Below are 72,089 nucleotides of genomic sequence, written 5' to 3' on the forward strand. Positions count from 1 at the left end.
AGTGATCACTTTAATTAATAACAAGATTAAAAAGGAACCTAAACCGGTTGTCCAAATTATCTTAATAGGCGTGATTTTCAATTATATATTCCCTTTAAACATGCAATATGGTGATCATAATAACAATAGAATAAAAATTAATATCGGAAGCAACTTAACAATAATATCATTAGTTAAATCAAATATAAAATAACCTAATCATGATACTAGCAATATTAAAATAAAATAAGTAATTAAATTAATTAATTACTTACATCTCGCGCGTTCCTTAAAATTGCTACATCATGAATAAATTGTTAGTAACTTCAATAAAAAAATATAAAGCAAATGATAATTAAATTTAAAAAATGTATATTTGATTTGGTCCAAACCCTCAGTGAATTATAACTTTCATGCCTTGGTTTAAGTATAGAACTTCAGGTATTGTATGGACTCCTTGGAATGCTTAGGGGAAATATTATGGAAGAATAGGGAGGCTAGTGTTTAGCCTAAAGAGGGAGAAGAGAATTATTATATGATCAAGCTTGTTGATAATTGAAAAAAAGGGGGAGATATTACCTTTATTTATAGAGAAAAAAGAAGGGTCGAAAAAACAAGATAAGATCCGAATTAAATTGGAATAAAACTCGATAGACTGCAGTTTTGCGGTTTTTGTTTTTATCATATCTTTTGATCCTGAAATCAGAATAAGATAAATAAGATATATTTGGAAATATCTTGAAGTCTAATTTCTACCCCAATTAGAATAAGATTAAAATATTTTGTAGAATAAAAGATATGGCCGAAATAGTGAGACGGTGTCAGTTTTGGATAGAGTTTGATATTTTATTCATATCTTTTCCGTTATAGCTCGGAATTGATATTATAGTATATCATTGGAAAGATAATTTCAAGGGATATTCAAAAATATAATATTTTGATAAAAACTATAAGGCACGAAAATAATATCTGTCTATCTTTGAACATCTTTCAATTTAAATAGAATTAGATCTTTTAAAAAGAAAAGTTTTATTCAATTTTAAATTCTTTAATCTTATCTTTTCAAAAAGGATAATTAAGAGCTTTTAGAAACTTATAGAAGCTTCCAATTAATCCTAATTGATTTAAGAATGGGATTAAATAATTTGCACCCTCCACATGATCATTGGGTCGTAGGTAAGGTGGGCTTAGGTTCGGTTTGGGCTCAATTTAGTATTTTGGCCATGACTTATTCGTTATAACTCGGATTTGGGCTTATAATATATCATTGGAAATCTCTTTTCAAACCCCATCCAACTATTCAATCATTGGACCTAGATTATAGACCAAAATAAAATGGACTAAATGTTTTTGTAAAAAGGACACGAGATGAATTATTTTGGGTTTAAAAGCACGAAAAGTGGAAAATAAGTTATGGTTTGGAGAAATGGGATAGGAGTTAGGTTGTTTTATGAAATGGAAATAAGGATTTAAGCACTCCAAGATTAAATACTCAACCCGACCAATAACGGCGGTGAAAGGTTGTTCATCATCGGGTATGGTTTTGGGGAGACATTTTTAGGTGTCTACACATAGCCAATAAAAATATCATCAACAGTTTTAGGACCAATTTTTATCCCTCTTGATACTGGGTATGCCCGAAGGATTTATTTCTTCGTCGTCTGCAATTACTAGATATATCAATGGATCAAATTATGGAGATAATTAAGTTCGGACATTTGGGTCATCGTTTTATAATAACTAGAGGTACTAACGATCTTTGGGCTAGTAAAATAGCCCAAATCCCAATTGGATGGATCCTATAAGGTTACACAAAGGGTCTAGATCGGGCACGAGAGGGAAAGGCCCATGATGGGCCTCATCCTCTAGTATGGCCGACCATATGGAGTGAGTTTGAGGGTTTTGGGCTTCCTAACCCTAGACTAGTGATAATGTGATTATAAATACACTAGGTGCCTAAGGTTTGCAGTACTTGAATTCAGTTGATCAGTGAGATCAAACCCGAATTACCAAACACCAGACCAACCCCTTTCAAACTCTCCTCTCTCTCACGACTCTCTCTCTCCCTCGGCGCCAGTGTGATGGTTCGTGGTGGTGGTGGATCGTGGTGGTCGGTTAGTCCATTAAAGGCCGTGATCGCAGTTTTCCTCTTTCACTCGACCAATCTAGTATTGGTGGACGACTCGTTCTAAGCTCGTGGACTAAGTAGAGGAGCAACGCTTGGGGCTTTATTCTCTCCTTGATTTGTCAATTAAATAGCTACATGGAATTCACGCTTTAAAGGTATGATTATGTGTCTTGTGTGTTATGCATGTGTTCTTGGGGTTAGGTACTTTTATGATTATAATTCATGTTTTTCCGCTGCGTAGTACCTATAAACTCCTACAATGGTATCAGTTAGCCTCTTGCATGAACGCACTTGTAGAGACAATACGATTATTTGATGTCCATATTAGTTTTATAATCAATTAAGAGGGAGAAACTAATTTAACTATGGTTCAATTGTTATATTTAATGTGATTAAACTTTTGGAATTAGTTAAATGTGATTTAGTTATGCTCAAAATTGCCATGAAGAGGACCGAATTAAGCCCTAAATTATTCGAAAATTTCAAACCCTAAAACCCTAGTTTCGGATTTTCGAAAACCTTAACACTAATTTTGAATTATTTCAAAAATTTCTAGCCCTAAAATGTGATTTTTGTTTTTGATTTTGATTTAATTCGATTTTTCTTTATATTTCATAATTTTAATCGGATTGATTTATGCATAAAAATATTTTGTGTATGATCATCGATTTAATTTTAAGAGTTAGAATTAAATTGGGATTAATTTTATGATGAACCCTAATTTTAAAATTAAATGTTGATTTAATTTTTATTTTTGGACTGATTTGATTTAATTTTAATAAAAGTTATTTTAATTAAATTGAAAACCAAAAACAAAAAAAACAAAAAATTGAGGCCATCAGCCGCGTCTGGGTGGCGCAGCCACGGCGGCTGCCGACCAGATGGTGGTCCAAGAGGGAGGGGAAGGGAGGGCGGCAATCCAGGGTAGCTGAAGCAGCAGCTGTGCAAGCATTGCATGCAGCTGCCGTGGCTGCTTCTGCTGCAAAGCAGCCAGCCACCGTGGCTAGCCTCGGCTAGCCAACCACGGTGGCTAGCAATCGTGCAGTCACGGTTTTTCAAAAAAAAAAATCTGTTTTTGAAAAATATTTCAAGATAAATATGATTTATTTTGGGATAAAATAAATATTTTGAAAGATAAAATCGATTTTATTTGGATAAAACCTTTTGTTTTAGGATAAAATCAAATATCCAAAAGTTGTTATATTTTATATTATCCATATTTAAAGTTCTTAAATTGGTAATTATCCATAATTAAAGTTGTTAATTTTGGATAAGATTGATTAGGATATTCTGACCATATTCGAAAAGGATAATCATTGAGTTAAATAATTTGATTATCCCATGATTAGATTAGGATATAATTGATTTTAAAATTACTTAATTGACTAATAATTAGGATATAATCTCCTAAAGTTGTTAGGATAATCATGAAAGATTAAATATGATTTATCTTTCTAGATTAAAATAAGATTTGATTCTATCTCATGCCTAAATTAAAATATATGATATTTTATGATTGGTCATGAATAATATATTATATTATCTAATTATGATTAAAATATGAGATATTTTAGGAAATGTGTTGCCTTAATTATGAACATTCAATGTTGTAGTTTAGACAAGCATGTTGAATTATTTATTATATGGCACTTTTATAATATATGATATTATGTTGCCGTATATAGACTAGTATGGCCCATAGATTCTAAAATACGATCTACGCATTGTGATGTATTTTTGTAATCTAAATACGATCTGCGTACCGTTAAGTATGTTTGTAACTTTTATTTAAAGTAAATAGATTAGTTACTTAAATTGTGTTAGTCCAAAGAAGCCTATGAAGTGAAGGCCCAAAGGAGCAAGGTGGATAGAGATCCATGATGATTCAAGTGGAAGCTTTTCATTTCTAGTTTTCTTAGGACTAAGGGGCCATACTATTTCATGTTTTATTGCATTAGTAGATTATGCATGTTAGATTTTATTTATGTTGATTGATGATGCGCTATAGTTCACTAAATAAATCACAACATAAATGAATCTAGGTCCCAGTAATATTGAGATTGTTTTTCCAATTAGATACCCAACAATCCTTTAATAGTGAATGATGGGTCGGCCTCATCAGAGTGTCACTTGTTATTTTAGGTAATTTGGGGTGGATCACGTTCTACATATTTAATTGGTTATGCTCAACAAGGTTACCTAAAGCATTTAGGACCTTGAAGCAAAGGGTAATAATTAAGCATGTGATGGTTAATTATTCAACCAAGAGTTACAAGAGTTGTAATCAGTAAAGAGTTTACTCACCTTGAAAATGTTATGCTTGATGGTAGGGCCTCAGTCCGGTCAACTATTACACAAATAAAGGATCTTGGAATCACTTATAATTCAATTGGGATCAATTAATATTGAATAAAGTGCTTTAAAGTTACCTATATAAATCGTTTATGGTACATTTAAATTAAACATAATTATTAAACTTTGCCTTATTTTGACATAGATGGGTAGCCGTAACAATGATGACAGTAATTCTTTACCACCAACAATGAAAGACATCAAAGAGTTGAAGAAAATGATTCTATTGTTGCTCATACCTATTGTAGTAAAGTTAGATCTCGATGAGATTCGAGACGAGCAACAAATGGATGTGGATAACACTACATCAGAGATGAAGGCATATGAAATCAGCTAATTTGATAAACCATGTGTTGAAGCAAGCTAATTCCACTAGCAAGGATTCTGTCGTCCCACTTTAATGAAAGACTTCAAAGAGTTGAAGAGAATGATTCTATTGTTGCTCATACCTATTGTAGGTTACTTGGGATCAAAACAAACAATTTGTTAAAATTCTGAGAAAAAGGTGGGTTCTAAAATTTTCCTATTGGAATGGTTGGAATCCATGCCTACAATTAAGCTTTGGATAAGTGTCAACTCAGTAAGTGGCTTAAGGACAAGAAATCCAATATGGACTCTACGTCTGTAAAGATGTGTTAGTCCATGATAGTCTTACAAATAGAGTCAAACCTATTAGTTGTGTAAGCCTATTCGAATTCTTCTAGTGATTGCTAATTTCGATTACGAAGTTTAGCAATGGAGATCAAAATCACCTTCATCAAATGTTCTTGATGGAGGATATGTATATGATACAACCTAAGAATTTTGAAATCCAGAATTCATATAAAGTTTTTCAAACTTCAGAAATTCATTTAATGGATTGAAGTAAGCATCAGGGAGTTGGAACATTCGTCTCGATTAGGCAATCAACACAGTTTGATTTCCTCAAAGAGCGAAAAGGAATCTTGTAGAGACAAGAAGTTAAGTGGGACCAATTGGTCTTCTTATTCATGTATGTAGATGACATACAGTCCCTATGAAATGACATATCAATTCTTGAATCAGTCAAGCAGTGATTAGAAAGTTGTTTCTATATGAAAGACTTAGGAGATGTTGAGTACATATTGGGAATCAAGATCCATGAAGTGAATCTTGAAGAATAATTGGAATGAATCAATAGACTTATGTTGATAAGGTTTTTGACAAGTTCATGAAGCAAAACTCTAAGAGAGGATATCTTCCCATGTTTCATGGTATTACACTCAGTAAAACTCAGTGCCTTCAAGAGCTAGTAGAGTTGAGTTGTATGGATAATGTACCTCATGTTTTTGCAAATGGTCCATTATATATGCCACAATATGTACAAAGCAAGATATTACATATGACTTGTGCATGTGTAGCAGTTTTCAAGTAAATTCAGAACAAGCATACTAAAAGTTGCAAAGAGAAAATCCTTGAGTACTTGAGAAGGACTAAAGGAATATTTCTAGCTAATGGTGTTAAAAGTAAATAAGTTGTCAAAGGTGTAAGTTTACCAAACAGGAAAGATGACTCTAGATGTTGATCTAGATGCATATTCATGTCTTTATGAAGAAGGACAATAAGCTTGAAAGAGATTAAAGCAGAATGTTGTTGCATACCCAATGTCAAAATCTATGCATGTAGCTACAGTAAGAGTAGTTAAGGAGGAAGTTTGAATCAAAAATTGTCTTGTGACTAAAAGGATACCTTTGCCAAAGGATTCAGGGTCACATCACAAATCCAAACAAGTAGATATGAGATATCACCTCATTTATGAGATCAATGACAAGCGGGATGTCGCGATCTGCAAAGTTTTATTATGAGTGAGAAATCACTAAACCCCTTCCATAGACTAAGATATGAGAGTCATATCAAAGACTTGGATTGAAGCAAGTTATGTAATTCAAGTTGTATATGTTTTTAGAAAACATGTTACATAAGGAATGCATCAATTTGCAGGATTATGTTTAGAATAGAAATCTCATTTCTCTTATTTAATTATGGTTTTGGAAATTAAATAAAATGTCCAAAATAATTATGAATTGTTGGGCTCATCAGATTGATGACCTGATGTATGAAACCCCACAAGTGAACAAAAATCATATATTATTTCAGTTCCTAGTTCGAAATCATTAAAGTGAACATAAATGATTTCAATAAATGAACTAGCATGTAAGATTGATTGGATAGCGCAGTTTTATGGGCTATAGGGGCATATTGATGCTCGGTCTATCACTTGGATATGCATGAATGATGCATGATCAAACTTATGACCTACTTTGAAGTTCAAGTGTAGAGCTTCCGGATATATTAGTGGATTCCTTTGACATTTTCATTCAATGGATACTGTGATTGTGGTACACTCAAACGTCTGCCCGTAACTAGAGATTATAAAGTGTGTTTCCCAGTTATTTCAAAAGTTGAGTGGGAGCCTTGGTTGCCACAAGATTGGATAGAGTCTACTTATTAAATTAGGGAATGTGTCATGGTTGCTTGAAGAGGGAGAATTCAGAAAATACGTGGCCGCGTTCAAATGCATTACTCAGTAATCATTTGGTTTTGTAATTCTAACTCAGTTTTCAAGAAATGATTTGTAGCACTAGTAGAAAAATGCTCATTTGCGTCACTCGCAAAAACAAATGATGCAAATAATATATTTTGGCTTCAATATAAGTCAATTGCGTCGGACATTAGCTATAAAGCGAAGCAAATATCTGATATATTCCGGCTTACTTATATTTGCGTCGCTTTCATAAAATGAAACAACACAAATGATAATGTTATTTGCGTCGCTCATTTATTAACGAGTGACGCAAATAACTTCATGAGTAAATTGCATCACTTCATTCTTTATTGAGTGACGCAAATGACTACTCTATTTAACCCACTTAGCGCTTCTTCCCCTTAAGAACTCCGTATAAAAAACCTCTAGCTGCCTTGCCGCTGTTTGAACTTCAAAACCCTAGCAAATTCTACAACAAACCCCCAAATTTCAACAGCAAAAGTGAAAAACCTCCGGAAATTCAACCAACCTTACCGGAATTCGACCTAAAATCAACAAATTTGGCCACTAAGAGAAAACCCCCATCAAATCCAAGCCCGAACCCTCCATTTTCGAGCAAAAATCAACCCGAAACCCCCCACGAAATTTTGAATTAGTATAAAAATTGCAGATGTTCGAGAAAAAATACCCTAAATCGAACAAATAACGACTGAAAATCAAATGAAAAGCTGATATTAATTTTTCCCCCAAAAATCTGAATAAATTTGAGCAATAACGACTCGGTTCTCTTGCATTTAGACTCTACATTTGGTGAATTTGTGAAGTCGATTTTACCCAAGGTATGAGTTCTTATAAATTTATTTCTTCACTATTTTCATAGTAGATATAATTTAGGGATTGTTCTTGGTGGTGGAGGAGGTTTGGGTGCCGTTGCGGCAGTATATATGCGAGGAAAATGGGTGGTGGTTTGTGGTGATTGGTGAGTGCGGCGGTGTGGGGTAATTGGGTGGAGTGGCTTGTGGCTGAGGTTGTTGGTTCAAAAGTTGATGGAGTTCTAGCTTGCTCTGTTTTGTTGAGTTCGATGGGCGAAGGAGGAGGACATTGAAAAGATGTAGGTTCAATTCGCGAGTTAGTTTTTGAATTAATCATTTTATGTAAACCTTGATCTCACTAAATTTATCACAATTTCATGGTATTTTGAGCAATTGTTCTTGTTTAATCGAGTGTTTGTATCTAGATATAATGTTAGAAAGAATATAATTCATTTTGAGATTTTAACTTAGGGTTACATTACTTACATATAGCATAGGCTTGATTACATTGGTTATTTAATTTTCATGTGGTGAAATACTTGGTGCAGGTGCAGCAGATGGTTGGTGGTTAGTGGCGGTGGTGTGGCTTGGTACAGCGGCAATTTGTTGCGGAGAGCTTTTTTGTTGTTGAGGTGTTTGTGAATTGCAGGGGAGAAGGTAAAGGTTTCTCTCTCACATAGTTACATATACATATTAACTCTAATTTTTTGTTATTCATTGAATTTTCTGGTTTGATTGTTCTATAATTTTAGGTATAAGTTGATTTCTTACTTGATTTCTCTCATATGAAAGGTAAATTAACATTACAATTGAAGCGACATAATCTAGCTCTTCATCACCGAATATTAGTTTCACAATCTAGAGTTTCAATATACATTGTTGCTAATAAAAATTTCAATATACTCAACTTGTGGAATTTTTAAGTTGGATTTTGAGCTACTGTTATAATTTCACTAGCGTAGGAATTTAAGATATATTCTAGTAAGATTCTATATATACTTTGATGTTTTTATAGTGATATTCTTTCAATACATATATTGGGTTATGAAAGTGTATGACATGAAGTTCTTGAAGACTAAGGTACAATGAGTATTTTGTTACATGTATAGTGATAAATAAAAACAATGGAGCTTGTGAAATAAATTCTTAACTGGGATGTAGTTTTCCTTAAAATATGGTGAGAATGATTAGTATTCTTATTTTTCATGCCAAGTTTGCATCTTTTTTGAAATCATTTGTATGAGTGTCAACTGACTTTGTTGCTATGATGCGTGTAGTGTCATAAAAAAATTGGGAGGATGTGAGATATGGATACTATGTCGTGTGCTATACGTTTGAAATAGTTCAACATCATCGTAGTAGTGAGGATCTATACGTGTTGTCACATTTTTCATTACTAATTCAATATATTTTAGATTTGCTACACTCTTGAAATGATTATTTTTTTGTTTTGTGTTGTGTTAACAGGTATTTTTAGAACACTTATACTGGGGAGGAGATAAATGTGGTTCAAGATATTTGGTCAGACGATTTTATGATCAATGTTGAAATTTAGAATTTAACTTAGCTAACTCCATTTATGTGTTAGACTTTTTTGTTTAGTTCTTAGGCTTGAAATGAATGTAATTGGGTTACCAACATTTTGGGTTTGTCTTTGTTCTTGTGTTGGTTAATGATACCAATAATTTTGAGTTGTAAACTTTTTGACAGGATATTAGTGTATACATTGCCGTCATTCCCAAATTTATGGGTTGGCCAAAATACAAAGGAAACTCTGCCGAAATGTATACGTGATTTGATTAATTTATCTATCATAATATAATTCTTACATTATAACATTACAATATCTTGATGGAAAAGTATAATAATGTTCTTTTAATATATTTGAAAAAAAAAATCATTTGCATCACTGTTGAATAAATCCTCAAACCAATCAGTTGCATCACTCATTTATAAAACAAGTGACGCAAATAACTCTATTTTATATATTAGTTGAGTCATTTGCATCACTTTTTTAGCAAAGGAGTGACGCAAATAACTCTATTTTATAACATTAGTTAAGTCATTTGCGTCACTCTTTTAACAAACGAGTGACACAAATAACTCTTATTTGCGTCACACATTTGTAAACAAGCGACGCAAATAACACTCATTTGCGTCGTTTCTATGAGCGACGCAAATGACTCAAAAGTCATTTGCGACGCAACCGCTCACGACGCTCATAGAAGCGACGCAAATAAACCCTAAATGAGCGACGCAAATGAATGTTTTTGTACTAGTTTAGATTAATATGATCGCGACATGTGATACAATTAAATTATCAAATCGACACATATTGACTTAAAGAATTTGAATATTGCACACTTGTCTCAGACAAGTGGGAGATTGAAGAATTTATGTCTTCGTCATGTGCAATTACTAGATATATCAATGGATCAATTTATGGAGATAATTAAGTTCGGACATTTGGGTCGTCGTTTTATCATAACTAGAGGTACTAACGATCTTTGGGCTAGTAAAATAGCCCAAATCATAATTGGATGGATCCTATAAGGTCACACAAAGGGTCTAGATCGGGCATGAGAGGACAAGGCCCATGATGAGCCTCATCCTCTAGTATGGCCGGCCATATGGAGTGAGTTTGAGGGTTTTGGGCTTCCTAACCCTAGTCTAGTTATAATGTGATTATAAATAGACTAGGTGCCTAAGGTTTGCAGTAAGTAACTTGAATTCAGTTGATCAGTGAGATCAAACCCGAATTAGCAAACACGAGACCAACCCCTCTCAAACTCTCCTCTCTCTCACGGCTCTCTCTCTCCCTTGGCGCCAGTGTGGTGGTTCGTGGTGGTCGGTTAGTCCATTAAAGGTGGTGATCGCGGTTTTCCTCTTTCACTCGACCAATCTAGTATTGGTGGACGGCTTGTTCGAAGCTCGTGGACTAAGTAGAGGAGCAACGCTTGGGGCTCTATTCTCTCCCTGATTTGTCAATCAAATGGCTAAGTGGAATTCACGCTTCAAAGGTATGATTATGTGTCTTGTGTGTTATGCATGTGTTCTTGGGATTAGGTACTTTTATGAATATGATTCATGTTTATCCGCTTCGTAGTACCTATAAACTCCTATAATTCCTACTTTTGCTAGGCACCCCCACACTTTCAAGTATTTCAGGTTTGGTGCTCGACCCTTCCATATTTCGTATGGAGTCTTGTCAAGCTTCTTGTGATGAACCTTGTTCAAAACATAACAAGCAGAAAGAATGGCCTCCCCCACATGTTTTTAGGAATCCTGAAACTAATAAGCATAGAATTCATCATATTCTGTAAAGTTCTATTTTTTCTTTCAGCTATACCGTTTTTTTCGGGTGTAAAGGGAGCCGCTATCTCATGAACAATGCCAAGTTGCTCACAAAATGCCTTAAGAGTGCCAGGGCTGTACTCACCACCCCTGTCACCCCTAACCCTCTTAATCTTTTTGTCCAATTGGTTTTCTACCTCACATTTATATTTGAGGAACATTTCCTCAGCTTCGTCCTTAGACTTAAGAAGATAAACCATGCAAAAACATGAACAATCATCAACAAAAGTAATGTAATACTTTTTACCCCCTCTACTTTCATGATTATGAAAATCACCCAAGTCACTATGAACAAGTTCTAGTACTTCAGTCTGTCTATCTACTGATTTTAATGGCTTCTTTGTAAATTTGGTTTCCACACAAATTTGACATTTCAAAAAATCAGTGTTAGAAAAACTTGGAATCAAATTTAAGTTTTTAAGCCTTTTAATTGAATCAATATTAACGTGGCCTAATCTAGCATGCCATAAATCAATAGACTCAGCGATGTAAGCAGACGAAGTACTAGCATTCTTATTCATAGTGTCAATTTAAACATCAAGAGTAAAAAGCCCCCCATTACAAAAGCCCTTCCCCATAAATTCCCCATTGCGAGTAAGAACTAATCTATCAGAATCAAAAGAGAGGTTCAGTCTAGCTTTCATGAGCAAACTGCCAGAAATTAAATTCCTACTCATTTCTGGAACATGCAAAACATTAGTGAGAGTAAGCAATTTTCCAGAAGTGAGAGTGAGAACGATCTTCCCTTTGCCTTGGATGGAAGCAGAAGCTGCGTTTCCCATGAAAACATTTTCACCTTCAACCTTGTAATAGGTAGTGAACATGTCCTTGTTGGCGCAAATGTGTCTGGTAGCTCCAATGTCAACAATCCACTCAGCAGCATTACCTGTAAAGTTGTCTTCTAAAACAACAACAATAACGTCAGAATCCTCAATAAGATTTGCTTGACTTTGCCCATTCTTCTTCTTCTTAACCCTGCAATCCTTAGCCTTGTGACCAATCAAACCACACTGAAACACAGGTACCCTTAAACTTGTACTTCTAAACCTTCCCTTTAGGCTTAATAGAACTGTTATTGGCTTTTGACTGGTTGTTGTGTTTGGGTTCAACAAGATTAGCTTTGGCAGAAAAAGAGGAAGGAAAAACAAAAGGGCCTTTGTCTTTGATACGGTTTTCCTCTTCAATTTTGAAGTGTCCTACAAGGTCCTCTAAGGTTAGGTCTTTCTTTTTGTGCATCAATTGGTTATGAAAATCCTTCCAAGAGGGAGGGAGTTTCTCAATCAAAGCAATAGCAAGGGTAATATCACAAATAGACATACCTTCAGCAGCCATATTAATACACACATTCTCATAAGCAATCTGATAAATAATAGGCTTTTCATCAACAACTTTAAAACTCAACCACTTACTAACACAATAACGTTTAGTACCAGCATCATCAGTCCCATATTTTTTCTCTAAAGCATCCCAAATATCCTTAGCATGATAAAAACCCATATAAATATCCAACAAATTATTTGACATATAATGCAACAACATGCCCTTACAGGTTCTATCTGAAGGAGTTATGTCTTTGATAAGTGCAATTACTAGATATATCAAGGATCACTATTATGGATATAATAAGTTCATTCTATAGGGTCGCCAATGTTTGGTGCTAGATATGACAATTGATATTTGGGCTAGATTAATGGCCCAAAGCCTTATAGAATGGATCCTACAAGGTCACACATAAGAGTATTGGGTTAAACAAGTTAGAGGCCCATTATTGGGCCTCATGAGTTTATGACATACCATGTTGATGATTAGGCTTGGATAGTTAGAAGAGTTTAATGGGTTTTGGACTTGACATGGTTTTATTTCTAGATATGATCTATAAATATAAACCATGCCTAGGGTTGCAAAATAGAACAATTGACATACAATAAATTGCACACAAGCAACCAAGTATCCCAAAACCCTAATTCTCTCTCTCTCTACTCGACCCTCTCTCTCTCTCTCTCCTCCCTGTCCGTACGGCTCTCCCTTGTGGGCGGCGCGTGTGGTGGCGCGTGGGTGGTGGTGTGGTGTGTTCGTGACTCAGATCTCCGTTGAAGGTTGATTGAAGCGTTCAGTCACAACTAACTAGCATTAGTGGAGGTTTAATCCGTGCTCGTGGACTAAGTAGAGGAATCACACGTGGGGTTCTTGTTCTCCTTATTGTTCTTGCTCGATCACTTGTGGAATCACGCTTCAAAGGTATTATTCTTACTCTTTATGTGTTATGCATGAGATCCTTGGTTAGGTGCTATATGAATATGATTCATGATTATTTCCGCTGCGTAGTACCTATAATCCCCTACACTATCATCCTTAGCAAACTTAACATCATTTTCAGACAAATCATCCTCATCAACAAGTTCAAAAATATCATCAAGAACATATGAAACATCAATTTGCTCCAAATAAAAACGCATCTTAACAGCCCAACGTTTATATTTCTTTCCATCAAGAGGTTTTAACTTAGACATATCAGGAATCAGAAATTTGGAAGCCATAATCGTCTTTTAGATTGTTATACTACTAAGCAATAAAACAAAAATTACTTATCTCTTGATGCGTGAACCAAACTGACAATAGCCACGTCGTGGAGAACTACTAACCTAAAAGACGATTCCGCGCTACCTCCCGGTGCAGTAGACTAGAAGCAGTCGCCCTCCAGGATAAGCACGACGCCGGAGTTTATGTGCACTCACAAACCCGACTGGAATTCAAAATACTTGCCCAAAAAACAAGAACAGTTTTAGTATTTGAGAGAAGAGAGAAAGATACGAATTGTTGTGTGTTTTGGCTGGGAAAACCACTGAGTATATATAGGCAGAAGGAGGAAAACGGATAGCATAAAACATGGGAAGAATCTAGCTAAGAAAGTGACCAGATTAATTTAGCCAGTCAAGTAGTAATTAAGGAATTGAATCAGTCAGCTGTAATCAAGGGATTAATGGCTGATTTAATTCCGTAATCCCAACAGTCAAAAAAGAATAATCCCAACAGTAAAAAAAGAATATTATGTTTAACAAAGAAAGGAAATAAAATTTCTCCATAAAGATAACAAGGACCAGCGCATCGCATTCCCCAAGTCCCGAGCACGACACAGCTTGGCACGCGCGCATGTGTGTGGAGTAACACATACCTCCCACTCACCCAACTAAGTAGTGTTAAGGCACTACAATATAAAAATAAGGCAAAACCTTTCCCCCCAACCAATGTGGGACTTTTCCCCTTTCATTTGTTTTTCTCGCTCTCTTGATTTTCCCCAACTCTCTTGTTTTATATCAAGAACTTCCAATATATTATTGACGGATGAGACAAAGTTTGGATTTTTCCTTTTGTTTTTATCAAAAGGAAAAAGGGCAATTTTTCTTTTTGTTTTTAAGAAAATTTAACATGAGTGAACAAACCTTTGGCCGGTTCTCTAATATTCGACCAACCTTTAAATCTGCCCAAATTAAACTGAAATTTTTAATTTTTCTCCCAAAATGGACTGAACAGGTAACGTAACCTGTCGTAACCGGTTTAGGGATGACGTGGCATTTACCGTTGGGATTTATTTTAATTATTTATTTCTTTTTAATTGTTTTGATTTAAAAAGCAATGACCTGCCTCTATTGTTGAACAAAATTGCTCAATTAAAAATCTGTAAAAATCAATCCCTTGAATTAGTCATCAATGGAGAGGTCAATGCATCAATTTGCAACATCAGGGTCTTCGTATTCATCAAGGGGAGGGTCAATTGGCAAGATTAAATGTAATTGTGGAAGAGATGCGATTGTGAGATCGATGAAGAATGGTCCAAATGTGGGGTTGAAGTTCCATGGCTGTCCATTATGGCCTGTAAGAACCTAATTGGGGCATTAATCATCAAAATTATCCAATTTAAGTACATTGAATTATGCTTTAATTAACTAAATGTGGTGTAATGTGTAGGATACAGATTGTGGTTTTTTTAAGTGGATAGGTGTTGTGAGGGATGAAGTTGATGATTTACGATTTCAATTGTTTGAAAAAGAAACAACCATTGTTGAGTTAGAGATGCACAAGCAGATGCTAGAAGATAAGATGAAGAGGGTGCAGCTTAAAAAAGAGAACTTGGAAGAAGATGTTCTAGAACTGAAGGGGGAACCAGTCAAATGCGAATTGAGTTGATGAAGAGTGCAAGGAATGAGAGGAATTTCTCTTTGGCTTTGATTTTGTCTTGGGTTTTGTTTGGGATAGTGATTATGTCAATGAAGTAGGAGGAGCATGATGTTGCATTATTGTTGTTTGTTTGTAGTTGTTATATGATGATGTTAAGAATGATTACTCAATAAAAAAAAATGGGTTCCATTTCCTTATGCTAATTTGTTTGTGAAATAATTGAAACCAAACACAAATGTGGGCAAACATCTGCTAAAATAATAAGTCAAAGTTGATTCAAAGTACATCAACTTGATTTTGTTCACATTTGCTAAAAAAAAAACACCAAATTGTTCATCAAAATAAACACATTGTTCTTGCCAAAAGCAACATCAATAAACATGTTCTTGCTAAAAGAAGGCTGCATTAGAGCAAATTGTAGTGTCATACATCAAATGTGGCTTGTCTGAGTGGGGAGATCAACCTGGCTGACTTGTGAAGGACCCTGGTGTACATCAGACTGAGAAGGACCCTGATTTAGTACAGAATAATTTGCACCAAACAGGATTCCCACACCTCTTGAGCCCCTGCCTCCCCTTGAAACCCTGCCTCCTCTTGATCCCCTTCCTTGTCCTGTTGTAAATGCACTGCTGCTCTCTCCACCAGAAGCTGAACCAGTCCTCCCCCTTCTAGAACCCCTCCTTCCTCTATTCATTCTCCCACCCCTCCCAAGTTGGCTTGGATGTGCTGTAGCCTCATGATGTGACTGACCAGTAACAGGTGCAGCTGCAGTTGTTTGCTTCTTGGTGGGAGGCTGAGTGACAGTGGAAGTTGGTGCACCACACTTCCTTTTGTTGTGGCCCTTCCGATGGCAATTACTTCATGTCATCTCCATACCTGTTCTAGTGAGGTGACCTGGCTTAGATGGATTTTCAGATGGGTCTTTGTTCCTGTTTTTCCTAGGTCTTCCAGGCCCTATCTTAATAGGGGGAGGGTCCATAACCAACTGTACTCTAGGCCAGTGTCTCTCCCCTTCACAAGGTGGAATTGACCCTGCATGAAAAAAACAAGTTAGATTAACATAGGTATAACCTAAACTCAGTGTTGCATATACAACTAAAATTTTTACCTACATATGCTTGCAAATACACCTCCTTCCAATAACATCTATCAGCATAAGACTCAACTTCTTTGTGCAAGAAGAAAATGCATGCCACTGCATGACAGCATGGTATTCCAACCATGTCCCACTTTCTACATGTGCAAGTTTTTGCTTCTAAATTAACAAATAGGGAATCCAACTTGTAGCTGACATTAAACAATGTCTCTGATGAAGGCATAAATCATAGTATGCAGCCTTATTCTTCTCATTTTCTAACCTTTTCTGAATGTTTGGACACAGAAAAGAGCTTCATTTCTGCATTTCCAGCCTTTTAAACACAAGCCTCTACATCAAGTTGGTCCTTATCTCTTCAAGCATGTAAATCAGATGCTTTGTTCTTGCATTGTTGATGTAGCCATTGAAGGTTTCTGCCATGTTGCTAGTGATTGCATCTGTTTTGACTTTTGTATCTAAGTGGGATCTGTTTAGGGTAAACATACCCTAGACACGTGGACCAATGAGAGGAGGCCACATGTCGAGTTCAAGATGGCCCATGAGGCTTAATATCCCCTTGACGCATGGCCCCCTTGGATAAATATCTGAAATGGCGGCCTTCAAGGGCCCAAATCCCAAGAAGCGCCGTAAAACAGCGCAGCCCACTAAAATCTAGGTTAAGTGACCTAGATGGGGGAACATTCTCCAACGACCCTATAAATAGGAAGATATTTCCCCATTTTGGGGACACATTCAATCATTTATTACACACGCATTCTCTCTCATCAGAGAAAGACCTGAGCTTGGAATCCAAGCAGATCCCCACCTAAAATTCCACAATCTTTATTCCCTTTGAAGTTACTAACTTGATCGTCGGAGGCGGAGTTCCAACCACCCGGAGTCTCCGTTGTTTTGCAGGTATAACTCAGCCGGACTAGACTTCGTGACGTAACTCTCCCGAGGGACAAAAACACCCAAAACATTTGGCGTCGTCTGTGGGGAGATTACCTCGAAGATGGTTCAAGAGTCTGTACCACCCCCTAAGCATCTAGGCGATGACCCAGAAGTTTTTACAGACTAGGAGGATGAAGATCCTCAGGTTGAAACCTATACAGCCGATGATGGCTCTCTAATAACTAAGCGCATCCGGCACAGAGACACTCTGGAGCGGGGTGCCACCCAGGCGGGTACAAATCGACCCCCTGGGCAGCCGGAAGGGGAAACCCACACGGCAGCTGGATCAGCTCCTGTCACCCGAGACGAACTCATGAGGTTCATGACAAGTTTCAAGGGTGAAATCAAAGATCTGATCACTAAGAGCCGGGCTGGCCCAAGTAGGGGTCAGTCGGCGAAGAAGGCTCCTCTGGAAAAGGGGAAGTCAGCCAGAGATCGGCGACCAACTCCTCATCCAAAGGAGAAGGCAGCCGGGACCATTGATTGGTCCAAAATTCTTCTGCCTAAGAGGAATACCAACAACACCCGCCGGACTCAACAACCGGTGGGAAGCAAAAAATTAACTCTTGATGCTCGGGAGATCATCACCCGCAAGAGAAATCAACAGTTGTCTAAGTCGGCTTCTACGTCGAATTTCCATGACAGCTTCAACAACACTTCTGCAGGGAATGCACTTTCCTTGCATGAGAGTCAGACAGGAGGTAATACCGTCCATTCTGGCCCTCAGATGATTCGGACTGCACCGTATGTACCTTCTCAGGTCTACGGCTAGTATCCACCTTACTTCATGCACCTTCGGAGGTCAGGCGGCATTTAACATTGTACAACCACTAGACTGGCAGCTTCGTCTGCTCCGCCTAGGTGAACAACCTTCTGTGTTCACCCGGGAGATAACCGAGGTGGCACATCCATCCAAGGTTAAAAATGTGTTGGTAGGTACCTATGACGGTACCACCAACCCGGAAGATCACCTCATGGCATACACCAACCTCACGTACTTACAAGGGTTGGATGATGCCACTTGGTGTCGATGCTTCCCGGCTATGTTGAAGGGCATTGTCCAATAATGGTTTGGCAACCTGCCAGCCGGGTCCATCGATAGTTTCAGGAAGCTTATCTTCCTATTTGCTTCCAACTTCTCAATGAACATCCCTGCTAAGAAAACAAGTCTTGACTTGAGCACCATTAAGCAGGGGGAGAGAGAAGGGATGCACTCCTATGTCAAGCGGTTCAATCTGATTAGAATTCAGATCCAAGGACTGTCTAATGAGGTAGCTTTTACAGACCTTTTCAAGGGTCTGAGAGACGGGTCGACTTTTAAGTTCGACCTAGTCAGAAAAGGGGCTTTCACTTTACAGGCGGCCCTGAGGGAGGCGGAAAGCTATATTCAAGCAACCGACCTCTGCTCGCCTGGTAATCCATCGGACTCCAAGAAGTATGAAAAACATAAAGACAACGAGCCTGCTCAGCCGGCCAAGAAGAAAGAAGAGAGCAAGAAAAGAAAAGAAATCTGGACGGTTAGTGATTCTGACCAGCCGTCTCAGAAGAAGAAGAAAGAATTTAAACCGTGCATTCCTAAGTACGAGTTTAATAAGGACTGCAACACCATCCTCATGGAAATTATGGACCGACTGTCCCTAGAGAAGCCGAATCCAATGAAAAGTTTCATTCAATCAAGGAACAAAAACAAATTCTGCCAATACCATGAGGAAGTTGGCCATGACACCAACGACTACTTCAGCCTTCAACGAGCCTTGGACCGTCTGGCCGACAAGGGGATGTTAAAGTCCTACATTTCTAAGTCCAAGGGGACTAATAAGAAGAATCCGGGGCAGTCGTCTAAGACACCCCAGCCTGCTAGTAGTTCGGACACTGACAAAGAGCCGGTCTACACAATAGCAGGCGGGTTCTCATGCGGTGGCCCTACCATCCGGGGCACCAAGAGCCATCTTCGAAAGATGGACAAAGATGATGATGAGCAGACGTCTGCTAGCTCCTCCTTCCCAAACGTCCTGATCACTGAGAAGCACAGGGGCAGCGTCCCCGTCCGCATGATGACCCGGTCGTCATTGAATGTATGGTTGCCAACCAGCTAGTTGGACGGATCCTTATAGACACCGGCAGCTCATCAGACATCATCAGCCTCTGGTGCCTACAAAAGATGAAATACAATGTCAGCAGCATGCATCCGGTTACCCACCCCTTGGTTGGTTTTGGGGGTGGAATGGTTTACCCAGTCGGGAGGGTTAATTTGCCAATCCGACTAGGTGAGAAAGGAAAAGGGCGACACCCGGTCGTCAAGTTCTTGGTCGTTGAGGAGCTGACCGCCTACAACATTATTCTGGGCCGGCCAACCCTCAACGAAGCCAAGGCTATAATCATCCCTTCCCTCATGCTCATCAAGTATGAGAGGGATGACGGCTCTGTTGGTTCCTTGAATGGGGATCAGAAGACGGCCCGGGAGTGCTATCTCTCAGCCGTCAAAGATACTGTGGCCCCAAACGGCCAAAAACCAATAGATCTTGACAATGTCAAGGATGCCGACCCAGACCCAGCCCAAGCCCCACCTGGAGCCGGAAAGAAAAGAAAGGCACCTCTGCTGGTGGAGGTAAAGAAGGAGAAAAAATAGCAATCACTGACCGGTGAACGGTCACATGAGCTCCGTCCCCAACTGGCTGGAGAACATGTTGATATACCTCTGGACGACAGCTTTCCGGAGCGTACTATAAAGGTTGGGACGGTTGCTTATGCTAAGTTGGGTGCAGACTTGCACCTTCTGCTGAAAGAATTCAAAGACATTTTTGCCTTTGAAGTGGAAGAGATGTCAAGCGTCAGCCCGAATCTTGCTGTCCACAAACTCGCCGTGGATCCTAAAAAGAAGCCCATCTGGCAAAAGAAAAGAAATCACGGCGAGGAAAGAAGTCAGGCGGCAGCTGCCGAAGTTAAAAAGCTGTTGGACGCTGGGCTTATTCGGCCATGTAATTTCCCCGACTGGGTGTCAAATGTTGTGCTTGTAAAGAAGTCGAATGGTACCTGGCGTATGTGTGTTGATTACACAGACCTCAACAAGGCATGTCCCAAAGACAGTTATCCGCTTCCTAAGATCGATAGTCTGGTCGATTCGACAGCCGGGCATGCCTTGATGAGTTTCATGGATGCCTACTCCTGCTTCCATCAGATACCCCTGTGGAAGAAAGATCAAGAAAAGACGGCCTTCGTCACTGATCAGGGGTTATTCTGTTACACTGTGATGCCGTTTGGATTGAAAAATGCGCCGGCTACATTCCAACGGATGATAAATACGATCTTCATTAATCAAATTGGGAGGAATGTGGAGGCGTACATTGATGACATGATAGTCAAATCCAAGCAGCAGGCGGATCACCTTGCTGATCTCCGAGAAACCTTCACCACACTCAGGCGGCATAAGGTTATGTTAAATCCTAAGAAATGCGTCTTTGGTGTTGAGTCTGGGAAGTTTCTCGGATTCCTGATTGATCAAAGGGGGATAGAGGCTAACCCCGAAAAGATATAGGCGGTAATTGACATGAAGTCACTCCGCACTGTCAAGGAAGCGCAGAGATTAACTGGTTGCCTGGCGGCCTTGGGGAGGTTCCTTAGCCGGTCAGGTGACAAATGCCTATACTTCTTCCTAGCAATCAGGAAGAAGACTAGATTTGAATGGGGGGATGATGATGAGGTGGCCTTTCAACGGCTGAAAGAACACTTGCACTCTTTGCCAAGGCTTGTTAGTCCACTGCCTAAAGAGGTGTTATACATGTACCTAGCCATTTTAGATCATGCCCTCAGTGCTGTTCTCCTTGCTGAGAGAGACGACATTCAGCTCCCGGTCTATTTCATTAGTCATGTTCTAAAAAAATGCTGCCGGTATCCCATGGTTGAAAATTTTGGCCTTGCCTTGTATATGGCTTTCAAGAAATTGAAACCGTATTTTCTAGCCCATCCGGTGGTAATTTACACCGACCAGCCCCTCAAGCGGCCAATGTCTACCTTGGAATCATCCGGCAGAATGTTAAAATGGGCTATTGAAATGCAAAGTCTTAAAATCACTTTTGAACCTAGAAAAGCAGTGAAAGGTCAGGCGTTTGCCGACTTCATTGTCGAAATGACATGACCGGTGCAACCGAATAACATTGACCAGGTTTGGAAAGTGTATGTAGACGGGCGCTCAACGAAGAACGGCTGCGGTGCAGGAATTATATGAGTCCCCTGAGGGGGACAGATTTGAATATGCACTGCAGTTTAAGTTTCAAGCCTCAAATAAAGAGGCAGAGTATGAAGCCCTGCTAGCTGGAATTCTCATGTGTAAGGCAGCAGGGGCAACTAAAATTGACGCTTACTCTGATTCACAATTGGTCGTTAGCCAGTATGAGGGAAAATATGAGGCAACTCATCCGGCTATGATCAAATACCTTCAGCAGTCAAAGAAGAGGCTGGGGCACTTGAGGAATTCCGTCTGAATCAAGTGCCTAGGTCGGATAACAATCAGGCTGATGCGTTGTCCAAATTGGCTTCATCCGCCTGCTGTGACACACCTCGGTCGGTATTTTGGGAAGTTCTTAAAGAGAGAAGCATATATGAAGAGCCCATTGGAATTTTGGACTGAAGCATTACCTGGGTGGATGGCGTCCGGGCATATTTAGCAGACGGCATACTCCCTGATTCACCACATGAAGCAACCGTCATGAAGAAGCGAGCAGCAAACTTCGAGTTGAGAAACGGAGAGCTCTTCAAGGCGGGTTTCCTTAAACCTCTATTGAAGTGTGTTACCCCAGAAAAGGGGAAAGAAGTTCTCGAAGAATTGCATGCTGGGTACTATGCCTCTCATATAGGCGGCAGGTTCCTAGCCGTCAGAACCAGGCGGCATTACTTTTGGCCTACTATTGAAGCAGACGCTAAAGAGTTGGTGAAGAGATGTGACAAATGCCAAAGGTTTGGCAAACTTATTCACCGCCCGGCTACTGACCTGACGGCAATCCACATCCCAATCCCGTTTTCTAAATGGGGCATGGATATCTTGGGTCCTTATACGCCTGCTCCAGGCGGAAAGCGCTACATTTTGGTGGCTGTGGATTATTTCACCAAATGGGTAGAAGCTGAGCTGGATAAGAACATCAAGACAAAGGATGTCATCTCTTTCATTTAGAAAAACATCATCACCCGGTTTGGGGTACCTATGTCTATGGTGTTTGATAATGGCCCTCAGTTTGAAACCCCTCATCTTAAGACTTGGTTGGGAGACCAGGGTATCTCACATTGTTTTGCATGAGTCGGCCGACCCCAAGCAAACGGCCAAGTTGAAGCCTTCAACAAACTCATCTCAGACGGCATAAAAAAGAAAATTGAAAGAGCCGGTGGCTTATGGGAAGAAGAGCTAATTCATGTCCTATGGGCCATCCGGACTACTGTTAAAGGGGCAACCGGTGAAACCCCATTTCTTATGATATACGGTGCTGAAGCCATCTTGCCCATTGAACACTATGAGCCGACTCTCAGAGTCATGCTCTATGATTAAGAGGCAAACTAGGAGGCCATGCGGCTGACATTGGACTCCCTCCCGGAACGCAGGGGCAACGCTGCCCTGCGCCATGAGATATACCGTCTGAGAATGACCAGAGCCTACAACAAGAAAGTGCACAAGCGTCCTTTGAAAGTCGACGACTTTGTGTTACGGAAAATGGAGGCAACCGGTAGGGCCAATGAGGCTGGAAAGCTAACCCCTAATTGGGAAGGCCCCTACCGGATTTACGAAGAAGTCAGGGATGGCACCTATCGTCTGGAAACCCCAGACGGCCGGCGTCTGCCTAGAACTTGGAATGTAGATAACTTACAAAAGTACTACTTCTAAGAAATGTAAATTTTTGTAAACATTAAGTCAATTAATGAGAATTCAGACTTTGTTTGCAGAATTATTTTGCCATTTTTATTGCTTGTCCGCCTGGGTAATACTCAGACGGACTCTTTGTTTAACTAACTAAGTTTGATACTTAGTGTAATTTAATGTTATAATTGCTTGTCCGCCTAGATAATACTCAAACGGACTCTTTGTTTAACTAACTAAGTTTGATACTTAGTGTAATTTAATAATTGCTTGTCCGCCTAGGTAATACTCAGACGGACTATTCGTTCAATCAACTAAGTTCGACATTTAGTGTAAATTCAATGTTGTAATAACGCTCGGCCAATGGTCCGATTAAAAACTAAGCACAAAAACGCTTAGTGGCTATACAACCGGTCTCAAACAAGACCAAAGGCCAAAATGGCCGGATGGTTGCTTATTTTATAAAACCGCCTGTCCCAACATGGAGAAAGGCGTCCGGCGACACCCCTCCAGGTGCAATCGTCGTAGAGAACAGACTATTCGTCGGTTCTACGTACCTATCCAGACGGCAAAAATGGAACGACCGAATTGGTCAACTCATAGCCGTCTGACCAGAATAATCTATGAAGAACGATTAAGTTACCGAATACCGAATGCCCTGAGGCATCATTCGGTATCTGCCTGAAGTTCTCACTTAGGTTATTTATTCCAAAGTTGCATTTTCTCTCCCAATTGGGGTAAAAGATTTTGTGTAATGGCTATGTAATAACCCCAGACGGAATATAACCGCCCGGGTAAGAAGCTCAAAGCACCCGCTCTAATGGCCGATTGTGCACTTGGTTTGGGGCAATCACCATTGTGATTGATTGGCCTAAAAACACTCCATACTTCTCCTAGTATCAAGTATTTTCAAGCCAATCAATCAATTTGAAACAAAACCAACCACACAGCCGTCCAGGGGTAAGAGCACCAGGATTGCAAATTGCCGCATGCTTTTTTAAGTTAGGCAAAATATTAAAGAATTGCAAACATACGCAAAATTCAAATTGAAAAATTCATTCAAACACAAACGTATATAAACGCCGACTGAGTCGGAATACTTCATTAATATTTAAAATGGCACAAAGGCTAGAATAAGTGTTAACCGTACACATCCGGTGAAGAAAGAAAGAAATAAAATGTTAACCAACTCCTTAGTTGGTAAAGATACAAAAATACACGGCATACAAGCCGGTAAAGAAACAGAATGGCATACTGTCGAAGAAAGTGAGGAGGCCCACCTAAGGCTGAGGTGGATGCTGCTGCTTCGGCTGATTTTGGATGGTTTGGCCTTCATTATGCTCATCCGCCGCCGGCTCCTCGTTATCAGAGAATTCATATCCCGGCTCGGCAGCCCAATCTTTGAAGCGAGGCGGAGGAGCCTCACCCAGTACTTGGGCATCATACACCTCAGTGGCGTAATCATACCTTAGTTTATAGACCTCAAAGTCTATATCTGGGTAGAGGAGGCTCTAAGTGATCTTCAGTCGGGCCAGATTATCACGATCATTCTCCTTCATTAACCGCTTTTGCTTTTGGGCGAGCTCGTCTGACTGCTTGTTTCACAGAGTGACAAGCTCAGCCCCCAGGCGGGAAACGTCTGCTCGGAGTTTAGTGTTTTATTGATCAACATCTTCTAATGTCTTGAGCTCAGATTTGGCATCCTTCAGTTTTTTCTCAAGGTCATCAGCCCGGCTGTTAGCTTTGTCGTTCGCAGCCGTCAAGCTCTGGATCAGCTCCTCCTATTTCAACTCTACTGCTTTAATCTTTAAATCACACATATAATTAGCATATTTAGCAGAGTTGAGGTTTTCAAGGGCCCTCTGTTTGGCGTTATTTACCTCTTCTTGCTTCCGTCTAAAGGGGCCCCGGAGTCCGTCCACCCTCAGCATTACCTGAGAAAAGAGCAACCGGATTATGATTTACTTAGTAAAATTAAAAGAAAAGATATCAGGGTTGTGGGATTCTTTACCTCAGCTAACTAGCCCATTATCCGGTCGAAGTCCACAACCTGTAGATCAGGTATGTCAGACCGGGTGAGGGTCCTCACCATCCGTTTTGCGAAACCCACAAAATTCGGCTCGTCGGATGTCAGATCTGCATCAAAAGTAGTACTTTCTGAGAAAGAGGCAGCATAGTTGGCACTCATCCGTTGCCGGCTGCTGACTGAACCCCCAGAGGGATCAACCTTAGTCTTAACTCTCATGAAGTCAAGTGGCCAAGGTATTTCAATCCTTCCCTTACCTTGTGTGTCCGGATGGGGCTTAGGCGTCTGCTCCTCCCCGGTTGTTGCCGCACCGTCTTCAACATTAGCTGGAAAACCACCCTTTGATACCGTTGAGGCATCCGGCGCTTTCTGTTGCGAACGTTCCGAGCTTTCGCTCAAAATTTTCATAACAGAAGGAGATTTGCCTCTGGTCGTTGGACGATCGGATTTGGCAGCAGAGCTTGTCCGGGGAGGGGGGTCTTTTCTGGCGGCCTTTGCAACCGGAGTTTTCTCCAGATCCTCTCCTGGACTTTTGAGAAGCTTGGAGAAGGATCGTGGCACTCACTTTGCAGAGTCTTGAGAAAAGAATAAGGTTAAATATACCCAACCGGCAAATTGCCTTAGTTTAAATATATACACATATAAATTCAGGCGGTCTTACCCCGCCTTTCTTAGATTATTTTTGCATCAACAAATGCTTTCTTGGCAAGTGCCGCCTCTTTGCGCAGCAACGCCACCGACTTAGCCGGAGTCTTCGCCGGATCAACCATCTTCAAGGCGTCGGCTACATGAATAGAATTCAAGTTAGAAGAAATTATGAAAAAATTGTATTAATAAAATAATAAAATAATAAATACTCCGGATGTAAGGTAATCTACCCTTCGGAAACATGGGACTCAGCCCGCAAGCGGACAAGAAGCACTCGTCCTTGAAGAAGTCCAGATGGGGGATCTAGTTTTTGGGAACTATAATGTGAGTCCCATCCCCCATGGGCTCGGTTGTTGTCTCAAAAAATACCGGATCCATTATTTGTTCCCGGGCCTTAGTAGACAGCTCCGGGAGAGGGCACTTCCTGCCTAGAAGAGCCGGCTCTGTGTTGTACCAGCGCAGTGTCCGGTTATGCCTCAGGGTTGGGGAAGAAATCAAGTAAAACTTGTCCTTCCACCCGGACCACTTGGACACTTTATCTAAGCTCATCAAATATTGGGGCAAGGTATTCAGAGTATACCATGCCCCATGGCCGCCTGGGGCCTTGCTCAAATAATGCATGTGAGCGAAGGCGAAGAAGCTTGGATTTATATTCTAGAGCTCGCAGGCGGCGATGTAACTTATGTTCACCCACGAGTTGGGGGTGAGCTGCTGTAGACACCCATTTGTGTCTCCCCAAAACCAAACCCAATGATGAGTACCTTTCTCGTCGAATCATAATCTAATGAAGCGAAAGTGTGGAAAGTCTAGTGTTGCGGATAGTTTTAATTTCTTTTCTCTTCTCTCTGTTTTTGAAAAATTATTTTAAGAAAACAGTCAATCCAGCTTGGTTGGTCCATGATATGGGTCCAATAGTAGTGTAGTTTGATGGGGCTTGACCAGAGCTTTCCAACGATATATTATAAGCCCAATTCCGATGAATATTGAGGAAATTATGGCCAATTTACTAAACTGGGCCCGGTTTGAGCCTTATATGCGGCCCAATGATCTTGGGGAGGGCCTAATATGATTTATCATTCCTAATGCAATTAGGAATGGTTTTAATCTTCTACATTCTTCTAGAAGTTACTTTTCATTCCTAATTCAACTAGCATTGATAAATTGACTTTTGTTGACTTTTCAGAGTTTTAATTAAAATCAAAGAGCATTTTTAAGGAAAATATACGATTTTATCCTCCTGTACGGAAAAATATATCTGATTTTAGAAAACGCGTCAAAAACAGGTCTAGCGCCCAACGCCAGCCATTGGCGCCTGGAACAAAGCCTGGCGCCTGGCGCTAAGGCTGACACCTAGCGCCAATAAGATGGTGCTGGCGCCAGCTCTGTTTTTGTTAATTTTATCTTTTTGGCTGATTTTCTCTATAAATAACGACGTAAAAACTCCGTTTTCATTCACCTACAATCAGTTTTCAATTCTCTCTCATTCTCCTTAATCATTCACTAATTCTCATCGAGATTTCCTTAATCATTCATCTCTCTCTTTCTCTTTTTCTAAACTAGTCTTTTACATACAAAATTCTGCATTCGCAAGATCTAGAAACACCTAGCCATATTCGAAGTTGTCTTCGCCCTAGACGTGAAAGGTTTAATTTCTGAGGGTTTGGTCCCAAATCTCTATTTCCATTATTTAATTTAATTGTTTGTTTATTATTTTCATTGAAGTTACTAACGTGTGTATTTTGTTATTAGAAAGAGGTACGAAGCATCAAAGTAAGTACTTTAATTGTTTTTATTGATATTATGATGTAGAAATCATGTTTATATTGTTATGATATTCCTAGTATCATGTCTAGGGTAATTTTAATATTAAATATGATTGTTACGGTTCTTCCTATGTTCTTCCTAATATTTATGATTGTAAGTATCATGTTAGGGTTAAACCTTTGATTTTTATTGTTTAGTGACATGCTAGGGTTTGTTATTAATCTTGTTAGTATCATGCCTAGGATCTTGCTATTATTATGCTTTAATATTAACATGAACATGATTATGATTATAATTGTTATAATTTATGATGATTATGAATATTATTATTTTAATGATGATTATTTTATTTATGATAATTATTTTAATTATTATTAATATGATGATTATTTTATTGATGATTATTATCATGATTATTTCAATTATAATTTATTTTTATGATTATAATTTTATTTATTTTATTTATTATTTATGTTGCTTGATATTTATTGTTATTGCTTGATCACACCTTTTATGCATGTTTAAAGGGAATTTGGTACTTGTAATCACGCTTAGTAAGATAATTGATAATCTTGTTTAGGGTTAATGTGATTATAATTCAAGTGATCGCCAATAAAAGTTTATTTGTGCATTACATTCAACCAACATAGATAAATAGGTTTAGGGTTAATCCTATTGATTGCATGTTAGTCAGAAAGCGCACATGAATACGATCAGAATAAAGTAGAGGCCTATTATTAGGGCAGGTTCAATCTCTTTTAGGTTGAATTTGTACCTTCATCCCCAAACCCTTATTTGGTTCTAGACCTTATGGAGTTGACGATCTCTTGGATCGTTAAGGGGTGTAACCTTCACCTCGTGAACGGTTTACAAGTTCCTAAAAAAACTTGTTGGCGACTCTTTTGCTCTATCTTCTTTTCCTTTGGACGCCACCGTACTTTATTGTATGATCACAGTGGGGTTCAAGCTAGGGGTTTAACGCTTGAAAATATTCCCTATAGTTTTTGGCGACTCCACTGGGGAGGATTTCAATTTTAATTCCTGAATTTGTTTCGGCATTGATTTAGAATGAGTGGATGAGACTCGAAACGTTCTAAGTATTTCATGTGCGTAATTTTGATTAACATTATTGTCATATGCAAAAAAAAGATCTCATTGGAAAGACCATCCGTAATGAGTTAAAAACATAGGATTTTACACGTAGGAAATTAGAGAAATATCTTTCACAACTAGGACCGAAATAATACCGCACGAAACTAGAAAATTTTATCGAGCACAGAAAGCTGCTGAGGCATGTGGGAAGTAGCGCCAGGGGCCAGAGCATTGGCGCCAGCATTTTAACCGTAGCGCCAGACGCCAGCATTGGCACCAGGCGCTACAGCTAAAAGCTGGTGCTAGTCTCTGATTGCTGGCGCCAACCTTCCCTAATACCGAGCCAGAAATATGTGTTCTAATTTCGACCGGTTTTTGGTATTGTTTGCTCGATCCTACTTCCTGATTGAATGTTTTCTCAATTTTCCGAAACCCATATGTGTTCTACATATGGACATAACCCTCTGGGAATTCATACTCCATCTACCCGATTGAACGCTCCGTGCAACAAAGGGTACATCCGAGAATGTTGAATTCACCAACCATGGAAGCGAGTTTTTTCTAAAACTCGCGGTGTCCCATCCACTCGCGCCAACCCTTCACGGTTAGGCTTCCGCGCGGTGCATCCGGAACTTTAGAGAACTAGAGCCATGGTTAGGTTGCAAACTCATTTCATCATATTGTGCCTACTTGACTAATTGTGCATTATTTGTTGTGCATATATTCTATGTTTCTCTTAACCGTTTGTTTGACTTGTGTTAAGACTAAATAAACCGATTAATGACTAAAGTATTTTGTTTAATTAATTAATTAATTAATTTGAGCTAATAAATAAACATAAAATCGAGTCATAGTTCCTTAAAGTCGACCCGGATTTTTATTCATGTATACTGCACAAGCGTCAACTTGTTTTGGTCATAGCCGGAGTTCTAGGAAGAACTACGAGTCCTAAAACCTATGGATCTGTAGCCCCGAGTTTTATTTTTAATTTGGCGTTTGTTTAATCCAAATCAGAGTCACAGATAAAAAGTTATGACTAAAATACCACAGTCTGTCCAGTTTAATGCATATACGTGAAGTCTTAACTTAGTCTTTGCTTGAGTCTAGTCACATAGTCTAGCCACATGGTCATGACACGAGTCTTAACATATCACTTACACTCACTAGTCTTCCTAATATTTATGATGATTATGGATGTTATGAATATTATTATTTTGATGATGATTATTTTATTTATGATAATTATTTTAATTATTATTAATATGATGATTATTTTATTGATGATTATTATTATGATTATTTCAATTATAATTTATTTTTATGATTATAATTTTATTTATTTTATTTATTAATTATGTTGCTTGATATTTATTGTTATTGCTTGATCACACCTTTTATGCGTGTTTAAAGGGAATTTGGTACTTGTAATCACGCTTAATAAGATAATTGATAATCTTGTTTAGGGTTAATGTGATTATAATTCAAGTGATCGCCAATAAAAGTTTATTTGTGCATTAAATTCAACCAACATAGATAAATAGGTTTAGGGTTAATCCTATTAATTGCATGTTAGTCAGAAAGCGCACATGAATACGATCAGAATAAAGTAGAGGCCTATTATTAGGGCAGGTTCAATCTCTTTTAGGTTGAATTTGTACCTTCATCCCCGAACCCTTATTTGGTTCTAGACCTTATGGAGTTGACGATCTCTTGGATCGTTAAGGGGTGTAACCTTCACCTCGTGAACGGTTTACAAGTTCCTAAAAAAACTTGTTGGCGACTCTTTTGCTCTATCTTCTTTTCCTTTGGACGCCACCGTACTTTATTGTATGATCACAGTGGGGTTCAAGCTAGGGGTTTAACGCTTGAAAATATTCCCTACAGCTGCCAAACTCCTAAATCGTACCCCTTCAGGATTTTCCTAATCCCGGGGTGAAGGGGGAACCGGAGGCCGGCTTCGATGACCGCCGCGTAGCAGACAAAGTAATAGTCTGAATTATCAATATCATCGCTCCATGCCATTACTGCGTCAGCCGGCGGAACGATGATGTCCCAACCCCTTCCAAAGGGGTGCTTCTCTTTAAAAGCCCTGAAGCCGCTCTTTAATAGGGCAATGTTATCCGGCAGCATCCTAGTCTGTTTGGGGTTGGGGTTGTCGGCGACCTTAGGCGGCTGCTGCTGATAGGCAGCCGCAAAATTATCTTGGTCAGAGCCGGAAGATTCGGCCCTTGACCCTTTGCCGGCCTCAGCGGCTTCCTCGCCGCCTACCTCTCGTACCCTCGAGCTCCCGGAAGTAGAGGGAGCCTCTTCGTCAGACCTACTCTCCTCCAAATCCCTTTGTTCCCCGTCTGGGACAACCTCATCGGCTGGCACTGATATAGTGCGCCGGCTCCTAGACCTTATGGGCGTCTGTTTTGTTCTGGCCATTGTGTCCTGCACAGACACAGAGAGGGAGGCATTCGGAGATGAGCACATCGGTTCTGACAGTCCAGAAAAGGCACCCCCTGTTCTAGACTCAGCCGTCCCGGGGGACCGGTTGAGTGTCCTAGGCAGTGCCGAGTGTGTGGATTGAGAACTCATTTATATTTTCTAAAACTATGTATTCAGGCGGAGAAAGAATGTATACAAGTTGGAAAAAAGAAAAGCTAAAATGGTACAGGCGGTTACCTTACTTTAACTCTGAATAATCTGAAAACCGCTACAACCGGTGAACCGGGTGTTGAACTGATAGCACACGGAACCTCGAAAATACTCTGACGCAGACGGAGGCATATAATTTCTCTCTAAAAGCTCTCTTTCTCTCTCTAAAAAATTCAAATGAAAATAAGGGAGAGAAAAAGGGGGGGTAAACTTCTATTTATAGAAGGTGAAAACGGGGGGAAAATTCTTGTTTGAAATTTAAATTTTACTATCCGTTACTGTTCACCTCTGATAGGTGGACACGTTTCACAGGCCCCACGTGATACGCACGTGAGCCCTGTGAGGGGCAATTGTTTAGGGTAAAAATACCCTAGACACGTGGACCAATGAGAGGAGGCCACGTGTCGAGTTCAGGATGGCCCATGAGGCTTAATATCCCCTTGACACATGGCCCCCTTGGACAAATCTCTGAAATGGCGGCCTTCAAGGGCCCAAATCCCAAGAAGCGCCGTAAAACGGCGCAGCCCACTAAAATCTAGGTCAAGTGACCTAGATGGGGGAACATTCTCCAACGACCCTATAAATAAGAAGATATTTCCCCATTTTGGGGACACATTCAATCATTTATTACACACACATTCTCTCTCATCAGAGAAAGACCTGAGCTTGGAATCCAAGCAGATCCCCACCTAAAATTTCGCAATCTTTATTCCCTTTCAAGTTACTAACTTGATCGTCGGAGGCGGAGCTCCAACCACCCGGAGTCTACATTGTTTTGCAGGTACAACTCAGCCGGACCAGACTTCGTGACGTAACTCTCCCGAGGGACAAAAACACCCAAAACAGGATCTGCAAAACAATTTTGGATTGTATGCTGTAAAAGCATTTGCTGCATCAGGGTCCAGCTTCCTAAGTGATTCAAGGTTTTCATTGTAATCTGCCATGTTGTATGACTTGGCTATTTTTCAGAACATCAGCTTCAGTTCATCCCCTTTATAGGAATTGTGCCAGTGAGCATATATATGCCTAGCACAATGCTTATGTTCTGCCTCAGGGAGAACATTTTTTACAGCATTTAATATTTCCTAGTACACATCTAACAATCACAATGAAATCAACATCACACATTATCACATCCATGTCAATAATAGAATTCATCAACAAAAAAAAAAACAAAAAACAAAAAACAAAAAAAAACTCACCATATGTTCATCAGATATGATGCAAACACCATCACCATCCCCTAGGCCAAAATTGTTCTTCAGCTGCTCAAAAAACCATTCCCATGATGAGTTGTTCTCCCCTTCTACAATTGCCCAAGCTATAGGGTACATTTTCTCATTCCCATCCCTACCAACAGCTGAGAGCAATTGCCCTCCTAAAAAGGTTTTCAAAAAACACCCATCCACACAAATCACCTTCCTGCAGCCATCTACCCAACCCTTTTTCAGACCTTCAAAACAAGTAAACAACCTCTGAAATATGGGTGGTGCAGGCTGCTTGTTGAGTTTTGCTACTGTCACCAACTCAACATAGCTACAGGGCTGCTACCCTTCAAAGCTGCTATGTAACCTCCAACCTTTGCATAATGATCATGCATTGACCCATGAAGCATTCTATGAGCTGCATACTTGACCTTGTATGCAAATCCTCTCTGAACAACTACCTTAAAGGCCCTTCTGATAGTTTCAACAAGGGATTTCACAACAAAGGTTGCCCTCCTACTATCCCAAGCACCATACAAATAGAAAGCACAACCCTCCACACTTCGCCACGACATTAGTGGCTCTTCGTGCTTCCCGCAGGCTTTTTTTATAGAGAGAGAGACCCAAAGACGACTCCACGGTCCTGCGCAGCTGACCTCCCTCTTCTTGATTTGGTTGTAAAGAACCTAACTGGCTTCCCATTGTAACTGCCATTGTAGCACGTGTGTGGCCCAGCCCATAAGGGCCATGCGGACTTGACGTCATCCCCACCTTCCTCCAGTATATCACTGGCAGTCCCTCGTGAGTGCGACACACACCTTTTTGTTTGTTTCGGAGCCGTTTTGGCGGAGCGTACTAAACCCACACTTCACACCTAATCTTTAATTTACTTTGATGTTGCTTATCTCATAAGTCAAATCCCTTCCTTGTAAAATAGCATACTTAGATACAACATCTCTAAAAGCCTCCCTGGATGAAAACCTCTGCCCCACCTTCCAAGTGAAAACACTGAAATCAGTGTCTGCACTCACTGAATTCCCAACCCTCTTCCTCCTTTGCTCTCTAGTTTCTTCCTCATCTCCATTGTTTGGTGGGGTTATTAAATCATATTCACTCTTATCATACTCACTACCATAACCCTCTACAACTACTTCAAGTTCTTTCCAACCCTCCCTATCAGCCTCACAACCTAGTTTACCCTCAACAGCCTCTTTCTGTAGCTGATTTGCAATTTGCTGTAACTTGGCAGTACAAGTTCTCACTCTCTCCCTTGCTGTCAAAGCCTCCTCATCCACCTCAGAGTCATAACCATCAATACCATCAGTTAACAGCTCACCATTTTGCTCTTCATCATCATCCAAATCAAAGCTACCATCAGATTCATTCCCTTCACCTTTTGACAAACTCACAATATTTTTCCCTTTATCAACAGCTGGATCATAAATGGGATCTTTCTCATCTCCACTCAAATCATCATTGAATCCTAGAATCTCCCCCCCCCCAATCCAAAGGACTTTCTGGTCTATTATCAACCCAAGCATCATCATCATTTAGGAGTGATTTGTTTGAGGACAGATCTGGAAAGGGGGAGTTATCAATAAGAAGAGGGGCAGGCTGGTAGAAGGAAGCTAAAGGAAGAGTGTTTTGTTTTGCTTTGCCTTTGTTTTTTGGGAAAGCAAAAATAGGTTGGGTGGTTGTATCTGTATTTGTGGAAGGACACAAAACAATTGATGTGAGACCATCTTTCTGTGAGGGAGCATCTTTTATCATTAAAGGTAATTGTGGGGCCCTCTTTATTGGTAGTTTATTCTTTGCAATGTCATGGGTCAAAGGTTCTGCTTGTTTTTTTTTTGTACTTGTGTTGGAATAGGATTTAACTTAGGTAATTCAACCCCTTTATGTACATATATCTCCACACACCTAAACTTCAACAACATCTCCCTCATCCCATTCACTTCATTGTCAGAATAAACCTTCCTCAACCCACTCTCTAATGGCTCCCCTGGTTCCAAATACAGCAAAGACTCTACATTTTCAACCCCACACTGTTTTGCAAAAATCCTCTAACCACCACCAACATAACTGGTCAGGATCAATACTAAAAGTCCTACCAATTCCATCCTCATACACTAATGTACCATTACGAGAAGTTTTAAAACGCCCCCCATACCAGTACTTAAGAGTTACAACACCAAAAGGATCATCCATCTAGCATTAAGCATAAAATTACCATCTTTCAAACACAAATATAACAACAATAGCAATAACAATCCAATGCACAGCTAAACACTACAAAACGCAACCAAATGAGTGCAATTTACATCCAAAAAATTCATCAAAATTGACAATTTAGCCCACAATCATGCACAAATCAACAAATTAAACACATTTAGGGTCTTGTCGAATACATACCATTGATGAATCGATGAAGTGAGGACACCAAGACCTTCCCTAGCTGCTTTAACTTCAATTCAATGCTTCCACGAACCCAGTACAATTGCAGAGCCAATTTAGGAAAAAAAAAATTTGGGGACCAGCAGTTCGCAGAAAAAAGAAAGGGGAGTACGGATTGAAAGCGAAAGAGAGAGTGAAATTTGGGTAAAAGAAGAAGAGGAGAGGGGTGCTTTTTTCAGCATTAATGGCTGATTCGACACAGTTGGTTGAAGAGAGTAATGGCGCTTCAATTCGTTTGGGAGGGAAACTAACTCCCCAAAGGTCAACACGAGCTCTGTGGACTTCGCTAACCGGTTCCCAATCTTCAGTTTAATTTGGGTAGATTTAAAGGTTGGTCCAATATTGGAGAACCGGCCAAAGGTTTGTTCACTCATGTTAAATCTTCCTTTTTTTTTATCACTATTACTTTCATAGTTTCAGCCCTGATAGTCTCCACGAAGTCACTCCACGCTTGAACCCCGTTTCCCTTTTTCATTCTCCCTTCCATTGAATCCTTACCTGAGTTCTCCATTGAATCGCCTTCTAACTTTCTCTACTCCATTGAAGCAGCTTCTCAAGTAAGAATTTTCCTTTTAATCACAAAATATCAATTTCACAATCTAGGGTATAGTTTCGCACTATCGGCTGCCCGCTTGCCCTTCCTGCCCTGTTCAGCGTCGAAGATGAAGGTGTTCGATGTTGAGGCTCACACACTTTCGCTCTTCCTCTTCGCTGACGTCACCAATTCAAAGTAATTCTACTCCCTCAATTTATATTTGCTTAATTTGTTTGTGTAATAAAACCTAAACCACTAATTCGAAATGTAATACTGTACAATATCACTTGAATTGATTGTTTAATTAAAATTAGAGCTTGAAATTTTACTAGAGTAGTAATGATTTAAATTACGGATGTTGATGCTTGATTTTTTTTTTTTTCTTTCTGTGATGAAAACGATGAAAGAGGAAGTTCTTGTTTAATTTATTACATATTATTTTATTTATTTGTAATTTATGACATATTAGTAATCTCAAAAAAAAAAGAAAAAAAACCTACCCAAAAGTTGCAACTAGTATGTAACATGGTATTTGCCCAAATAATAGTATGTTACTCAGACTTGGTATTTGCCCAAAAATGTCATGTGGTTGTGTGAAAGTGATAATACCCTTGTCAAAATGTGTCGAGGACCCTGAGGTGAAGTGAAGAGTTCAAGTATACAAATTATAATCAAGGTAAAAACAAAGGGGGTTGATGGTGTGGGAGAGTTGGATATGATTGTGTTGGAAGTATGTCATGTAAATAATGAGCATAACTCTAAATAATAGTTGATAATGTGTTTAGCTAGAACCCGAGATTATTTAGCTAGTATAATGTGATTAGGCTCACGACTTAAATTAAACTAACTGTAGAGTCACACACAAATTAATTTGTAAGCTTTTGACTTAAATTAGACTACTAATCAATAGCGATTCCTAGCTAAATACATTTTACTCAATTAAAGTAATTAACAGAATTCCGTATTCTATCCAATAACTTTCAAAAGTTATTCATATTGTTTGAAGGACGTACTTCAAACAATTTCCCACTTGTCCTTTAGACGAGTGTACATATCCTTTCCTTTATCACTTATTGTCTAAGGTAATATTATCCGTCAGCCTTATCTAGCTTAAAATTATTTCTCGTGCTCATGAGTATTGCCGAGACAAACATAATCCATGTGAGTATGGTCATGCATTTCACACTTTACAGTTTTACACTCTTTGAGAGGCCCACAAGACAATGATCCTAATATAAGGTGGACAATCTGAAATCTTGTACATCCAATTGTATCTTATTTGATTTTTCTACTTGAATGGATGGGTTTCATTATGGTGGTTGATCCTCTTAGGACTATGTGCTTCACTGCTTTGGAGAATTTTAGCTTATTGAGTAAAGATTGCAAGATGAGATGTTTTACTACCTTTGCCTTTTCTGTTTTATGGGTCTTGATTTCAATTGGGCAAAACTATAGATGTTTTGGGGGGTTAAAATATAAATGGTTTACTAAACAATGGAGTTTAGTTCCTTTGCCTATATGGTGCTACAATTAAATGGAGTGAGCCTATAGATTATTTGAGGGTGTACCTGTTCAAAAGAAGATTTCTAGTTGTGATTTGATAATTTTATGTTGCCAAAGTCAAGCACTCTACTAGATTGTTGCCTGTTATTTCTTGATTTGGAAATGTGATCATGGGTAATTTTTTAGCTTGATGGCTGTTTCACTCTCTTGTTGTCCTCTACGCATTGTGCTTTTGAAATGGTGAGCAGTTTTATTCTCTACATTTCATGCTTGATATGTGGATTACACCTTTGCAGTTATACCACCAATAATATCCTGAGGCCCTATCAAGGCACGTATTAGAATCAATTCCTGTTGAGACCACATCCTCTACCATTTCAAGATATTTCCCTAGGTCTTGAATTGATTTGCAGTGATCATTATTATTTAGGTTGATCAAGAGTATTGCTAGAGAAAGAATGAGATAAATATCAGTGTCTGTTGTGCACGTGCACCACTTTGTCAATGTTCTTTGCTTTTGTTGTTGCCTCTTAATTTGCTTTTATTATCCTAAAGAATGCTAAAAAAAAAAAAACCTCAATCTGCATTGTATAATCTCCTATCTGTGGGACAAGATTAGCTGTGTTTCATTATTCTCTTGAATGGTTGACTTCAATTTTCTAACCTAAGTAGGTGAATATAAGGTTCTTAGATTACACTATAGTGAAGGGATTTCTATTACTTAATCCTTTTGTTCTCACTTCTTGATTATTAAATTGATCAGCTAACAAATGGATCAATATCCCCCTTTCACGGCCAACTTTAATTGGTTGTTCCCTGTTTTGTTGTTTGGCTTATGGTGGTTTTGGGGTGGTGGTTTAGGGTTAGGGAAGGCCGAAAATGGAAGGGGAGGGGGGTCGATTGCGGTGGGGGGAATGGGGCTGGGGGTGGATTCCGGTGGGGGGAAGGGGAAAGGAGTGGTTTTGGTTTGGGGTGGGGGTCGGGCAGCGAGAGCGGTGAAGAGGGGTGGGTTCGCGCCGGCCGAAGCTCTGGGCGCTGGCCGCCGGTAGGGGGGAGGGAAGGGGGTGGCAGTTGAGGGGAGGGGTGACTGGGTTACTTTTTTTAAAAAAAATTTATTTTATTTTATTTTTTAATAAACTTAACGGATTCCGTTAAGTGGTAATGAAATTTTAATAATTTGATTTTAGGTGGTAGCAAAATAAAATAAAAAATTAAACGGGTAGCAAATGTAACATGAGGTACTTTCGCCGGTAGTAAATGTCAATTTTTCCTTTATAAATAGTCTTTACATTCAATAAAATTTTGTAGAGAACTTTTGGACTTAATGCAAGCGGGAAACTTGGTGCCAGAAGTTGCTTTTCTTAATGCATCTCTTGTGAGTTCTCTAAAACTTTGCTTCTATTTTCTGTTTTGAGCAAGGTTAGCCTTATCTTTTATTCTACTGTTTTTTTTTTTTTTTTTTTTTTTTTTTTTTTTTTTTTTTGATACAGATTCCTGATGCCTTCCCTGTTCTAGCAGCTGCCTATAAGGCTCTACTGTCTAAAGGACGGGAGACTCTCACGACAAGAACACTTCATTCTGAGCTAGTTTACAATTATTCAGGATCTAAACATGTAATTATCTTTTGTTGCTAATTAACACCTATGCCCCCCTTCCCTTCCCCCTTTTCCCCTTTGCTGCCTTCAATACAATGTTTTGGCTGGCTTTTGTTTATATTATGTTCATGTTTACAGATTACGGAATCTTTAAAAAGGTGTGGCATTTCTGATAGTTGTACCTATATCCTTGCTGCATGTTTTGATGCTTCAGCAAATGAGGTGAGCCATTACCTATCATTTTCCTGTTCGCTGCTGGCTCTGAAACATCCGGCATATATAACCATGGATTTTGGAATGTATTTAGGTAAAAGCCATTCAAGACATTGTCAAGGGAAAGGAGATCGATTTGGAGGAGTTAGCAGGAAGAGCAAATCAAAGCCAGATTCTAAAGGTAGCATACTTGACACTTGATTTAATCACTTGATACTATACTTTATAAGCATGCCCTTGGTTAACACGTTTGATTAATATCCAGCATTACAAAATTTCCAGCTTGGAATTGGGATTAGGCTCTCTCGGGGATGCCATTACGTGTCGAATTGCTGCTCGTGATGCTTTATGATGAAAGGGACTTCTTAAACAGTTTTCATTTTGTGTTAAATTACGAATTACGCGAGTATGTTGTACATTACTTTAGTTTAAATTTTGACATTTTGTTGATGAAGATTTCGTATTTATGGTCAATGAATGTATTGTCCACCAATTTTGTGCGCTTAGTCTATATGAGCGAGCTTTTTGTCTGTTTTTGGGAGTCGGTTCTGATTAGACATTTTTTTATTTTTTGGAATATTAGTTCCAGACTGGGACAAAAGGAAAACTGGTTTTAAAAATACTAAATTTTACCATTGGATGCTAAATAATATTCAAAATTTTTTTAAAAAATCTCTAGATATATCAGCTTTCGAATTACTTTGTGCCAAATGATATGCTGCTTTGCTTACCTTGATAGGCCTCGCTCACTTCACCTCATTTTTTATGAATTGAAATTATTTTTACTGAATTGAAATTAATTTTGTTGAATTTAAATTAATTTTATAATACTAAAATTAATTTTACTGAACTGAAATTATTTTTACTAATTTTTTATTATATTTCTTTTCAAAGTTATTGAACTGAACTTATATTTGCTGAACTTAAGAGCACTATGCCTATGTCCATTTATACTTTCATATTGTGTATACTCCGTCTCGGTCAAGTAAATTAAGCTCAGTTTAGTCGTAAACTTGTAATATTTTTATTATATGAGAGTGAGGTATAGTTCAAGTGGTTAGAGCTCTCCTTCCGATTTCAGGAGATATTGGGTTCGATTCTCATCACACCTTTGTGAGACTATAAACATCGAGAGAAAATAAATAAATAAATAATTTTTAAAAAAAACTTTATTATATAAGTCAAGACAAATGGGTGTGGTACCCCTTGTAATTACTAAAATATCCTCTTCCTTTGGATACAGAAGAGTGGTAATTACAAAAATATGTAATATGGCAAATGGCAATAGATTAATGACTAGCAGTTTAATAGTTTAGAACTTAAACCATATAATTAATATTTTATTTTATTTTTTTTTTGTAAAAGACTTGATATCCAAACATAAAGACTTGTCAATATGCTACTGCAGCATATAATTAATATTTTATGTTATGTGCATAAAATAATAGAATTATTTTTTTTAAGAAAAAAATAAAAGAAATATTGAATGAGGAGGGAATAATAATTTTATAATTTTACATCAAGGATTGTGTCAATTTGATAGCAATAATCATTTTTTTTGCTATAACCTTTAGGAGAAAAGAAAAAAAAAACTTTATTTACAAGTTTGCCATGAGATATGTTTCTTAAGAAAATGTCAATATTATTAAGGACGGAGTAGGAATTTCCCTTCAATAATTGATGGCTAATAAATAAACAATGATAATGTAAACCATTAATTATTTCTTTTTGAAAGAATTTAAACCATTAATTCATCATCATATACATAGATATATTAATGGCTACTAAATGAACCGTGATAAAAATACCTTGCCTACACGTAGTCACCCTCATTGATATAACATAGCGAGGAATTACCAAAATATCCTGGGTTCACCTTGTTCCCGAGTGCATATAATAATAGCTGGCCGACTCTGTCTCTACCTACAAAATCACGAGTCGCGCTCTCACACTAACAAGTGTTCTACCAAAAACTAATAAAAAAAAAATAATGGAAAAACAAGAGAACTCCTTTACAAATTCCCCTCTTCTTAGAACAAAACTCAATGAAGAAACAGAAGAAGATATTCAGATTGAGAGAAACATATATGAATCGAATATGATCAACTTATCAACTATGATGGTTTAAACAAAGAGAAATATCATCATTTAGGAAAGAATGATTTTAATAATTTGGACTTTTTAGAAGAAGCAAAGAGACAAGTATGGTTGGCAGGTCCATTGATATTAGTTGGTCTTTTGACATTTTCATTGCATATAAATATATAATCTCTCTTATGATGTTCGGCCACCTCGGCGAGTTACCTCTTTCTGCAGCTTCTATGGCTACCTCTTTTGCTTATGTTACTGGCTTCAGCGTGCTGGTTAGTTGGTTTTCTCCATTATCCAAATTTAGTATTTTTTTTTTTTTAATATATACTTGTATGTCATATACTATTGATCAATATGATCAACTAAGCAAATCAAACATAGACTTTTCTACCTAGTTTGTGTGATATGAATGTTGTGCACATATTATAAATTAAGATTACTACATAATCAACATAATCAATAACAATCGAAGCCTTAATCCCAAATATGGGCTCGACTTCATGTACCAAGATTTTATCTCTTGTACTCTAAATATACGAAGTAATAAATTATTTATTGACAATCTCACATAAGACATGATCATTATAATATATATATATTCCATTTTGTAGCAGTAATCTATTAGTACCTTTTAGGAATGAGAGAATAAATTGGACAATCTCATATAACAATACAAGACATACTTGTGTTTTAAAATGTATTTTTCATCTGTGTGAGCAGCTTGGAATGGCGAGTGCACTAGAGACTGTATGTGGCCAATCATATGGTGCAGAGAAATACAATATGGTGGGCATACACACACAGAGAGCCATGGTTTTGCTGATGTTGATAAGCATCCCCATTAGTGTAATATGGTCATATACCGAAACTATTCTGGTGACTTTGGGACAGGACCATGACATTGCAGCTGGAGCTGCTCTGTACGCCCGATTTATGATTCCAAGTCTTTTTTCCTATAGTCTTCTTCAATGCCTTATCAGATTCTTTCAAACACAAAATATAGTCATTCCCATGATGCTGACCTCTGGAGTCACTACTTTGTGTCGTATATTAATCTGCTGGTTATTGGTGTTCAAATTTGCCCTAGGAATCAAAGGAGCTGCCCTTGCAAATACTATATCATACTGGATTAATTGTCTTCTGTTAGCACTTTATGTAAAATTTTCTTCGTCGTGTTCAAGAACTTGGACCAGCAGCTTCTCCAAAGCATCATTTCTAGGTATCCCAGCTCTTCTGAGGCTCGCTATACCATCAGCTGTCATGGTCTGGTAAGGTTCCATTACATTCCTGTGGGAAGGACTTACATTTGCAATGATTTTGGATGCTATAGAAAACATTTGATATGTGCTATGATTTGGTATTTTATAGAACTTCCTTTTCTGTGATTGGAACAGCTTGGAAATGTGGTCTTTTGAGATGATTGTTCTCTTGTCTGGTCTTCTGCCGAATCCAGCATTAGAAACTTCAGTGCTTTCTATCAGGTTGGTCTTTGAACATTGCATTTTGTTGTTCAACTTAAGGATCATCTCTATGAAAAAATAAACTCTTCTGTTCTATTTAGATTATGACTTCATAACAATGAAACTATTATCTAAAAACATTTATTAGTCATAAAGATGAAAATGTAGTGAACTGTTCTTTATTTACAACATGTTAATATGATAAAGCCGATATTAAGGGCCTCAAGGCACAGTTTGATACAGTGCTGAAAAAACCAAAAAAGGATTGTTTTTAATTATACCTGAGCTCTGGTACTGAGCAATCCAGATTACTGTCTATACATGCAGTAGACTTGGCAGTTGGCGTGTTAATACTTTGCGATCTTTTTCCTTTAGGTGGGAGGGGAATTTTTTGAAATTTTTGATTTATATGATTATGAAAGGAGTTGTATTTATCTTGAAACTCAACTTCTTGCAGCCTCAATACTACCTCACTTGTTTGGGTTGTTCCTGAAGGTTTCAGTGGTGCTGTAAGGTAAGCTTTGGTTTATTTCCCTTGCTTTCGGAAATATAGTAATTACTTATCTTCTTTCATGTTGCTTACTTGTTTGTCTTTCATAAACACTGCCAAAGCTCCTATGAACTGTCTTAGAGAATTGTTCTGATTAGAGAAGGGCATATACGATAAATATAGTAGTAGATTCTAAATTCTCTTTGGGGTTTTCTGTCCCCAGTACTAGGGTCTCCAATGAATTGGGAGCTGGGAATCCAGAAGCAGCAAGATTAGCAGTATATATTGTTCTATGTATGACAGTCTCCGAGAGCATTGTTGTGGGGTTGATCCTTCTATTGATACGAAATGTGTGGGGTTATGCTTACAGTAGCGAGGTGGAAGTGGTCAGATATCTTGCTTCCATGATGCCCCTGTTAGCAATAACAAATTTTGTTGATGGACTCACTTGCGTCTTATCTGGTAACACCCTTACATAATTGTTAATATCAACTTGAAACAGTTATGTTTTGGAACCTGCCAATTTGGTTACTAGTATATGTTTCTACTAAAACTGTGTGCTTAACTGAGGCATGCATGGTATATATATAGTTGTAGCAAATCAACAATGACAGTCTTTTCTAATTTTCTGAGGCATGCGTCTTATGTAGTGCACGGTATTTTCTAATTTCTGTAAACATTCAGGCACTGCTAGAGGATGTGGTTGGCAAAAGATTGGGGCATATATTAATCTAGGGTCATTTTATCTTGTGGGTCTTCCTGTTGCTATCCTGTTAGCATTTTTCATGCACATTGGAGGAAAGGTAATCATTCACCCCTTCACAGTATTAAAATGCCTCAACGATTGTTTATAAAATTTTTAACCATTCTTTCTGCCTTGAATAATCTCTTGTTAAAGGGTCTATGGTTATGGATTTTATGCGCAATCACCCTTCAAGCTATCTCCTTCCTTGCTATTACTATGAAAACAAACTGGGAGGAAGAGGTAAAACCTTAACCAAATTTTTACATTCTTTGCAATTATCTTCATCTCCCATCTCCCTTTTATATCAATTTGACCATGATCTTGTGATTCTTCTTTAGGCCAAGAAAGCTACAGAGAGAGTCTTCGAATCCAAAGTTCCCAAAGAGATGGTTTTCTGAAGCTACAATGTTGGCAATGACAGAAAACAGCAATCTGTGATAGGAAATCAGCTTTTCAAACTAATCTATAATGCCTGGATCTTTTTACCAGAAGCAAAACTCTGTACTCCTTGGTACAAAATGAACATATGAGATGAATTTAACCTTTCTTGTCGCTATAAGGATCTTCCAGATTCCGGATCCTTTCAACGTTCAGGGCTAATGCATTTCAAGCTGGTGAATATTTCCTCCGTGAAACTAACCTCATTCTTTTAGAACTCATTTAAGAATTTTTTTTTTTTTTTTTTTAATTTTTTGTATATTTAAGCTGGTATACTGGTAGTAACTTCAAAATAATAATGGTAATAATAACTTTTCATTGAAAAATATGAAAAATAAAGATATATACAAAGATACAATTCTAATGTTTTCTTTGTTCAAGTGTTCACACCAATGCTGACAGTCACAAGAATCAGAGACCATGATTCTATATTGTAATGAATAGATAATTGACAATTGAGTTGTATTGTATGAACTATGAAGTAAATGGTACAGGTTTAAATAGTCTTCTTCCAAAATGAACAAGTTAGTTGATTGACACAGGCAACTTGAGCAAGGGAATGGCTTTCTTTATGTTGTCCAGGGCCTTCTCGAGAGTGGAAAGTGATTCTGCATATGAAATGCGAATGCAGTTGTCGTCCCCAAAAGCATCTCCTGGAACAAGTGCCACCTGAGAATGCCAACGTTAATTTTAAATATCCCTTTCCATTTTATTGTCATCGAACATCATTTGTTACAAGCACTAAGGAAAGAGAGTGACATTGATCAATTGCACTCTACAACAAATAAATCAGTACAAGCATACCTGAGCTTTGTCAAGTAAAAAGCGACAGAGGGATTCTGATCCATTTATGGCACCAAACCCTTCAGCTTCTGAACCATAATAAGAGCTGAAATCGAGAAACAGATAGAAAGCTCCCTGCAAAAAGTCCAGTCAATATAATTAGCTCCCAATACAGAAAGAGATTTAGGAGGGGGGGTCAACAGAAAGTACCTGAGGATCGGATATCTTTACACCTTCCAACTCACTGAAACCTTTAATTAAAAAATCACGTCTCTCTCTAAATGCTTTTACCATTGTTGCCACTGTCTCCCCACCAGCCTTACCCATTCCAAGAGCAGCAACCCCCGCTTTTTGGGATATACTGCAGGCACCTGAAGTTGACTAGAACAGAAGAACAAATAAACCAACTGCATTTCAGGGTTTGAATTTACATCTATGCTTTGAATTTTAAATCACTTTGAGAATCAGTGTACACTTCAACTTCCATCAAGTTCTTTACACTATGTATTCCCCATATTTTATCGCATGAATGCTACACTTGTTAATTAAAAAAAATAAAAAAAGTAATAAATAAAAAAACCATGATATTGTCATAATCATAACATGTCATCAGCCAGATAATTCGAGCTACCATTACGTTTTAATATTTGACATTCAAAACAATTTGATAAGTTTAAAGATCATCACTTGTTTAAGCTTATCAAAAACTTGAAATTAAAAACATTCAAATTGGTAGCTTTAAGTTCAGTAGTTATACCTGGCTCTGAATCTTTCCACAAGCAGCAACAAAATGTTTTGGACCAGCAAGATATCCAAGTCTCCAACCAGTCATAGCAAAGGCCTAAGATTGTCAAATAAAGTCGAAGAGTGAGAATAGAGCAGAAGTCAAACAGCATACTAATTCAAATTAATTTAATAGATTGTCATCCACAGATTCCACACTATAGAAGCAAAATGATCTAAAGGAGAGTAATCTGCATCAGCAAACTCAATAGCTTATCTGCAAATTACCTTGGAAAAGCCATTGACAGTCAAAGTCCTCTCCCACATACCAGGTAGTGAAGCAAAGCTAGTATGCTTAGCCGGTGAATAGATGATATGCTCATAAATCTCATCAGACAAGACCTAGAAAGAAAATCGTACTTTGACAATTAGAACCGCAATGATATGTGTATATATGTAAGAAGACAGTCTGGTACTACCAGAAGTCGTGGGTGTCGTGCTACAATTGCAGCAATCTCTTCAAGGAGTTCCTTGGGATAAACAGAACCCGTTGGGTTGGATGGTGAGCATAGAATCAACAACCTTGACTTCTCATTAAGTTTTGACTCCAGATGCTTCGGGTCCATCAAAAAATTACGAGATATTCCAGTGTCAACAATCACAGGAGTTGCATCAGCCAACCTTGCCATTTCAGGGTAACTCACCCAATAAGGTGCAGGAATTACGACCTGAATTTGATTCATAGGCAAATCCATTGATACCAAGTGTGCAATAAAGTTAGCTATATAGAACAAGAAACATCACTAGTAAATAAATTTTCAAACCAATCAAGATCTCCCAAGTATATGTTAAAACACAAAGTCTTCCCAAGTGCAGGACTGCAGAATGCAGATCCTTGTCGCTCAGAGGTCAGAGAGATAGTTAACAGGTTGATGGGCAAGGTAGGAAAATAATAACTGCCAAATAATACAGGAAAGAAAAGAATCCTTGCAGTTGCCTTAATTAGTTTAGTCATAATCCCGTTACAGAACATTGAATTTGGGGAGTGAGAGTTAGACGGGGCTTACATCACATGGATTGACTATAAAATTCCATTTCAAGAAATGGATAGAATTTAGTAGATATTAGAAAAAGGAATACAAGAATTTTATGGATGGTAGGAATGCTTCAGCTATGTTTCCTTAACCCTATTTCTAAATAACACATTAACTTACTCATCTGAAATTCAAAATAGATCGTACCACACCAGTCTAGATTTTTTATTTTTATTTTTTATTTTTTTTTTATGTATTGCTCATTACTAAAATTCTTATATCGCGTATTAATAAAACATTATGAAATAAAGATATACTTTATCCGTTTCTTTAAAATTGCAACACACTTTATCATGGTATTTACCAAAAAAAAAAAAAAAAAAAAGAACCTCACATGATATAATACACTTAAAATGGGGTTAAGATGTTGTTAGGAGTATAATCAAGTGGGCCATGAGCTTTACAAAAAGGTAATAGTACAATTTTCACCATAAAACCCTTCCTTTTATAGTGTGTTGCAACTATAAATAAATTGAGGAAGTACGTAAATTACTAATAAAAGAATAGTCCAACAAGAATTTACAAGAAGATGTTTTTTGTTACTCCCTCCATTACAGATTAATTGCACTGCTATGACCAAAGCAAGATTTTACAAAAAAAAAAAAAAAAAAAAAAAAAAAAAAAAAAAAAAAAAAAAAAAAAAATTGAATTCTTAGACTATGGGAGAATATATTAGCATAATCAAAACGTCAAATCAGGATAGATATAATAGATACTCCCTCTGTTCTTTTATGTCTTTAAGAAAATGTTGAAGAATGTGAGTGAGTGTAAAAAAAGTAGGATAAAGTAGAAGAGATAATGTAAATGGGTGGGGTTTATATAAGAAAAAGGTGAATAAAGTAGGAGAAAGAATATGGAAAGGTGTAATTATTGTGAGGTTAAAGAGGGAATATGGTAAAATGGGTAAGCCAAAAATAGAATTAAGCAAATTGTAACATAAAAGAATGGACTTAAAAGTGGGTATAATTTAGAATTACCGAACATACTATACAAGATCTTAGAAATTTCATATCAGTACTTATTTTGACACAACCTTAAAACAAGTGGCTCATAGGTAACTAAGGTGTCAAAGTTGTTTAGCACGTGACAATACATAGCCTTTAATAAGCATAAGAAAAGTTAACTCACGTCCACACATTCATTGGACAAAATTACAATAGTTTGAGGAAACATTTTATTTTAAATTGAACTTTGATATGATGACATAGAAATATATAGCAAGTGTAATAGTTAGTTGGAAATTTTGTGTAGAACTATCCTGAAGATAGGGTCATTTGTGAATAACTATCCATTTCTTTTTTTTTTAGAAGTACCCGCAAGTTTGGATGTGAAGCAGGAAATCATTGATACTTCAGGTTTTCAGGAAGGTTCCTTGCCTTTCAGGGGGTTAAGATAAATGCTAAAAAGCTTTCTCAGGATGACTGTCAAGTGCTTATTAGTAAGATTGTTGCAAATATAAGAATTTGGGTAGGGAGTACTCTGTCTTATGCTGCAAGAATAGTGCTGGTCAACTCTGTTTTGATGTCTATGCATACCTATTGGGCTAATATCTTTCTGTTACCCAAAAAAGTTATTGATGGGGTCATAGCTCTGCAGGAATTTCTTGTGGGATGGGAAAGTTGTGTATAGCAGAGCCCCCCCCCCCCCCCCCAATTGGTTAGGATATTATGTGTAGGCCCAAGAATCAGGGTGGCTTAGGTGTTCATGATTGTGATATTTGGAACATAGCTGCTATTGGTAAATATATATGGGATATAGCAAATAAGAATGACAACTTATGGCTAAGATGGGTGAACCATCATTATGTCGGAGACAAGAACTGGAAGAGGCTTAGCTGCCGTACTCAGGCTAGTTGGCAATGGAAGCAAGTTTTGAAAGTCAAGGAAAAGATAAAGGATGGCTTTTCATGAAATATATGGAAACATAATGCTGCAGGTTATACTATTTCCAATGCTTATAGATGGCTGCAGATCTCTTATCCTGAAGTGAACTGGTGTAATATGGTTTGGAATAGGTTTAACCTTCCCAAACATCGTTTCATTCTTTGGATGGCCATGTGGGGAAGACTCAGAATAAGGAAGAAGTGCAATGAGCCCGCAACCTCCCCCTGTTACATTGGTGTATGGCAGACGTCAGAGAGGACAGAATCAGCAGAGCAGCCCTGCCCCAACACAAGCACAGGCCCAAGCAACAACGGCTAACACAAGGAAAAAGGACAGAGCCCTGGAATATTAGCTGTTACCTTTTAATTTCACTAGAGGACAAGAAGTAGTATTTGTAGCCTTGAAGGCATTTAGCCACGTAAGCACTAGTAGTAGAGTAGTATAAATAGAACAATCCTAAGAGAAGTAGGGTATCCAGAAATTTGTAATAGAATGTGGAGAGTGATGCCCTCAAGCCATTAAAACGCATTTTCGCAAGCTTCAAGCTTTTATTCAATCGAAACTTCAACCTTTCGACCTAAATTGTTGTCCGAGTCACGCTGTTCGTTGCAGTTGGTATCAGAGCGAGAATGGCCCCGACGGCGCCAACAGAACGTGTAGCTGCCTTGGAGGAACGAGTGGAATCGATTCTTGAAAAAATCGGAGAAGGAGAAAACTCCCTTCAACAGGTCCTGCTTGAGAGCAGGAGGAAGAGGCGTGAAGAAACAGAGAAGCCATAGACGAGGTGCGACAATTACTCAAAGGTCGTGTCGATCGGTTTCGCAATGACCTGAATCAGCAGAACGCGTTAATGAAGGCGAGCCAAAAGAAGTTCTTTGAGGAAGTTCAGGGGCTCATCAAGGATCTGGGGAAGCAACCCAGGACGGCGGAAGACGAGACGGACCGTGCACAAGGTGGAGGGAACTTCAATGAGCCACCCTTCAACGCTGGGGTTCAACGGCCTCGGTGGCCTGAGAATTGGAACGTGGAGCCTCGGAGGAGGTGGCGTTCTGAACAACAACGACGGCAATGAAGGGAGAGGAAACTGGAAGTACCGGAAGTTGGATATGCCGGTGTTCGACGGCTCCGACCTCGATGGGTGGATATTACGGAGTGAGCAATATTTTCAGTTTTATTGCTTATCGGAGATGGAGAGGTTGCAAGCGGCGATAATATCCATGGATGGGGACGTCCTCCGGTGGTACCAGTGGGAGAGCTGACGCCGCCCTCTGATTGGGTGGGAAGACCTCAAACATTCCTGAAAGTTTATAAATGGACTCAAGGAAGAAGTTAAGGCGGAGATCCGGATGTTTAACCCGTTAACCCTAGAAGATGCTATGGATCTGGCCTTACGGGTCGAGGAAAGGAATCAGGTCAGCAGCCAAGAAACCGGGTGGGGCATTTGCAAAGCCGAGTCCTTACTCATATTTTAACAAGAGCCCAACTACTACTTTGTTTGGTACTGGGCCGGCCCAAACAACACACCTAAACAACGCAGCAAACAACCTACCTAAAGCCTACCCACAAACATGCCAGTCACCACAAAGTTCGACTTCCTCGGTTAACCAACATACCACCCAGGTTCAGCGACGAGGTTAGGCGGCTAATGGAAAAGGAAATTCAAGAAAAAAGGGCTAAAGTCTTGTGTTTCAAGTGTGACGGTCGCTGGAGAGGACCCACCCATGTGTGCTCCGCGAAGGGGCTAAGCGTGTTGCTGGTTGAAGAAGAGGAGGACGAGATCGGATAGGAGATCAATCCGGCCGCAATTTCGATGAATTCTCTGGTAGGGATATCTAACCCAAAAACTTTAAAACTCACTGGAGAAATTAAGGGGACCCCCGTGGTGGTGATGATTGACCCCGGGGCGACTCATAACTTTATATCACTCAAGGCTGTGGAGAGGTCGGGAATTCCGGTGACGGGAAGCGGCACGTTTGGGGTCTCCTTAGGTAACGGGGAGGCGATTAAGGGTCAAGGACAGTGTTTCGGGGTATGGCTAAGGCTCAGTGGCGACTTGGAGATAGAAGAAGAATTTTTTCCCCTTCAATAAGGGAACTCTGATGTGATATTGGGTGTGCAGTGGTTGGAGAAACTCGGGGAGGTGATGACCAATTGGAAGTTGCAGGAAATGAGCTTTGAAGCCGGGGGAGAAAAGGTGAGAATTCGAGGGGACCCGAGCCTTGCCCGAAATGGAATCACCTTAAAGGCTATGATTAAAACTCTCCAAAAGCAGAAAGAGGGATTGTTGATCGAGTGTAGTCGGCTGGAGGAGGGAAAGTCTCAAAATGAAGGTGAGGTGCCTGAGTTTCTGAAGGAGGTGCTGACTGATTACAGGAAGGTGTTCAACAGCCCCAACGGGTCACCACCATAAAGGGGGCATGAGCACACCATTGTCCTCAAAGAAGGCAGCAATCCAGTGAGTGTACGCCCGTATAGGTACCCCCAATTTCATTGAGAAGTTAATAGGGGAAATGCTTGAGGCAAGAATTATAAAGCCCTCCACGAGCCCGTTTTCAAGTCCGGTTCTTTTAGTTAAAAAGGACGGCTCGTGACGGTTCTGTGTTGATTATCGGGCTTTGAACAAGGAGACAGTGCCCGATAAATACCCGATTCCTGTAATCGATGAGCTTTTAGATGAGTTACATGGGGCTCGAATTTTTTCCAAACTCGACCTTAAAGCCAGTTACCACCAAATCCTTGTTAAACCGGAGGACACACATAAAACTGCGTTTCGCACCCACGAGGGCCACTACGAGTTTTTAGTGATGCCTTTCGGGTTAACGAAAGCCTCTACCACTTTCCAATCTCTTATGAACGATGTATTTCGCCCTTACTTACGCAAGTTTGTGCTTGTTTTCTTTGATGATATTCTTGTGTACAGTTCTAGCAGGGAAGAGCACGTGGAGCATTTGAAGGTGGTGCTGGCCACTCTCAAGGAACAAGCTCTGTTTGCAAATATGAAGAAATGTGAATTCGGCAAAGAGGTAGTGGCCTACTTGGGCCATATCATTTCAAAGGAGGGCGTGGCCGTGGATCAAGAGAAGATACGGGCCATGGTTAGTTGGCCCACCCCGAAATCTCTCAAGGGTTTTTTAGGACTTGCGGGCTATTACCGTAAGTTCATTCAACATTATGCACAGATTGCTCAACCTTTAACAAAGCAGTTGAAGAAGGACAATTATGGGTGGACAACGACCGCGGAGGAAGCGTTCTAGAGGTTGAAGGAAGCCATGACAACGACTCCTATATTGGTCATGCCGAATTTCAAGAAACCTTTTGTGGTGGAGTCCGATGCTTCCGGGTTTGGACTCGGAGCGGTACTAATGCAAGATGGCAGAGCGGTGGCCTTCTTTAGTAAGGTGTTGGGCCCCAACGGACGAAGCAAGTCAATATACGAGAAGGAACTCATGGCCGTGTGCTTAGCGATGCAAAAGTGGAAACACTATCTTTTGGGCAGGAGGTTCATTGTACGGAGTGACCAACAAAGTTTGAAGTTCATCACTCAACAAAGGGAGGTAGGTATGGAGTATCAAAGGTGGGTGCGGAAGCTTATTGGGTTCGACTTCGAATTGCAATACAAACAGGGAGTGGCAAACCGAGTGGCCGACGCATAGTCAAGAAGGGGAGAGAGTGAAGATGGGACTGAATTAGGGGCTCCGGTCACGCTCCAAGGAGTGGACTAGGAAGCTTTAAAAGAAGAGATCAAGAGGGATGCTGAGATTCAGAACAGAGGGCTGTTGAGAATGGAGAAGGGGGGCAGGGGTACACTGTAGAACAGGGGTTGTCCTTTATAAAGGGAGGCTGATTATACCCCGCAACTCTGGCATGAAAGGGGAATTACTCAAAGCATACCACGAATCCCCGGAAGGTGACCACACCGGAGACACCAAGACTTACCTCCGCATGGCTGGAGAATGGTTTTGGGTGGGCATGCGTCGAGACGTGGCAGAGTATGTCCGGAATTGTGTCGATTGTCAACGCAACAAGCACTCGCAACAGTCCCCGGCCGGGCTGCTACAACCCTTGCCTATACCGTTGAAGGTTTGGGATGACATCACGATGGACTTTGTAGGACTACCGAAGTCGAAGGGGATTGACACAATCCTGGTTGTGGTGGACAAATTGTTGAAATATGCCCATTTTATCGGGCTCCGACATCCTTTCACGGCTCAAGGGGTGGCTGAAATTTTTGTACGAAAGATAGTCGGGCTACATGGGGTGCCAAATAGTATAGTTACTCACAGGGACCGGATTTTTGTGAGTATTTTTTGGCGTGAACTATTTAGACTACAAGGAACCCAACTTCACTGGAGCACTTCTTACCAAGGATGCACGGGTACGTCGTAGGGTAGCCGTTTCCCGTACCGGGGACGGGTACGGCACAGGTACGGCCCGGATACGTCCCCATGGCGTACCCTCGAAAGGTGGTATGGGAAGCTATTTTGGGGACGGCTGGGAGGAGCTCCGGAAACATTTCGGGGTCGGATCCTCTTCCAATTTGACGTCCCCAATACAAGCCCGACCCATTTTTTTTTTAAAAAAAAAACCCAAATTTTTCTCAATTGATTTTTCAAAAACCCTAGAAATTGATAAGCCAAAATTCCTTAGATTACTTGCCGACGACCACCCTGCTGTGACCCACAAAGCCACGATTCCTCACCGGCGACCACCTGCGATCCACTTCGACACTTGCGATTCCTTCTACTTTTTTTTATTTTTTTGAAACACTTCTACTTCTATTTCTACTGACTACAATTATACTTCTCATTTTTTTAATGTTATGTTTTTCGTTTTAATGGTTATCTTATTATTTGAATATTATTTTTTACTTTCCTCATTTAGGGCCCCCAATAAGTCAGTAGGTTTGTCATTTAATTTGTGCTTTGTTTTTTTTTTTTTTTCTTTTTTTTTTTTTTTTTTTAAATGGTAATAATTATGTGTAAAAAAAAAAGGTTAAAATTATCTAAGTATCATGTGATTAAAACATTACATTAAAGTGGTTTTTGTTTTAATTTGTTTTGTATGAAATTTTTTTCTAAATTTTTTTTTTTGTAACTTTTCATGTATTTCTGTTTTGCTAAATTATTTTTGCCATATCCCTGCCGTACCCGTTTTTAGAAAATTTCATTTTTCCTTATCCCGTCCCCGTATCCGTTTACAGACGGGCAGTCGGAAGTGGTGAACAAACGGCTTGAGACATATTTGAGATGTTTTGCGGGAGAGCAGCCAAGGTCGTGGGCAGCATGGTTACCATGGGCAGAATATTCTTATAATACATCCTCTCACTCTTCAACTCAAGCAACCCCCTTCAAGATTATGTATGGAAGGGATCCCCCTAAGTTGCTGCGGATTGGATTGGGACAGACCACAGTGGATTCGGTTGAAGAAACACTGCAAACCAGGGACATCATGCTAGATGAGCTTAAGTTCAACTTAATTCGCGCCCAGCAGGTGATGAAGAACAATGCAGACAAGAGGAGAAGGGAGCTAGAATTTAAGGTGGGAGACCGGGTGCTCCTCAAACTCCAACCGTACCGGCAGCGCTCCTTAGCAAGGAGACCATTTGAAAAGCTCGCTGCCCGCTTCTATGGACCATTTGAGATCATAGAACGCGTGGGAAAAGTGGCCTACAAGTTGCTTCTTCCGGATGAATGCAAGCTCCACCCTGTTTTCCACATATCCCAGTTGAAGCAGGCACGGGAAGGTGTTCCTAGCTCACCAAATATACCACCACAACTGACCCCGGAGTTGGAATTAGTGGTGGAACCGGAAGATGTGCTTGACAGCAGACCAAAGCTTGGTTAGAGGGAAGGATTGGACGTGCTCATCAAGTGGCACTTTTGGGGGCTGCCAGAGTTCGAGTCTACCTGGGAGGATGCAGCAGCCATCTCAGCTCGTTTCCCTCTTTTCCACCTTGAGGACAAGGTGGCACTTTTGGGGGCGGGTATTGCAATGAGCCCGCAACCTCCCCCTGTTACATTGGTGTATGGCAGACGTTAGAGAGGACAGAATCAGCAGAGCAGCCCTGCCCCAACACAAGCACAGGCCCAAGCAACAACGGCTAACACAAGGAAAAAGGACAGAGCCCTGGAATATTAGCTGTTACCTTTTAATTTCACTAGAGGACAAGCAGTAGTATTTGTAGCCTTGAAGGCATTTAGCCACGTAAGCACTAGTAGTAGAGTAGTATAAATAGAACAATCCTAAGAGAAGTAGGGTATCCAGAAATTTGTAATAGAATGTGGAGAGTGATGGCCTCAAGCCATTAAAACGCATTTTCGCAAGCTTCAAGCTTTATTCAATCAAAACTTCAACCTTTCGACCTAATTTGTTGTCTGAGTCACGCTGTTCGTTGCAAGAAGCTGATGCAGTTTGGTTGTATTGATGTTGATTTGTGTCCTTTGTGTGAAAGAGCTTCTGAAACTATGGAGCATTTAATTTTGAATGTGATTATAGCCTGAAATTGTTGAATATTCTGCAAGGCGGGTTGCAGAATGTTATGCAGGTAAGGAGCCTTGAAGACTGTAATAATTGGTGTTGGAGTGCGAAGAATAGATTTCAGAAATGTGTGATGCAAAGTCTCTTTGCAGCCCTGGTTTATAGTGTTTGGCAGCATAGAAATGATGTTATCTGGAATGCCAAGTTGCAGAGGTCTGAATGCATTGTGAATAGAATTTGTAAAGATGTTTACTATAGTATTAGTAATATAGTTTCCTGTAAAATGAGAGCTAGTGATATAGCTTGGATGAAGTGTAGATTGGTTAGGGGCTTAGATGCCTCTGGGTAATTGGTTTTTTGTGGTTAATAAAAAAATTTACCTTCTCTCTCTCAAAAAAAAAAAAAAGTTAGTTTGAAAGATCAACCAACTCACCTCATCTCCGGGTGAACAAACACCAAGCACTACTTGTAGAATAGATTGTTTGGCTCCATTACTCACTAAAATTTGGTCCGGAGAGTAAGCAAGTCCATTTTCCTCTGTACAAGAATGCTAAACTTTAGCTTCTTTTTCTTTCTTTTAATCAATCAGGATCCACAACAATCACACAAATAAAAGCAAAAAGACACTAACCTTTTAATTTGTGGCAAATAGCAGTCCGAAGTTCCATAGTACCAGCATTTGGAGTATACCTAGTATGACCTTCACGAATTGCATTAATGCCAGCCTATAGAGAGAAAAGTACAAATTTAGGAGATTTTTTAATAGTTCCTGGAAAAAGAGAGCATATAACATAGTAATATGAAACAAGTTCAATATCAAAAAGAAATCAACTGAACATGATGTGCAATTAGCAATAGGGGTGATATAAGACCTCAGCTATCACCAGTGGGGTATCAAAGTCGGGCTCACCAGCCGCCAACCTAATAACTGGAACACCAGCTTGTACAAGAGCAGTTGCTTGATCTGTTATCGCAACAGTTTTAGAGGGCTTAACAGAGTTAACCCTTGGACTCAATGAGACATCTAGTTCAATAGGATCAGAAGTACTTTGAGATCTCATCACCACTCTTAGTCTAGGAAAAAACTCTTCCCTGATATTTGATGTTCTGGTAATACACAGCAAGTGGATTAATTATAAAATTCATCAGGAAAAAAAAAAAGAAAAACAAGCATTTACCCAGAAGCAAGTTTATCAGCTACAACTTTGAACAAAATACACAAGATATAGGCTAAAATCCTAAGTGTTAGTATTAACTAGGATAAACAAGATATGTGTTAGCACCACAGTATTAAAAACAATATAAGCAATAGTAAAGCATGGATTTGTACCACCAATATGATTTAAATGTTCAATTTCAGTTTACATTTAGATGGAAAATGACACAAAAACAAATAGTGGTTGAAATATACAGATATTTTCTAAAAGTACAATGAACAAAAACTATAAATATACAATTGTTAACAACTACAAACATAAAAGGCAATATACCAATGATACTAAATAAGATTGAACATCACCAATTCATATTACATAAGGAAATATTCAGATTGAAATCAACATCTGGTCAAAACCTATGGACTGTAACCGTACAACATTAATAGAAACCAAATTAATCCACAATAATTGTCAAATATTTACCAATTAATGGAAATATTAGCTTATATTAGCACATGTTTCCAGTTATGCACAAGGCAAAAAGGCACTGCCTGTGCTCCCTTTTTTATTTCTTTTTTTTTTTTTTTTTTTTTTTTGTGCCTTGGTATGACTTTTGCACTATTAACATATACCATTTTAAGATTTTTAACCAATGTTTGGCTTCATTTCATACATACGATCATAGTCATATGGGTACTTGTTGAAATTGTCTCAATGTGTATAGTTTTCGAATATTAAATTTTCATAATTTATACAAAATGATAATTAGAGATATATTTGTCAAAGTTCTATCAAACTCGGTTAAATTGAGGCGGTTAAAAATAATAGATATAGTAGGAAATAGTAACTTAACTACTTAAGTAATCACTTAGCCTATGTTTCTTTGACAATATACATGTTCCAAGATAATGTTTTGTTAGGTTTGTAAAAATGATGGGATTCAATTTAAAAGAAGAAATGCCATATTTTCTTGTCTACTCTTAACATCTTTATCTTTTTCCTTCCACTCCCATTTTCTTCTTCCGGTATAATTTTTCTTTTAACAAAACAAACAAAATAACTTATTTTTACAACTGTATTTTCCCTTGAAAAGGGTTTGCTATGGAAAATCATTTTCCCAAACATGTTTTCCATCAAACCAAACGGAGTCTTCAATAAACTAAAGTGAGAGCGTGAACAAAAGTTATAATAGATGACATTGCTCACCAAAATACACAGGGAAGAGGTTCATTTTCTTAACGATAGATGTTAGTCCAACAAGCCCACAGATAGAGCAATTGTAGTGGTTAACTCCTAATATTACGATCAAACAAATTCAGTTTACCTTTGCAGAGATTACAATGAATTTTTCCCGGTTTCAACATTTTAAGTTAATCATTATGAAATAGGTTTTTGATCAGTGAACTCCAAATAAGAAATAGTATAAATCATTGCAATCCCAATTCTTCAAACAATTTTTAATCATCAAAGTGCACACTAAAATTTCCACCGGCCAATAAATGAATTAATAAAAAAACAAAAAAAAAAAAACAAATCAAAAGCAATGAATGTGAAAAAATTCACAAAGCAACTAAAAATTGATGATACCAATACAAAATAAAGAATTAGATACATAATTGAAACTACATTTTAAATTCGAATTGGATAATTGAGAAATGAGGAGAATGATACTTGAAAGAAATGCCGACGGGATGAGAAGAAAGCGAGAGAGGTCGACCGGAAGGATCTCCGACGAGTTGGCGACGGTGAGGTTGGTGGGAAAGAGTTGGTGAACAGGCGGCTTGGAGTTGCATAGTATTATTTGGTGTCTGAGTCCACGAGCTGGTGGGTAGGTGGGAAAAAGACTAATCAAAGTGGAGTGGGGATGTTAAAAATGAGGTTGGGTGGGGATTGGAATTTATCACGGTCACTTTGATGGAATAAATAAAATACGGCTATTTATAAACAATTCAAAATAGATCTATCTAAAGGATTCTAACTCTACATCATACCTCTATAATCTCATACACACCTCTCACTGAGATTCACTATCCAAATAAATCCAAACAATTTTACACTAGTATGAGTTTTAAAATCTATACCTCTCAGGTTTCATACTAATCCATTCTAGTCTAATGAACCAAAAACCCTCTAATTTAAGCCCGTGCAATGGTGAGAAGGCGGCTTGGAGTTGCATAGTATTAGTTGGTGGGAGAGAGTTGGTGAGCAGGCCACTTGGAGTAACATATTATTATTTTTAAATAATTTAAATTTTAATATCTGAAGATAACTTTATTTGAAAAAAAAAATAAAAAAAAATAGGACAGAAAATGCTCGCAATGCCCATGCTATATCTTAAACTCTTTTAGTTTGACCTTACATAACAAATTTAGTTGTGGCACCATTAATGAGAGAAAATATATTTAGGGGTAAAAATGTATGCGCACCATTCTTAAGAGTTAAATTATCATTCATTCGAGTAAATAAGTTTTAATATTTAAATGGGTATAATTGTCTAACCACTATTTATTTTTTTTTTTTAAATAAAAAAATAAAAAATAAATAAACTTTGTACGAGTACATATTAATGAGGATATGTATGTATAGCCTTAAAAAAAAGAATATGTATCTATATACACATTTTGAAGGGTATAATTGACAACACATTATTCATAAGAGTGTCCTTATACTTTTCATAAGGTATAGAAAATAATAAATTTTAATTTGTAAAATAATTTAAATCTCACTATTCCTTGTTTCTACCTAGAAGGCAAAATTCTTTAAATTTTAATTTTTAAAATAATTTAAATCTCACTTTTCATTGTTTCTATCTACAAGGTAAAATTCTTAAATGTCAATTATCACTTTTGCTTAGGTGGCAAGTAAATTTTTTAATTCTAAAATAAAATATAAGTCTAATTTTTAATTAATTAAAATATTTAAATTGCTTATGTAGCACACTGAATGATCTTAAAAAATACTTAGGGGCTGTTTGGTAGGGGGGTATTCAACAAAGGAAATGAGAATCAACTACCATGAATCCCTTTGTTTATGTTTGATAGATAAATTCAACTATTCCCTTTACCCCCTCCCATTCCCCCATTTTCCTCCATCTTCATTCCCCAACCCCCCCCCCCCCCAAGGGAATCACCCAAACCCCCAAATTCTTCTTCAGCCAACTACCTTGACTAACTTTCTAACTACCTTGACCACCCTTGAAAACACCAAGGGACCACCGACCAGCCACCAAAAACATCGGCCAGACCCACCTCCCAACCGCCGCCAGAATCACCGCCTAGCCACCGGAAACAAGCCCAATTAAACACTCACCACCGCACAACCACCATCCTTCCCCACCGAAACCACCCAAAACCACCAAGGGAAAAAACCCACCCACATCCAAAACCACCCTTCCCTATCGAAACCACCCAAAACCCACCCGGAAAAAAATCCACCCTCCTCGAAACCACCCAAACCAACTTTAAAATAACTTAACACCCACCACGTTCGCCGCCTATTACCCTCACAAACCACCATGAAAACCACCCAAAAAAACCCTAATTTTCTTCATAACCAACTCACACCACCCCATAAACAATATCAAACACCCAAATAAACAACCCTTAACACCTTAAAAACAAACAAACTACCAGATCTACGAAAAAAAGAGAGAGAGAAGAAGGATGGCATGGGTACGGCGGGGTGTCGGAGTCGGGCAGTGGGTGTCCAAGTTGGAGTCGGGCAGTGGGTGTCGGTGTTGGAGAGTTGAGGACTAGCAATGGTGGTGGTAGAGAATGCTAGTGCCATACTGTAGGGAATATTTTAAGTCATCCCACACTTGAGCCCCACTGTGATCATACACTTAAGTATGGTGGCGTATAAAGGGAAGGAAGCTAGAGTAAAAGAGTCGCCAACAAGTTTTAGGAACTTGTAAACCGTTCACAGGGTGAAGGTTACACCCCTTAACGATCCAGGATATCGTTAACTCCAATAGGTCTAGAACCATGACTGGAAGTTCGAGGATGAAGGTACAAATCCAACCTAAAAGAGACTGAATCTGCCCTAATAATAAGCCTCTACTTTATTCTTCTCATATTCATGTGCGCTTTCTGACTAACATACAATCAATAGATTAACCCTAAACCTATTTATTCTATGTTGGTTGAATATTAATGCACAAATAAGTCTATTATTGGAGATCACTTGAATTATAATCAAATTAACCTAAACAAGATTATTAATTATCTTATTAAGCGTGATTACAAGTACAAATTCCCTTTAAACATGCATAAAAGGCGTGATAAAGCAATAACAATAATAATCAAGCAACATAATAATCATAATAACAATCATCATAACAATAATAATTGAAATAATCATGTTAAAGCATAATATTAATAGCAAGATCATAGGCATGATACTAACAAGATTAATAACAAACCCTATCATGTCACTTAGCATTAAAGATCAAAGCTTTAGCCCTAACATGATACTAACAAGATATTAGGAAAGAAATAAGAAGCATCATAATAATCGTACTTGATATTAGAAGTTTTAGTTATTACCCTAAACATGATACTAGGAATCAATAAAACATCCTAAGCATGATTTCTACATCAAAAGATCAATAAAACAATTAAAGTACTTACTTGGATGCCTCGTACCTCTTTCTAATAACAAAATACACACGTTAGTAACTTCAAGAAAAATAACAAATCAAAACAATTAAATAAACAATTGAAAGAGAGATTTGGGACCAAGCCCTTAGAAATATCAAACCTAGCTTTCACGTCTAGGGCGAAGGCAACTTCAAACTTGTCTAGGTATTTCTAAAGCTAATGTAAAAGGAATTTTAAGAGAAGGAAGGTTTAGAAAATGAATAGAGAAAGAGAAAGCTTCTAGCTTTTAGAGAGAGAAAGAGAGAGTTTTAGGTGTTGATGATTTGAAAACAGGGAGAAATGACCCCTATTTATAAGAAAAATAGCACGGGATCAAAGAAGATCAAATTTGGAATAAAACTCCTCCCGTCGCAAACAACAAGAGCTAGCGCCAAACGACGAGCTCGTCTCCATGCGACAAGGGCTAACGCCAGGCGACGAAGGTCAGCTCCTGGCGACAACTCCATCGTCTCGCGCTGGTCCAAAGTTAACGCGCTTTTGCACGCGTAATTACCTTCAATACCGCTTGCAGGTAATCATGCGTCCGAGTAGTTTTCAAAATCAGATTTAATATAATTTATTCTAAATAAAATATTTTTTTAAAATAATAGGCCCTCCTCTAGATCATCGGGCCACCTTTTAAAATCATTGGGCCTAATCTAATAAAATCCATAACTTCCTCATAAGACATCGGAATTGGGCCTAAAATATATCATTGGAAAGCTCTTTTCGAGCCAAATCCAACTACACTATTATAGGTCCTTTATAATGGACCAAACCAAATTGGACTGGATATTTTTCATAAATAGGAGTATAAAAAGAAATATTTTTAGAAAACAGAAAGAGAAATATTTTAATAAAAACATCATCATCATCAGACTTTCCACACTTTCACCTTGTTCGATAATCAAATGGCGCAAAAAGTATTCATCACCGGGTTTGGTTTTGGGGAGAAACATTTGGGTGTCTACAGAAGCCCCCACTTTAACTGAGTTTGGAGAAACTTATGTTTCGAAAACAAAAGTCAATGTAACGATAGGGACGGAGAATGATTCAGAACGTTCTGCAATCCTAAATCATTCTTGTAACGCTGATACTTGTAAACTAGCATTAGTTAAAACAGATAAGAGAGTTAAGAAACATGTATCTTGCACCGTCGAGCACACGTCTCTGTGGGTAACCAATTTGTTGCTGCATTTGGTGTTGTAACAACCTTCCACAAGCTAGGGAACGCTGTCTTGCTGCTTTGTTGATGTTCACTTGTCTCTTGAACAATGGAGCTTTTTTATATGTCCACGCGTCTCTGAACAAAGAGCTTCTTTTTTGTTTGACGATCCTCCTCAAGCTAGGGGATACCGCCTAAAGACTGCTACGCCCGTAACTGCCTCCAATTTCTGCCGTGATAGTCTTCTTCAAGCCAGAGAACACTATCAAAGATTGTTTCGCTCGAAACAATCTTCTATCGCCTTGTGACCATCTTCCGGAAGCCAGGGAACATGATTGAAGATTGCTTCGCCCGAAGTCATCCTCAGTTGTTGCTATAATAATCCGAAGAAACTTACCGAAAATCAGCGCCCGTCGATCCTTAAAGCTCGCTTGAACTTTGCTGTCAGGATATTTGTTGAATTTTCCGCGGTGCCAGTATGTCGGTGCTTTTGCTATTTGTGAACCATTAAATCGGTGCCTTTGCTGTTTATGAACCATTATGTTGGTGCCTTTGCGTTGAGGTAATGTTTAGGCGCTTTAAGCTAAGTGAGACGATCTGTCCTCAAGTCGATCACTTAATGTGATTGTAATAGAGCCAATTACTTAATCATGACAAATTGCTTATAGGGGCTAACTGGCGCACCAAGGAACCTGAAATTGCTACATAAGTTCCACATAGTTATTTATGAGGTCCACGTGTTCTGTCGCCACACCAGCGCACGCTGGAAAGCATCGTCGCCGCATTTTCTCTTAGTCGCCTGGCGACATAGTTGGGTTTTTGAAATAAAACCCCTTTCTTTCCCATTTGCCGTGAATGCTGCTGTTGCTATTCGTTTTGGCTCAGAACTTCAAATCACTCGTCCTCGCTCGTTTGTGCACCAAATTCACACAAACTTGTTGCAAATCGAAACCTGTTTCATCTATTTTTCGGATCCATGTAAGTTTTTCTCAAACATAACCCAATTTTGGCTGAATTCAGATGTGTTTCTTGCGCGGGTATTCGAAAATTTCGAACCCATTTTTGCTTAATTTACCTTGTTTATCAAATTTTATGCCTTGAAATTGCTAGATTATGTTTGTATATCATGTTTAGAGTGTTTTGAGACTTGTTTCACTCAATTTGGTGAAGAAACGAGCAATTTGCCATTGTTGACCCTCTTGAGTTTGTGAGAACAATGTGGCCTGTTCTTTGTGTTTTTGCTTGCCATCTTTATCAAAATTTGTCACAATATTTATCATAATATTGCAAGAAATTGTTTGATTGCTGAAATTTGCCATTTATACTCGGTTTGAAATTGTGCTCTATTTTAGTACTACGTACTCTGTTTTTGCAAACATAGTATCATGCGGCTAGGCAAAACTTAGATACTATCGAACCTTAATTTTGTGGCATTTTGCATAATATAGCATGGCTAGACAACGAGGCTCGGGTTCTCGTTCTCGTTCTAGGGAGACTCGTCGGGAGGATGACCCCGTAGGCATCTCCTCTTCTCTAGGGGAGTTTCTAGAGTGGGATGAGCACACTTTGTATTTCGTGCCGTTATTCCACATCTCGGAGCGTGTTGTCGAGAGATTCTTAGCGGGAGGGTCTGTAGCCATGGTTCGGGCAACACAACCAACGACTCTCTATACGATACCTATTTCCGTGATCACGTGGTTCTACGTCATATGTGGGAGTCATATGGCCTGACTCCTTTGCTGCGAGCCACTTGGGCTATTTACTCTTTCGGACAAAGCAACCTTGTAGTCCGAGCTTTGGTGGAGTTCTTTTGGGACACCACCAACACTTTTCACTTTCCTTTGGGTGAGCTAACTGTTACCCCTACCGACTTCAGTTTAATTACGGGATTGGAAATCACTTATGTCCCTCTCCATGTCGCCAGCAACATCACTGTCCTCTCTCCGGAGGTGCTGGAGCTGTTGGGCCCTTTTACTATTCGGGCTCGTGCTGAGGCCGACCCGACGCAACTCAACACTAGATGCATCCACCGGAGCACGCTTGCTATTGCTTTTCAGGATCCCGCGACCACCCTAGAGCAGCGGGTGCGCATTTTTGCTATTATCCTTTTGTCAGGGACTTTTTCTCCTGACAGAGGTAGTCGAGTGCTGCTCTACTACCTACGTGCTGTTCGCGACCTCGCTTTACTCGGGTCGTACGATTGGGCTAGCTTGGCCTATGCTGACTTCCTGGTTGGACTACAACTTTCTAGCCATCACAACTCATTCGAGGGAGACATTGCACTTTCAAGCTTTTAGAGAGTCGTAGAGGTACATTTTATTCCTTATAAATTTATCTCTAGACTTATTTTAGCATCTTTTGACACATATTTTGCTTTCATAGATCTGGTTCTACGAGTACTTTCCATCTCTTGCGCCGGCGAGACCTTCGCCTCTTGAGCTCCCTGTTGCTGCTAGTTAGGGAGGTCATCGCAGTGCAGAGGTCACTTTTAGGCGCATTCGAGAGTTGATCCTCTCATTATGTTTTACTTTTTAGATGCTTGCTCTTTGTACCTTTAGTAGGATTTTGTCTCATGAGTATGCATTTTGCAGGAGTTGGCCATAAAGTTTTGGCCATGGATCGATTTTGACATCCCTGCGCTTGCTGCGCAATACACCGCCTAGCGTCGTTATTTCCAGGGGATGTATGAGGCTGCGGTGTATCTTGGTGAGATAGTGGCTATTTAGCACTCCTCGGAGGCCTTTGTTGTTCCAGCTCGCCCACCTCGGCATATATTTGATAAGGCAAGGTTGAGGACTTTAGCGTGTAAGGCGCCAGAGGGCACGCCTTGGCAGACGCACGCTCGTCCGGAGCTGTGCTATACGGAGGCCTTGCTGCCGCTTTTTGCTCCACCACCTATTTTGCTAGAGGGAGGAGAGGAGGTATTGCTTGTTTTGCGCATTTGTCTTTTGTGTAGCCCCCAAGTAAATGCTAACTACTCAGTTTATCTTGTAGGATGTGCATGCGGATTTTGTCGCTCCACCTGTGTCCATCACCTATCAGGGAGTGTATGGCCTTGTTGAGGAGATGATTCCTCTAGCTCCTCCGGATCTTCGTTTTATCGAGCAGTCAGTCGATACCACGACGTCAGACTTGGGTGAGTCATTTATTTGCCTTTTTTATTTGCATATATATTGTCGATCGCTACGGACTTGTCTTTTGACAGTTCTCTCGCAAGGTGGTGGCGACGATGGCTAGGGGCTTGGACGCCTTTCATCACCAGCTGGTGATATTGAGGGATCGAGCTTCTTGTCGTCGTGACGACACTGCAGAGGTATCTTTCTTACTCTTATTTTATGATTTGATTTATTCATTTTGCATCTAACATGACTTACTTTTGCAAGGGCAGCCTATTCCTCCTCATACTCTGCCGAGTACTGAGGCTAGGAGAGAGAGGTCCGGCTCGAGGTGTCGTCGTACCTCGTCCAGGGGTGAGGATGGTCGGTCGGATTGTCTATACTAAGAATCCTCTTTAGCTTTCGGAGTCAATTGTCTATACTAAGAACAATAGCTCTTTACTTTGTCAGTTTCAACAAGTAAGACTTACTTGTCTTAGAACAATTTCGAATCGATCAACTATCAAGAGCCTATCTAATAGAGCCTTGAGTACGTTCTTGTTGATGTGACATTGCTAAAGATGTTCGGAACGCAAATCATGCCCATGACTTTGAGCTTTTGCCAGTTTATCATGTTAAGAAAATTTTTGTTTATGATCAAGCATTCTTGACTCATGGTTTAGACAGCCATGCCATTTAAATAAATTTGCAACTATTGCTCATTGCTTTGAATGTGAGTCTTTCCGTGTGTAAATAGATCAATTGCTGATTATGGAACACAATAACTGTAGACACCCATTTGTGTCTCCCCAAAACCAAACCCAGTGATGAGTACCTTTCACGTTGAATCATAATCGAATGAAACGAAAGTGTGGAAAGGTCTAGTGTTGCGGAAAGTTTTATTTCTTTTTTTTTCTCTTCTCTCTGTTTTTGAAAACTTTATTTTAAGAAAACAGCCAATCCAGTTTGGTTGGTCCATGATATGGGTCCAATAGTGGTGTAGTTGGATGGGGCTTGCAAAGGCCTTTCCAACGATATATTATAAGCCCAATTCCGATGAATATTGAGGAATTTATGGCCAATTTACTAAACTGGGCCCGGTTTGAGCTTTAAGTACGGCCCAATGATCTAGGGGAGGGCCCAATATGATTTATCATTCCTAATGTAATTAGGAATGGTTTTGGTCTTCTAGAACATTCTAGAAGGTCTTATCATTCTTAATTCAATTAGGATTCTTCAGAGTTTTAATCAAGATCAAATAGCATTTTCGGCTGAAATTATATTATTTTATCTTCCAGTACGGGAAATTTATCAGAATTTCAAAAACGCGTTGAAATCCAATTTGGCGTCCAACCCCAGGCCTTGGCGCCTGGAATCAGGATTGGCGCCAGACGCCAGCCATTGGCGCCTGACGCTAGCCACTGGTCCTGGCGCCAATGAGCCAGGGCTGGCGCCAAGTTAGTTTTGTGGTATTCAGGCTCTATTTTGATAAATTATCTTTTTTGGATGTTTTTCCCTATAAAAATCGTATTTAAAACTCCGTTTTCATTGATCATCTACAATCATCATTCATCAACAATCACTTTATGAATTACCAATAACCAATTCTCTTCATTCACAAAATTATTCATCAACTCTCTTCATTCATCTACATCATTCATTCATCAATTTTCAATAACATTAATCTTTTAGCATTCTTTTTTTAAACTTTACCTTTTTTCACACAAAATTCCGCATTCGCAAGACCTTGAAACACCTAGCCATATTCGAAGTTGTCGTCGCCCTAGACGTGAAAGGTTTTAATTTATGAGGGTTTTGTCCCAAATCTCTCTTTCAATTATTTAACTTAATTGCTTTGATTATTATTTTTCCTTGAAGTTACTAATGCGTGTATTTTGTTATCAGAAAGAGGTACGAGGCATCCAAGTAAGTACTTTAAGGGATTTTATTGATTAATTGTTTTATGATGTAGATATCATGTTTAGATTGTTATTTTGATTCCTAGTATCATGTCTAGGGTATCTTTAATATTAAGTATGATTAAAAGTATGATGCTTCCTATACTCTTCCTAATATTTATGATTATGATTGATTATTATTATTATTTATTATGTTGCTTGATATGCATATTATTTTATATTGTTATTGCTTGATCACCTTTTATTGCATGTTAAAGGGAATTGGTATTTGCAACCACACTTGATAAGATATTTAATAATCTTGTTTAGGGTTAATTGTGATTATAAATTCAAGTGATCGCCAATAATAGTTTATTTGTGTATTAAATTCAACCAACATAGATTAAACAGGTTTAGGGTTAATCCTATTGATTGTATGTTAGTCAGAAAGCGCACATGAATACGAGCAGAATAAAGTAGAGGCCTATTATTAGGGCAGGTTCAATCTATTTTAGGTTGGATTTGTACCATCATCCCCGAACCCTTATTTGGTTCATGACCTTATGGAGTTGACGATCTCTTGGATCGTTAAGGGGTGTAACCTTCACCTCGTGAACGGTTTACAAGTTCCTTAAAAACTTGTTGGCGACTCTTTTGCTCTATCTTCTTCCCTTTTGGACGCCACCGTACTTTAGTGTATGATCACAGTGGGGTTCAAGCTAGTGGGATTTTTAAAGGCTTGAAATTATTCCCTACAATAACAATTTATTTGTTCCAGCCTTAGCTTAAAGGTCTTTAAACAAAGCATACAACCTTACAACTGATGTAGCACCACTTGCTTCATTCTAAGCTTGTTAGTCGATAACTTAGCTTATCTTCAATAGTTTGAGGTCACTTTCAAAGTGGAACTCTCAAGCAGTATCCGATACTTTGTGAAGATAATGAGTTGCTAAGTGAACTACAATAACATGAATTCTTTAGTAAAATGGATTATTATTCTTTTTTTTGTTCCTCGTTTCCTATATTTCTTATTATACTTTATCTTAGTTTACTTATTTAGTGCTTTAACTAAGGAAGAAGTAGCTGCTACTGTTCGCTAATCTTTAAGAACCATTTCCTTAAGAGTCGTTGACTTTTATACTTTGTTAGGCATAATTAAGCATCTAATGCGCCGTAAAACAAAGTTCCATCTTTTCCTTTAATTCACGCTTGAATTACTACATCAATGAGTCCTACTCATCTATGTAATAAGAGAAAAGATATGTTGGTTGTTAATATTGACAATTTGAGTTTGCAACTCAATACTTCATGTTTTATCAAAACTACCTAGTATTTTGAATACATGATGTCCAACCGTCCTTTCGAACTTTGTTATAAAAGTCATTTATGAGAATTGTATTTTAGAAATGCTTTCCTTTTCTTTGAGAACCATTATCAAAGATTTCCTTTACCAATCATGAAAACAATACAGTTTGATTTGGAATTCTACAAATATAAGTGCAAAGTATAACAATTTATCAAGTAAATAACATAATAAGTTTGAAAATTAAAAGGTATTCATGCAAATTTTCAATCTTATTAAACGTCTTATCCACGCATTAAATTTGTCCCCATTTGGCGAGAATAAGTCAATTCCAAGATTTAAAGAAACAAAGAGTGGTTAATCATGATTTGGCTTGTCTTAACACTCAATGTCCTAAGGTAAGCAACGCTTTGCTAATGGCTCCAAGCCACTCTTGGTTGAATAAATCGTCGCATCTAATGCTTTCTCAACAATTTATTCACTTTGCAATGACATGTTAGGACTCCATCACTCATATCATTGAGTACAACCAAAACCAACTTGTATGTGATGTCTTGCTTTGGCAAACCCATCCACATACCTTATGTATCCTATGGAATAATAGTGATGCCTCGCTTTGGCGTAGCCCATCACTACTCTCAATAGGTCGATAAGTGTTTTTTTGGAATGACAATTTTACTCAATATTTAGGGACCTAGGGTTTCTATGTTTTTGATTTAAGTGAACTTAATTAATCATCACAACATACGAAATCCTAAACATGCATCTAGCATATAATTTATATATAAATAATCATGAATATGTAAAACATAAGCATTTTGATGCATACTGGCAACTAGTATGACCCCTTGAATTCTTCAAATCTTCAAAAGGTCTTCTTTTGCAATTTCATGGCTTTGTCTTCCAAGAACCTCCATCTTCAAGACTTGACCATAATTATGCAATACTAGTATCTACGATTAGGACTAATCTAAATATTAAGGTACAAAAATACTCAATGGTACTCAGACCGTATTTAGATTTACAAAAATACATCACGGATCGCAGTCCGTATTTTCTATTCTAATCGGGCCCCACTAGTTGCCATTTTATAAAATCTGTGAGACAATATACATTTTATTCATCCATTCACTATTTGTGAATGGCCCATGCATTTTTAAACAATAAACAAGTAACAATGCATAAACACGCAATAACTAGTAACTAATCTAGGTAGTTAATCCAATTAACACGCCTAATTAAAACTAGTGAAAGTTGTTTTAACCGATTATGTAAATAAGCGTAATTAATATTTGAAGCTCCCACTAAATTCCGCATCCATCTTAATGAATCCAATTAATTAAGCCGGTAAAACCCAATTATTTGTCAAAATAAAAATGCCACTCATAAAAAACCGAGGCCTAGCCTCCAAAATTTTAATTAAAATAAACAAGATTAATTAAAATAAATAAAACAGCTAAAATGCAAAGATTACGTAGTCTAAAATATCCAAGTGCCTAGCACTAAGACTTGGAGTGCTCACAACTCGACACAACTTGCACGATCTCATTGCACCACATTGCTTCACAAGCAATGTCTACGCATATTACCCTTAATTTTGTACCAAGCTACGCACACATACACACTCAATGCAAGCCCCACTCATGGCTTACCCGCAGCTAGCCATAAGGCGGCTGCCACGGTGCCGCACAACAACTCCCCCGCACACACGCACCACTTCGAGGCGCCCAACAGCCTTGGCAGCCCCATGTGGGTTGCATGAGCAACCCGACTGGCTGAGAGCATGCTTGGGGCTCTTAGGCCGATTTTGTGTGACATTTTTAATTAATTCTAAATTAATTTTAGAATCAATTAATTTTGAGGAAAAATGAAAATATAACAAGTCCAACTTAAATAAATTCATCCAAGTGCATTTAACCAAATTATTTCCAAGAACCATTCTTTAATAAAATTGGTTTAAATTGGCGCAACAAAAATAAGAGGGCAATTACTCACTATTAATTTATTCAATTTAAATTAATCTTGAGATTTTGACAAAATAAAAGGGAGTTGGAAAAATTGAACATAAGTTCAATAAAGATTCCAACTTTAATACTTGTGAATACTTGAAAAATTATATCTTCCAATATGAAGATGAACAAATTTCTATCACAAGTTTCAAACTTTATGATTCCAATCAGCTAAAAAAATGATTAAATCAACAAAGTTCAACAAAAATTCATGGAATTTAGTAACTCAAAGTTTCAATCACTTAACATAATTAAAGATTGAATCTATAGCACTTAGAAACCTCAAAGAACAATAATTTCACACTTAATGCAATTAATTTGTAATTATGTGAAAAATAAAACCAAACTTTCAAACACAAATTACCACCAAGTAATCATGCCTAAAGAGGTTTAAAATTGCATATAAAATATGTATTGAACCAATTACATAACCACCATAAATATGCAATTAATTTTCAATTTAGAAAGACTTAGTTTTTCGTAAAAACGAAAAACCCTTTGAAAAGTGCATTTCTGGTCATTTTTTTTTTGGCAAAAAACCGAGTCTTAAGAGGAAAAAACCATTTCCAGAACGCCTTTTCCACCCAAAATTCACTATTTTTGGATTGAAATCTGGGTTCGAAAGCTAAAGTCAGCTCTAATAAGAGGTTAAAATGGATAAAACGAGCTACTAATCTAATTAGCAACTTAATACCAGAAAAATTAAGCCATAAAAATACCTTAAAAAATATTATGATTTTAAAAATAAACGAGCGAGGCTCCGATACCGCTGTTAGGGTGGTGAGTCTGACTCACCGCAGAAACAAACCTAAAAACAAGACCGCACTCGCAATAAATAAAACCATAAACATAATTAAATTAATCACAAGATTAAGATAAAACGATTACCTTTTGGAGCATGCTTCGCCCGACCGAATGGGCTCTTACTTGAAAGCTAGCTCCGAAAACATGAAGCCTCCAACGTTGATCCACCCGCACCAACGAATACCGACAAGGTCCAATGTCATGGGGTTAGCAAGACCCGACCAATAAAACCCGAGTAATTGAGTTGAAAGGCTTTCACTAAATGTGATACCTTTTCCAACTCTTTAGTTCAAGGGTTTTCACTTACTTGTGATGCCCTTTACAAATCTTACTCAAGCAAGTAATCCCAAGCCATGCCTTGGCTATCTATAAGGAAAGCTTCCTTGTGAATTCCACTCATCTTTCAATGTGAGACTTTTCACAAAAATATCCCACATGGAAAGATTGATGAATTCAACCCTTAGTTAAATAAACCATGGAATAAGTAAAAAGTGTCACATGGTTAGGTGAGGGACACTTTGTCACTTGGTCCCCAAGGCAACTCACATGCATTGTGAGCTAACCATGTGTCCCCCAACCTTCAGCCCCAAGTTGGGTTCGGTTGGCCACTTTCTTTTGGCTCATGTCCATGACCCGTCACATTGCCATATGGCGTGCTGCCACGTGATGCGCTACCACGTGGGGCGCTGCCACGTGACGTGCTGCCACATGGCGCGCTGCCACGTGGCACACAACCACTTGGCACACTACCAACGTGGCGCGCGCCACTTGGTGGCTGCCACGTGTGCTGCCACATGGCGTGCTGCTATATGTGCTTCCACGTGGCACGCTCCTATTAGGTGCGCTTCCCTTGTTTTTGCGTGGCTAGGGTTTTTGCTTGTTACTTGAAGCATTTTCCCGTCTCGCCAATTCCTAAATTTTTGCTCGACATTTGAGATTCCCCGACGCTCGAATTTTCGACGTATAAATATAAATTACTCGGTCGAC

General features: G+C 38.7%; 3 protein-coding genes and 1 long non-coding RNA gene across 4 annotated transcripts; 3 read left to right on the forward strand and 1 right to left on the reverse strand.

Moving 5' to 3' along the window:
• The first annotated feature begins 7,292 nt into the window (after positions 1 to 7,292).
• LOC110694221 lies at positions 7,293 to 9,577 on the forward strand. Its single transcript, XR_002505801.1, has 3 exons — positions 7,293 to 7,801; positions 8,323 to 8,431; positions 9,242 to 9,577. It is a non-coding gene; the product is annotated as an uncharacterized LOC110694221 (long non-coding RNA).
• A 25,711-nt stretch (positions 9,578 to 35,288) lies between these two features.
• On the forward strand, positions 35,289 to 39,380 carry LOC110694229 (EKC/KEOPS complex subunit Tprkb-like). Its single transcript, XM_021871410.1, has 6 exons — positions 35,289 to 35,734; positions 38,351 to 38,417; positions 38,533 to 38,655; positions 38,776 to 38,859; positions 38,945 to 39,031; positions 39,116 to 39,380. Exons 1-6 carry the CDS (start codon positions 35,667 to 35,669, stop codon positions 39,200 to 39,202), a joined length of 516 nt encoding a protein of 171 aa, XP_021727102.1. The 5' UTR covers positions 35,289 to 35,666; the 3' UTR covers positions 39,203 to 39,380.
• Positions 39,381 to 40,575: 1,195 nt separating this feature from the next.
• On the forward strand, positions 40,576 to 44,442 carry LOC110694248 (protein DETOXIFICATION 16-like). The gene is made up of 8 exons (XM_021871428.1): positions 40,576 to 41,213; positions 41,662 to 42,209; positions 42,336 to 42,422; positions 42,859 to 42,915; positions 43,115 to 43,353; positions 43,576 to 43,694; positions 43,790 to 43,876; positions 43,975 to 44,442. Exons 1-8 carry the CDS (start codon positions 41,055 to 41,057, stop codon positions 44,032 to 44,034), a joined length of 1,356 nt encoding a protein of 451 aa, XP_021727120.1. The 5' UTR covers positions 40,576 to 41,054; the 3' UTR covers positions 44,035 to 44,442.
• Positions 44,403 to 58,108, reverse strand: LOC110694240 (bifunctional aspartate aminotransferase and glutamate/aspartate-prephenate aminotransferase-like). The gene is made up of 10 exons (XM_021871418.1): positions 57,863 to 58,108; positions 55,907 to 56,141; positions 55,666 to 55,759; positions 55,468 to 55,571; positions 46,060 to 46,308; positions 45,869 to 45,982; positions 45,615 to 45,698; positions 45,068 to 45,238; positions 44,879 to 44,992; positions 44,403 to 44,743 (listed from the first exon to the last, which is right to left on the reverse strand). The coding sequence occupies exons 1-10, from the start codon at positions 57,982 to 57,984 to the stop codon at positions 44,600 to 44,602; spliced, it is 1,431 nt and encodes a 476-aa protein (XP_021727110.1). The 5' UTR covers positions 57,985 to 58,108; the 3' UTR covers positions 44,403 to 44,599.
• Between the last annotated feature and the right edge of the window lie 13,981 nt (positions 58,109 to 72,089).

The sequence above is a fragment of the Chenopodium quinoa genome, unplaced genomic scaffold (assembly GCF_001683475.1).
Source record: "Chenopodium quinoa cultivar QQ74 unplaced genomic scaffold, ASM168347v1, whole genome shotgun sequence".
In the NCBI taxonomy this organism is placed as follows: Eukaryota; Viridiplantae; Streptophyta; class Magnoliopsida; order Caryophyllales; family Amaranthaceae; genus Chenopodium; species Chenopodium quinoa.

Coding starts and splice junctions, on each gene's coding strand:
- LOC110694229 (XM_021871410.1), top strand. CDS start 35,667: ATGAAGGTGTTCGATGTTGAGGCTCACACACTTTCGCTCTTCCTCTTC. Junction 38,418..38,532: donor CTTTTCTTAATGCATCTCTT/GTGAGTTCTCTA, acceptor TTTTTGATACAG/ATTCCTGATGCCTTCCCTGT. Junction 38,860..38,944: donor TTGATGCTTCAGCAAATGAG/GTGAGCCATTAC, acceptor GAATGTATTTAG/GTAAAAGCCATTCAAGACAT.
- LOC110694248 (XM_021871428.1), top strand. CDS start 41,055: ATGGTTGGCAGGTCCATTGATATTAGTTGGTCTTTTGACATTTTCATT. Junction 43,354..43,575: donor ACTCACTTGCGTCTTATCTG/GTAACACCCTTA, acceptor GTAAACATTCAG/GCACTGCTAGAGGATGTGGT. Junction 43,695..43,789: donor TCATGCACATTGGAGGAAAG/GTAATCATTCAC, acceptor CTCTTGTTAAAG/GGTCTATGGTTATGGATTTT.
- LOC110694240 (XM_021871418.1), bottom strand. CDS start 57,984: ATGCAACTCCAAGCCGCCTGTTCACCAACTCTTTCCCACCAACCTCAC. Junction 55,760..55,906: donor CCCCACTGGTGATAGCTGAG/GTCTTATATCAC, acceptor TTCTCTCTATAG/GCTGGCATTAATGCAATTCG. Junction 44,744..44,878: donor TTTTACTTGACAAAGCTCAG/GTATGCTTGTAC, acceptor TGGCATTCTCAG/GTGGCACTTGTTCCAGGAGA.